Consider the following 72,089-nt stretch of genomic DNA (forward strand, 5'->3'; position numbering starts at 1 on the left):
ACTGGGGGGCATGGAATAAGTTTAGAGGAAACATCTGCAACCCGCCAGAAATTGAAATCGAGGGTGTTTCCCCATAGTGAGATATTACTGTGGTCGACAATCGGGGAAGCAGGCTTTTAATGCTGATTTTGTGTTAGGTGGGGGTGGCGATGCGCACTGTTGCCTTATTATCTTGCCTTATATCCTGATGTGATTACAGCTAATGGTGGATCTTTGATGAATGTAAAAAAAAATTTGCCCTGACTTTAAAATATTTAAAAAAAAAAAAAGCTTTAATAGCTTTTGTTTTGCGCAAGTAAGTGAGGTCCATGAAACGCTTAGGCAAACGTGTTTCAGCCCTTCAAATGGCTTCATCAGTGCCAGTTTCAATGGCTCCTTCTTCCAGGGGGGCCAAACACACAGATTTAAATATCATGGCCACTCTCCATCAGGTGGTCTCTCGCCCCTCATCAGCCCAACGATGTTCAGGTGTCCTGCGCTCAAACCAACCAGGCAGATGCATGCTGGAGCAGGGAGTCCTCAGAGGAAGCCCATTCAGGGACGGGGCTTCTCCTAACAACATGTGAAATCCCAACTGGTTGGCTAAGGATCACAAAGCCGCCACAGGTACCTGGAATGATTTTGCCTTCCTATGTCCCCTTCCTAGGCAAACAGTGTTGCCTCCTCTCCCCCAAAGTATGGGGGGCGACATAGACATCAAAATTCTGTCCCAGGGTGGGAAGAAGGAAGGACACAGCTCCAGGGATTTTAAAGGCTTTTAGAGCTCTTGTTTTGTGAGAGTAAGTGAGGTCCATGAAAAGCTACGGCAGAAGCGTTTTAGCCTTCAAACAGCTTCCTCAGTACCGGTTTCAATGGCTCCTTCTTCCAGGGGGGCCAAACGCACAGATTGAAATATCGTAGTCACTCCACATTAGGTGGTCCCGCAGCCCAATGATGTTCATGTGTCCTGCGCTCAAACCAACCAGGCAGATGCATGCTGGGGCTGGTCGTCCTCAGAGGAAGCAAATTCAGTGACGGGGGTATCTCCTAACAACATGTGAAGTCCCAACTGGTTGGCTAAGGATCTCAACGCCGCCTGATGTACCTGGAATGATTTTGCCTTCTTATGTCTCCTTCTCAGGCAAACAGTGTTGCCTCCTCTCTCTCAAAGCATGGGGGCGACGCGTTGCAGTTTCATGCAGCTATCAGAGTTCACAGGCTCTCAGCGTTGCTCCAGACCGAGAGGGCAGTCGTCAACCAGCGCCTGCTTCCTGGCGAAACATAGACACCAAAACGTTCTCCCAGGTAGGAAAAAAAGGGACAACACAGCTCCGGGAATTAAAAGGCTTTAATAGCTCTTGTTTTGCACAAGTAACTGAGGTCCATGAAACGCTTAGGCAGACGCGTTTCAGCCTTCAAAAGGCTTCATCAGTGCCGGTTTCAAGGGCTCCTTCTTCCGGGGGGCCAAACGCACAGATTTAAATATCGTGGCCACTCCCCATCAGGTGGTCTCTCGCCCCTCCTCAGTCCAACGATGTTCAGGTGTCCTGCGCTGAAACCAACCAGGCAGACGCATGCTGGGGCTAAAAACATAGGGTTTTTTTTACAATATCTTTGGCACCCTTTGATGAATCTTCGCAAAATTTTCAAAACTAATGAGGCGCTCCGTTCAGCTACTGTCTTGAAAGGTTTGGGGTGAATCGTCAAGTGGGGGCCGAGAAAAAAGGAGGGTCCCAAAATTCACTTTCTCCATGTTCATTTCCATAGGAAACTTGAGACAAGGCTACAGCCCGAACTCCTGAACGGAATTGCACTAAATTTAGCAAGTTCGGCTGGACTGTTTCCATGAGGAGCAGGATCAATATTGATTTGTATATGGCTGAGTCTAAGCTGAGGTGGCATGGTGAGCAAAGGAACAATGGAATTAGATTGGTTCAACCTTCCAGCCATCATTTGTTTGCATAGCACTTTTCTCCATAAGTAGGATGGGTATGCCCAGGCATGGGTCCCTTGCACACTGTGCCACTGGATTGAAGCTAGCCTGGCTGGCGAGGGGTGATCCATCTAAGCCAATACTAGTATGCTTGTTTCTGCTACAAGGATGGCCTGGCTTGGCCATTCGACTGGACTGTTCCCATGAAAAGCAGGGTCAAGACTGTTTGCATATCGCTGTGTCTAAACTGGGATGGAATGGGGAGCAAAATAACAATGAATTTAACCCAGATCTCTTGAGTGGGGGGTCAATGTTTGATTCATTCAGCATTCCGTCCATCGTTTCTTTGTGTGGTGCTGGATCTAGGAGCAGACATGAAGAGCAAGTCGTCGCAGGAGATTCAAGTTGGCAGGCATTGCAGATGGTTGTCGTGTGACATGAGAAGTCCATTCAAAGTCGCAGAGTGGGCAAAAACTTCAGAATCTTCACCTGGGACTCAGGACTTGTGTTTTCAGATAAGAAGGGAACACTCAGATGCTAGCCAAGGGTCCATGACTTGGATGGGAACCTATTAGGGATCAGAGTTCACTCCAGCGGAGGCCGTCAGTAGGGCTCAGGCAGGCCCAATTGGTGCTGGTCAGCTTTGCAGTTGCAGGGAGGCCCCTGGAAGGTTGCATTCTCCCTGTAGCTCAAATAGGAGGTCAGTCAACTAACTCTTGGATGCATTTCCATGGAGCCTGAGTTCAAGTCAAGCAGGTCTAATCTTCCATCTTCAAACAGCAGGGCAGTTCTTCTTCTTAATCTTCCACAGGTCAAGGAGTGTTCTGATGAGAGGTTTTGAAGGTACCACTTATATTTTCAGTGCCAGTCTGCAGGTGAGGGATGTCCCCTTTGTCTAAACTTCACTCTTTCCTATATTTGGCTCAAAACTGTTTAGAGTAACAAACGGGAGACAGTGAGTCATGCCTTTAAGATATTCTCATTGTCAGGGCATGTAAAACTGAAGTAAACCTTTGCTATTTTTTAAATACACTGTTCTCTGCCCTATGCGCCATTAGGGCTTGCCTTAGGGGTGACTTATAAGTATTAAACAGGAATGCTTAGGCCTAGCAAAAGGCTTATTGTGCCTGGTTGGAATGGCAGTTTAGTTAAACATTGTACTACAGATTTAGTGGCAGACGTAAGATATGTTTTGCAGTGCTACCTTAGTGGGGGAGAGGGGGGCACAATGAGTTCTACAGCCCACTAGTAGCATTTAATTTACAGGCAGTGGGTACATATAGTACCATGTACTAGGGTTTTACACGTAAATTAAATGTACCAGTCAGGTGTAGGCCAATTTTACCCTGTGTTAAAGGGAAAGCAAACTCAGTATACCAGTGATTATCAGCAGCAATGTGCACAGAGTCCTAAAAGCCAACATAGCTGTGTTCAGCGAAGGAAGGCAAACATCTGGGGTGACCTGGCTTAGAGGGCCAGGTCGAACACCAACTCATTCTGTTGCTGCTTTTAACATTTAGAACTCATATTACCAGCCCACTAAATAGTAATATTTCTGCAGGTTGTAAGGCTGACCAAGAGATATTGAAACCATCACCACTGACATTGATTAGTTGCAAATATACCTCAGGGGTATCTCACCTTTTTAGGTCGAGCTTCAGGCATTGCTTTAGCAATGCTTGTTGGTGAGATATTTAGTAAGGGGCACCGGAAAATGCTCCCAAAGACCTTTGGAAAGTGGTTTATGGCCAGTGTATGTGAGGCATTTAAGCGCGAAGCTGGCATCTGGCATCGGACTTGAAAGCAGCAGACTGTTTTCGCCAGCGCGCGCTCGGCCTCCCTTCCTGCTCCCCCTCTTACACATCCATTTTGCGGGGAAGCCGTGTTTTGTTCGGCATTCTCTGCACCTTTCTCGTTTTTTTTCTGGACGAAAGTAAAAGCCTAGAGTGCTTGTTTACAGTAGCCCTGCTCCTCAAATGCTTGAAAACATTCGACTTGCTAGCTGCAATGCTACATCCGCTATGCTTTGCCTCTAGACACGTTGATCCCACGCAGACTGTGCGGACTCTGCCCCTCCTGAATCTGAAACTGACCAACGCAGTCACTATGCAGTCTCTTCTCTCTGTCTTATGATGTCTGAACTGCCACCATTTACTTCGGACCCTCAACCTCACACCTCCTCACCCTCACTCCCTCACACCCTCTCACCCTCACACACCGTCACTCACCCTCACCCACCCTCACACACCCGCACTCACCCTCACAACCCTCTCACCCCCTCACACCCCCACTCCCTCACCCTCACACCCCCCCACCCTCACACCCTCTCAACCTCACCCCCTCACCCTCACACACCTCCTCACCCTCACCCCCACACCCCACACCCTCACACACCCTCACACCTTTTCAACCTCACACACCCTCACACACCTTTCCTCACTCTCACCCACCCTCACATACCCTCCCTCACCCTCACTCATCCTCACACCCTCACCTTCACACCCTCACCCCCCTCACCTTCACAACCCTCTCACCCTCACTCAGCCCCTCACACCCCCACACCACCTCACCCTCACATTCCCTCACCCTCACACCCTCTCACCCTCACCCCCTCACCCTCACATCCCTCCTCACCCTCACACCCCCTCACTCTCACACCCCTCACCCTCACACCCCCTCATCCTCACCATCACACACGCTCACACACCCTCACCCTCACACACCCTCTCACCCTCACACTCACACCCCCTCACCATCACATGCCCCCACCCTCACATCCCCTCACCCTCCCTCACACTCACACCCCCTCACCCTCACACCCCCTCACCATCACCCTTACACCCCCTCACACCCCCTCACCCTCACACACCCTCTCACCTTCACACCCTCACCCCCCTCACCTTCAGAACCCCTTGCAAGCTCACTCACCCCCTCACACCCCCACACCACCTCACCCTCACATTCCCTCACCCTCACACCGTCTCACCCTCACCCCCTCACTCTCACATACCTCCTCACCCTCACACCCCCTCACTCTCACACCCCTCACCCTCACACCCCTCACCCTCACACCCCCTCATCCTCACCATCACACACACTCACACACCCTCGCCTTCACACACCCTCTCACCCTCACACTCACACCCCCTCACCATCACATGCCCTCACCCTCACATCCCCTCACCCTCCCTCACACCCTCACCCTCACACCCTCACCCTCACACCCCCTCACCATCACCCTTATACCCCCTCACACCCCCTCAACCTCACTCACCCTCTCACCCTCACATACCCTCTCACCCTCACACACCCTCTCACCCTCACACCCTCACACACCCTCACTCACACTCTCACACACCCTCTCACCCTCACACACCCTCTCACCCTCATACCCCCTCACCCTCACACCCCCTCACACACACACACCACACCCTCTCACACTCACACACCATCACTCACCCTCACCCACCCTCACAAACCCTCACTCACCCTCACACCCTCAAGCCCCTCATCCTCACAACCCTGTCACCCTCACTCACACCCTCACCCTTGCACCCCCTCACACTCACCCACACACCCTCACACACCCTCTCACCCTCACACACCCTAACACACCCTCACTCACCCTCACACTCTCATCCTCACACCCTCATCCTCGCACCCTCACCCCCTCACACCCTCACCCCTTAACCTCACCCCCTCATACCCCCACACCCTCACTCTCACACACCTCCTCACCCTCACCACCTCACACCCTCTCACCCTCACACACCGTCACTCACCCTCACCCACCCTCACTCACCCTCACACCCCAATCCCTCTCACCCTCACAACACTCACCCTCACTCACCCTCACTCCCTCACACCCCCACACACCCTCCCCCTCACAACCCGTCACCATCACCCTCACACACCTCCTCACCCTCACACCCCCTCACTCTCACACCCCCTTACACCCCCTCATCCTCACCCTCAATCTCACATACCCTCACCCTCACACACCCTCACCCTCAGTCACCCTCTCACCCTGCACCCTCACACAACCTCTCACCCTTACACACCCTCTCACCCTCACATCCCCTCACTCACACCCTGACCCTCACACCCCCTCACCCTCAAACCCCCTCACCTTCACCCTCACACACCCTCAACCTCACTCACCCTCACAAACCCTCCCACCCTCACACACCCTCTCACCCTCACACCATCACACACCCTCACCTCCTTACCCTCACACCCCCTCACACCCTCACCATCACACACCCCCTCACACCACACCCTCTCACCCTCACACACCCTGACACACCATCACTCACCCTCACCCACCCTCGCAAACCCTGACACACCCTCACTCACCCTCACACCCTCACACCCCTCACCCTCACAACCATCTCACCCTCACTCACCCTCTCACCCCCTCACCCTTGCACCCCCTCACACCCACTCACACTCACCCCCTCACCCTCACATACCCTCTCACCCTCACACACCCTAACACACCGTCACTCACCCTCACACCCTTATCCATCCTCAGACCCTCATCCTCGCACCCTCACACCCTCACCCCTCACCCTCACAACCCTCTCACCCTCACTCACACTCAGACCCTCACACCCCCACACACCCTCACCCTAACCCCCTCACACCCCCACACCCTCACAACCTCTCACCCTCACACACCGTCACTCACCCTCACACACCCTCACTCACCCTCACTTACCCTCACACCCTCACCCACACACCCTCACCCTCACACCCCATCACCCTCACCCTCACACACCTACTCACCCTCACACCCCCTCACTCTCACACCCCCTCACCCTCACACACCCTCACTCTCACATACCCTCACCCTCACACACCCTCACCCTAAGTCACCCTTTCACCCTGCACACTCACACACCCTCTCACCCTTACACACCCTCTCACCCTCACATCCCCTCATCCTCACATCCCCTCACCCTCCTCACATCCTCACACCACCTCACCCTCACACCCCCTCACACATCCTCACCCTCACTCACCCTCACATACCCCCGGCCCTCACCTTCACACACCCTCTCACCCTTTCACCCTCACACACCCTCTCACACTCATACCCCCTCACCCTCACATCCCCTCACCCACACACAGCCTCACTCACCCTCTCACCCTCACACACCTTCTCACCCTCGCACACCCTCTCACCCTCACACACTCTCACCCTCACACACCCTCACCCTCACAACCTCACCCTCACACCCCCTCACACCCCCTCACCCTCACTCACCCACCCTCTCACCTTCACACACCCTCTCACCCTCACACACCCTCTCACCCCCTGACCCTCACACCCCCTCACCTGCACACTCACACCCCACACCCTCACCCTCGCACACCCTCACTCACCCTCTCACCCTCACACACCTTCTCACCCTCACAAACCCTCACCCTCACACCCCCTCACAACCTCACCCTCACACCCCCTCACCCTTACACCCCCTCACACCTTCACACACCCCCTCACACACCTTTCACCCTCACATACCCTTACCCTCCCTCACCCTCACACCCCCTCACCCCCACACCCCCTCACCCTCACAAACCCTCACCCTCAAACACCTTCACTTCACCCCATCAACCTCACCCTCCCTCACCCTCACACCTCCTCACCCTCACAACTCCACACCCTCACAACCCCACACACTCCCCCTCACATCCCTCACCCTAACACCCATTCACCCTCATACCCTCACACCATCCCACCCCTCACCCTCACACACCCCCTCACCCTCACACACCCTCACCCTAACTCCCCCTTACCCTCACACCCCCTCACCCTCACACTTCCACACACCCCCACACCCCCTCACACCCCCTGACCCTCACACCCCCTGACCCTCAACCTCACACACCCTCAACCTCACACCATCACACACCCTCACACCCCTCACCCTCACAACCCCTCACCCTCACACACCCCCTCACCCTCACACACCCTCACCCTAACTCCCCCTTACCCTCACACCCCCTCACCCTCACACTTCCACACAACCCCACACCCCCTCACACCCCCTGACCCTCACACCCCCTGACCCTCACCCTCACACACCCTCAACCTCACACCATCACACACCCTCACACCCCTCACCCTCACAACCCCTCACCCTCACACACCCTCATACACCCGCACACACCCTCACACCCCCTGACCCTCTCACCCTCACGCCCCCTCACCCTCACACAGCCTCACCCCTTCACCCTCACACACCATCATACCCCCGCACCCCCTCTCACCCTCACACACCCTCACACCCCCTCACCCTCACACCCCCTCACCCGCAAACCCTCACCCTCACAACAATCTCACGCTCACTCACCCTCATCCCCTCATGCCCCCACACACCCTCACCCTCACACCCCGTCACCCACCTCCTCACCCTCACACCCCCTCACTCGCACACCCCCTCACACCCCCTCATCCTCAACCTCACACACAACCTCACACACCCTCACTCTCACATACCCTCACCCTCACACACCCTCACCCTGTCACCCTCTCGACCTGCACCCTCACACACCCTCTCACCCTCACACACCCTCTCACCCTCACATCCCCTCACATCCCCTCACCGTCACATCCCATCACCCTCCTCACACCCTCACCCTCACATCCCCTCACCCTCACACCCCCTCACACCCCCTCACTCACCCTCACACCCCCTCAACCTCACACAGCCTCACCCCCTCACCCTCACACACCCTCATCCACACCCTTACTCTCACATACCCTCACCCTCACAAACCTCACCCTGTCACCCTGTCAACCTGCACCCTCACACCCCCTCACCCGCACCCTCACACCCAACACCCTCACCCTCACACACCCTCACTCACCCTCACACACCTTCTCATCCTCACACACCCTCTCACCCTCACACACCCTCACCCTCACACCTCTTCACCCTCACAACTTCACCCTCACTCTCCCTCACCCACCCTCACACACACACACACTCACACACCTTTCACCCTCACACACCCTCACACACCCTCACCCCCACACCCCCTCACACCCTCTCACCCTCACAAACCCTCACCCTCAAACACCCTCACACTCACCCCATCACTCTCACCCTCACACCCTCACCCTCACACCTCCTCACCCTCAAATCCCCACACCCTCATGCTCACACCCCACCCCCTCCCCCTCACACCCCCTCACCCTCACACTCTCTCACACCCCCTCACACCCCACTCCATTGCACCCCTCACCCTCACACACCCCCTCACCCTCACCCTAAACCCCCTTCACCCTCACTGTCACACTTCCACACACCCTCACCCCCCCTCACCTTCACACCCCCACACACCCTCACACCCCCTGGCCCTCACACCCCCTCACCCTCACACACCCTCAACCTCACACCATCACACACCCTCACTCACCCTCACACACCTTCTCATCCTCACACACCCTCTCACCCTCACACACCCTCACCCTCACACCTCTTCACCCTCACAACTTCACCCTCACTCCCCCTCACCCACCCTCACACACACACAAGCTCACACACCTTTCACCCTCACACACCCTCACACACCCTCACACACCCTCACCCCCACACCCCCTCACACCCTCTCACCCTCACAAACCCTCACCCTCAAACACCCTCACACTCACCCCATCACCCTCACCCTCACACCCTCACCCTCACACCTCCTCACCCTCAAATCCCCACACCCTCATGCTCACACCCCACCCCCTCCCCCTCACACCCCCTCACCCTCACACTCTCTCACACCCCCTCACACCCCACACCATTGCACCCCTCACCCTCACACACCCCCTCACCCTAAATCCCCTTCACCCTCACTGTCACATTTCCACACACCCTCACCCCCCCTCACCTTCACACCCCCACACACCCTCACACCCCCTGGCCCTCACACCCCCTCACCCTTACACACCCTCACCCTCACACACCCTCACATCCCCTCACCCTCATACCCCCTCACTCACCCTCACACCCCCTCACCCTCACACAGCCTCCCCCTCCTCCCCCTCACACATCCTCTCACCCCCTCTCACCCTCACACACCCTCACTCACCCTCACACCCCCTCACCCTCACTCACACACCCTCACACCCTCTCACCCTCACACAACCTCACCCTCACACCCCCTCACCCTCACTTACCCTCACACACACTCACATACCCTCACCCGCATAGCATAACAAAACATAGCATAGCATAACAAAACCCAGCAAAGCATAATAAAAAAGCATATTATAGCAAAACATAGCATAGCATAACAAAACAAAGCATAGGATAAAATAACAAAACACAAGAAAACATAGCATAACAAAACAAAGCATAGCATAACATAACAAAGCATAGCAAAACAAAACATAGCATAGTATAAGAAAACATAGCATAGCATAACAAAACACAACTAAAGATAGCAGAACAAAACATAGTATAACATAACAAGACATAGCATAACATAACATAAAACACAGCATAGCATAACAAAACATAGCAAAACACAACAAAAGATATCATAGCATAACAAAACACAACAAAACATAACATACATAACAAAATATAACATTGCAAAGCATAGCAAAACATAGCGTAGCATAACAAAACACACCAAAACATAGCATATCATAACAAAATAAAGCTCAGCATAGCATAACGAAACATAGCAAAACAAAGCATAGCATTACAAAACATAGCATAACAAAACATAGCATAGCAAAACAAAGCATAGCATAATAAAACACAACAAAACATAGTACAGCACAACAAAACATAGCATAGCATAACAAAGCACAACAAAGCATAGCATAGAAGTGTGAGAAAAGTGTGGCTCAGGGGTTAGAGGCGGCAGACCCGGAAGCTGAGATCGGCCCTGGACCAGGGTTCAATTCCCCGCCTCGGCGTGTCTTGGGCTAAAAATTCCACGGTCTCGATAATTCTCGCTCCGGTGCCTTCTCGACTCACGGGTTCACGCTCTGCGACTCTGGGCAATAGCTTGCTTAATCTCCACAACGGCCCCTCGCGGCGGGATGCCTGGCTTTCACCTTGTGGATACCCTGCCGGGGCCTCTCACAGGGGAATACCAGGACGGGTTCCCTAAGCAAGCACCAGGATGCCCTTTGGGTGACAGGTTGCGCTATATAAGTATACCTACATTTACATAGTATAACAAAGCATGGGATAGCAAAACTAAACATAGCATAACAGAGCACAACAAAACATAGCATAGCTTAACACAACAGAACATAGCCGAACAAAACATAGCATAGCAAACAAAACATACCATAACAAAACGTAGCATAACACAGCATAACAAATCAAAGCATAGGATAGCAAAACATAGCATAGCATAGCAAAACAAAACATAGGATAGCAAAACAAAACATAGCATAGCATATAGCATCACTCAGGGGCACCACAACATCACTATGCACTACCACAGCATCACTGAACGCCACAGAAGGAAGAGCAGAGTTTAATAACAACAATACCAGACCAACAGTGCAACAACAAACACAACTTATAGCTATGCAAAAACTAGAGATGCCTGTAAAATTTTGAGGACAATAAATCAACAATAGTATTTTTCACTTCAGAACATCAACTCTGAACAACAAAGGAAACGTTTGACAATGAAAGAATTCCATAAATTAAGTATGTCGTAATATGTACAGACCTCAGCCCCTAACAATTAAAACACTTCACGCTCAATTACCACCTTTATAGATGTTTTGAAAATACACAAGCAAACACAACCAATCACAAAAAAATTAAACATGCAAGCATAAATAATATAATTTTTTTTAAATGAGAAATCATCTAAACTAGTGCTTAGTGATCAAAATTCTATGGGTACTTAGTTTAAAGCTAAAAAAGAAGAGGATCGGAGACACATCTATGATTGTCGTAGGAATTATTATAGATAACAATCAAACTACATACTCAAGAGGTGCGTGTTTGAGTGTAAGTGTTTTTGTACCTAGATAAATCATACTGTTTACTGAGAAAAAGATGCAAAACAAAACATAGCATAGGACAGAAAAACAAAACATAGCATAGCATAACAAAACATAGCACAACATAACAAAACATAGCATAACAAAAAACAACAAAACAGAGCAAAACACAACAAAACATAGCATAGCTTAACAAAACACAACAGAACATAGCATAGCCAAACAAAACATATAATAGCATAGCAAAACATAGCATACAAAACACAACAAAACATCGCATAGCATAGTATAACAAAACATAGCATAGCAAAACAAAGCATAGCATAATAAAACACAACAAAACATACCATAGCATAACAAACATAGCACAGCATAACAAAGCATAGCATAGCAAAACATAGCATAGCATAACAAAACGTAGCATAGCATAACAAAACATAGCATAGCATAACAAATCAAAGCATAGGATAGCAAAACATAGCATAGGATAACAAAACAAAACATAGGATAGCAAAACAGAGCATAGCATAGCATACAGCATCACTCCGTACCTCCACAGCATCACTGAGTGGCACCACAACATCACTATGCGCTACCACAGCATCACTGAATGCCACAGCATCACTCGTTCGCCATCACAACATCACTCAGAGCCAACACAGCATCAATCTGTGAAACCATTCAACAACACCTGGTTCAAATATGTTCTCTCAATGTTTCAAGCTTGATTACAAATGTAACAAAAAGTTGTTAATATTTCACTTCTGTTCTTGGATTTTCGTCACAATAAAATACACTGAACATAATCTTCACAAACGTTATTTACAAAACTTTAAGCTATTGCCATTATAAATTACAAGAACTTTCATTTAAGTATTAATTATTGAAAAAAATTAAAAGCCATTGTTATTTGTAATATCAATACATGTAAGTCACGTAAATACAACGCATATTGCATTACAAATGGTATATGTGTCACATTTGCGAAAGTTATAACTATTGGCATTGTAAATGACAAAGCTCTTAATTTCGCTATTTTAAAAATCAAAACATAAATAAAAAATGTGTCATTCACAATCCCAATAGCTCAAACTTTCCTAATGCGAGACCTATTGCAAATGCTCGTTCTATTTGATAGGTCGACAAGTCCAGCCCTAATGTCAGCATATATTACATATCTCTAGATGGTAAATAGTGTTTGAACAGAACACAAGTAATCCTTCTTCTTTTCCCCAAAGCCTGTACATTTTTCTCCTATACCTTACCAATACCCAGGTTCATAACACAGGTGTACAGCCTGACAGCCCTCTAACACAAGACTCACATGAATAGACAGAAGGAAGAGCAGAGTTTAATAACAACAGTACCAACCCAACAGTGCAACAACAAACACAACTTACCAGAAAATAAAATAGCTAAGCAAAAACTAGAGATGCCTGTAAAACTTTGAGGACAATAAATCAACAAAAGTATTTTTCACTTCAGAACATCAACTCTGAACCACGAAGGAAACATTTGACAATCAAAGAATTCCATAAATTAGGTATGTCGTAATATGTACAGACCCCAGCCCCTAACAATTAAAACACTTCACGCTCAATTACCACTTTATAGATGTTTTGAAAATACACAAGCAAACACAACCAATCACAAAAAAATTAAACATGCAAACATAAATAATATACATTTTTTTAAATGAGAAATCATTTAAACTGGTGCTTAGTGAACAAAATTCTATGGGTACTTAGTTTAAAGCTAAAAAAGAAGAGGATCGGAGACACATCTATGATTGTCGTAGGAATTATTATAGATAACAATCAAACTACATACTCAAGAGGTGCGTGTTTGAGTGTATGTGTTTGTGTACCTAGATAAATCATATTGTTTACAGAGAAAAAGGTGCCGGGAATGTCATGTGTGTTCCATTGAAATAAATTGAGTGCAATGTTACTATGAAAAGTAAACCTGCATATTTTTCATACAGATTAATATAATTCCTAGAAATACTCATTAGCATATCTCATATGTAAAACATGTTTCTCTATATTATTAAAGAAATGTAATAGCAGGGTTTCTTTATCCTAAAGCCACAATTGTAAGCCTCTTCACCATGACCTTAAAAATATTCCTGAAATACTTAAGTCATACCCTTAAACCCTATACCTTATACTCAATGTGATAATCTCTATTCCCTTAATCCATTAACCCTACACCCAATAGTGTCAATCCTAATATCGTATGTCTCACAATATTAAACCCTAGCACCTATAACCATCATAACCCTAACTCCTAACCTTTTCACTCCTTAACATTATACGCCAAACCCTTAACACTTAAATCTGTACCTCAAAATCTTAACTATTATACCATAAACCTCTAACCTAAAACCACATTACCTCACATCTATTCCCCTAATTCGTAAACACTAGTCCATGAACTTTAACATAAAGTTTCATCATTTGTCCCCAGTATGTGTGTGTGTTTATGTAAGTGCGCATGGATTCTGAAAATACACAGGCCTTTGGAGGTGGCACAATGTCTATATTTTATTTAAGTTTAATATTAACATAATGTTTTAGATTCAAAACATCACAGATATCCCATCCATCAAATTCCAAGTGTATTATAATCTAAAGCACTTGTAACATAGGGGAAGAAGTATCTGTCACATTTTGACTGAGTATCCCATCCACAAACCTCTAAATAGGACCCTCAGTCAAGCATTCTAACACATAAATGACCTTACCAGTTGTAGTAGTATTCAAGCTCACTAATAAATGTCAGTGTTTAAAGAAATTGCAGTTCTCACAAGCTAACACAGCTCCAACCGCCTCCTTCCAAGTCTCCAAGGAAAGTGACCACTGCGCCAGAGATCTAGAACTCTCAGCCTCAGTTTCCTAGGCAGCACTAATGGAGCCCTTATGACACTATCAGCAACCATCTGCTTGTTATGTTTCTATTTCTGCTCCTTGGCAATGTCTGATGATATCACACACACAGAATCTGAAGAGGTTGGAAGATGAGTTGAGAATTCTGGTGTGTGGAAAATTCCAACAAACAAAAGAAGCAGGATTATCCTTAAGTAAAATGCAGAAAAGGTCACTGTTCCTCAATATGGGAATGCCCACAAGCTTTCAAATTCAGGTAACGCTTTGTTCCAGTGGCACAGTGTCACTGAAACCATGTCTGGACATACACTGTGTTACAGGAACAAAGCTATAACTATTTGATGAGCCCTAACCAGGGCAAAACCAGTCCTGGGTTGCTTGCTTCTGGTTCAGGGAGACCTTAGCTTGTTCTCTTTGGAGCAGAGTCAAGAGTGATTTGCATATGGTTGGATCCATACTTAAGTGGCATGGTATGGAAAATAATGATGGATTGGGATGCGGCCCGAGTAATTACCAATGAATGAGATTATTCAAACATTCCATGCATCACTTTTCTGTACACTTTAATGAAAAAACATACATTGTTTCTTAACCATGTACATCATGGTAAGGGTTTCCTAGTTTCCAGTTATATTTGTTGTCAATTCGTGTGGAGTATTGCTATGTTTTTTCAATGTTTTAAACCATTTGAAAATGGTTGTAATAACAAAGTTTGCAGTGTGCAATTTGCACACTTTTTGCATGTTGTAATACTTTTTGGCCACTATTTTCTGGTGCTTACAGGGAATGTTGCTTTTATTATGAAATATGTTGATACCAACATTGTTTGATATATCTTTGCTTTATTTCCTGCCTAATGCCTCTGCACTAAACCTGGGCGGAGTTGTACTATGCGGCACTATGCGAACTGCAAACAAATCTTCGCTGCACTACGCAGAGCTATACGAGTGGCGGAGTATGATAGAAAAATGCTGTTTGCAGTAAATGGACAGTGCCGGATGCTTGTCCGCACTGTGCAATCATTGCGAACGGCACTATGCACAGTGCAAGTGGTCCCTGCTTTCCTTTTGTGCCGCTCAATTAGATTTTTACTTGAGTGGCAGCTTTCTCAAGGGGAATGGGGAGTTTCTCAACGCGAGCTGTCACAAGTATTCGCGACCACTTGCAAGAGAAACCTGTTGCCCCCCTGCATTGAGAAATCTCGCTGGGATGTTGATTTTCCAAGCTCGCGCTCGCCAACTTGATGTTGACGATCACGAATGAGGTAAAAAACTCTGCTACGCAACACAAAGTGGAATTTTTTGGAACTCAATGATCTCCGCTTAACGCGGAGTGCAAGAAAAGGGAGGGTAAAGAAACGCTTAGGAAGATGCATTTTAGCCTTCAAATGGCTTCATCAATGCTGGTTTCCATGGCTCCTTCTTCCAGGGGGGCCAAATACACAGATTTAAATATTGTGGCCACTCCCCATCAGGTGGTCTCGTGCTCCTCCTCAGCCCAACGATGTTCAGGGGTCCTGCGCTCAAACCAACCAGGCAAATGCATGCTGGGGCTGGGAGTCCTCAGAGGAAGCCCATTCAGTGACGGGGCATCTCCTAACATCATGTGAAGTCCCAACTGGTTGGTTAGGGATCCCAAAGCCGCCAGAGGTACCTGGAATGGTTTTGCCTTCCTATGTCCCCTTCTCAGACAAACCATGTTGCCTCCTCTCTCCCAAATATGGGGGGCAACGCGTTGTAGTTTCATTCAGTTACCAGAGTTCACAGGCTCTCAGCGTTGCTCCAGACTGAGAGGGCAGTCGTCAGCCAGCGCCTGCTTGCTGGCAAAACATAGACACCAAAAGTTTCTCCCAGGGAGGGAAGAAGGAAGGACACAGCTGCAGGGATTTTAAAGGCTTTTAGAGCTCTTGTTTTGTGAGAGTAAGTGAGGTCCATGAAAAGCTTAGGCAGATGCGTTTTGGCCTTCAAACGGCTTCATCAGTACCGGTTTCAATGGCTCCTTCTTCCAGGGGGGCCAAACGCACAGATTTAAATATCGTAGTCACTCCCCATTAGGTGGTCCCTCAGACCAATGATGTTCATGTGTCCTGCGCTCAAACCAACCAGGCAGATGTATGCTGGGGCTGGTAGTCCTCAGAGGAAGCCCATTCAGTGACGGGGCTTCTCCTAACAACATGTGAAGTCCCAACTGGTTGGCAAAGGATCCCAACGCCGTGACAGGTACCTGGAATGGTTTTGCCTTCCTATCTCACCTTTTCAGACAAACAGTGTTGCCTCCTCTCTCACAGAGTATGGGGGGCAACGCGTTGCAGTTTCATGCAGCTACCAGAGTTCACAGGCGCTCACTGTTGCTCCAGACCGAGAGGGCATCGTAAGCCAGCGCCTGCTTGCTGCTGAAACACAGACACCAAAACTTTCTCCACAATGAGGAAAAAAAAGTGACGACACGGCTCTGGTGATTAAAAAGGCTTTAAAAGCTCTCGTTTTATGCAAGTAAGTGAGGTCCATGAAACACATACGCAGACGTGTTTCAACCTTCAAATGGCTTCATTAGTGCCGGGTTCAATGGCTCCTACTATCAGGGGGGCCGAATTCACAGATTTAAATATTGTGGCCACTCCCCATTAGGTGGTCCCTCACCCCAACGATGTCCATGGGTCCTGTGCTCAAACCAACCAGGCAGATGCATGCTGGGGTTGGGAGTCCTCAGATGAAGCTCTTTCAGTGACGGGACATCTCCTAACAACATGTGAGGTCCCAATTGGTTGGTTAAGAACCCTAACGTCGCCACAGGTACCTGGAATAATTTTGCCTTCCTATGTCCCCTTCTCAGGCAAACAGTGTTGCCTCCTCTCTCCCAAAGTATGGGGACGATGCGTTACAGTTTCATTCTGCTACCAGTGTTCACAGCCTCTCACCTTTGCTCCAGACCGAGAGGGCGGTAGTCAGCTAGCGCCTGCTTGCTGGTAAAATATAGACACCAAAACTTTCTCCCGGGGAGAGAAGAAGGGACGACACAGCTCCGGGGATTATAAAGGCTTTTAGAGCTCTTGTTTTGTGCACGTAAGTGAGATCCATGAAAAGCTTAGGCAGATGCGTTTCAGCCTTCAAATGGCTTCATCAGTACTGGTTTCAATGGCTCGTTCTTCCAGGGGGGCCAAACGCTCAGATTTAAATACCGGGGCTACTCCCCATTAGGTGGTCCCTCAGCCCAATGATGTTCATGTGTCCTGCACTCAAACCAACCAGGCAGATGCATGCTGGGGCTGGGAGTCCTCAGAGGAATCCCATTCAGTGACTGGAGCATCTCCTCACAACTTGTGAAGTCCCAACTGGTTGGCTAAGGATCTCAACGCCGCCAGATGTACCTGGAATGATTTTGCCTTCCTATGTCCCCTTCTCAGGCAATGGGGGCCCGATTCACAGAACTAACTTAAGACAAAATCCAAACTTACTACCATTTTGGTATTCACAGAAGGCACTTACTAATTTCGGTATTCACAGAAGTTAGGAGTCCTAACTTTAGGACTCCTAAATGCCTTCTGTGAATACCGAAAGTCTTAAAGTTAGGATTTTTCTCAGTTTAGTAGTAGTAAAGTTAGGACTCCTAACTTTAGGGCTCCAAAACTGAGAAAAATCCTAACTTTAAGACTTTTGGAATTCACAGAAGGCATTTAGGAGTCCTAAAGTTAGGAGTCCTAATTTTACTACTCCTAAACTCAGAAAAGTCCTAACTTTAAGACTTTCGGTATTCACAGAAGGCATTTAGGAATCCTAAAGTTAGGACTCCACAGTGTTGCCTCCTCTCTCCCAAAGTATAGGGGAGATGCGTTGCAGTTTCATGCAGCTACCAAAGTTCACAAGCTCTCAGCATTGCTCCAGACCAAGAGGGCGGTCTTCAGCCAGCGCCTGCTTGCTGGCGAAACATTGACACCATAACTTTCTCCCAGATAGGGAAAAAGGGACGACACAGCTCCGGGAATAAAGAGGCTTTAATAGCTCTAGTTTTGCGCGAGCAAGTGAGGTCCATGAAACGCTTCAGCAGACACGTTTTAGCCTTCAAATGGCTTCATCAGTGCCGGTTTCAATCGCTCCTTCTTCCTGGGGGACGAAACGGAAGGCGGACGAAATGCTTGGGCTGGGAGTACTCAGAGGAAGCTTATTCAGTGACAGGGGCATCTCTTAACAACATGCGAAGTCCCAACTGGTTGGCTAAGGATCTCAACGCCGCCAGATGTACCTGGAATGATTTGCCATCTTATGTTCCCTTCTCATGCAAACAGTGTTGCCTCCTCTCTCCCAAAGTATGGGAGGACTTGTTGCATTTTCATGCAGCTACCAGAGTTCACAGGCTCTAAGCGTTGCTCCAGACCGAGAGGGCGGTCGTCAGCCAGTGCCTGCTTGCTGGCGAAACAGACACCAAAAAGATTTAAATATCACGGCCACTCCCCATGAGGTGGTCTCTCGCCCCTCCTCAGCTCAACGATGTTCAGGTGTCTTGTGCTGAAACCAACCAGGCAGATGCATGCTGGGGCTTAAAACAGGTTTTTTTTTTACAATATCTTTGGCGCCCTTTGATGAATCTTCGAAAAAATTTCAAAACTAATGAGGCGCTCCGTTCAGCTACTGTCTTGAAAGGTTTGGGGTGAATCGTCAAGTGGGGGCTGAGAAAAAAGGAGGGTCCCAGCATCCATTTTCTCCATGTTCATTTCCATAGGAAACTTGAGACAAGGCTACAGCCCGAACTCCTGAACGGAATTGCACTAAATTTAGCAAGTTCGGCTGGACTGTTTCCATGAGGAGCAGGATCAATATTGATTTGTATATGGCTGGGTCTAAGCTGAGGTGGCATGGTGAGCAAAGGAACAATGGATTTAGATTAGTTCAGCCTTCCAGCCATCATTTGTTTGCATATCACTTTTCTCCATAAGTAGGATGGGTATGCCCAGGCATGGGCCCCTTGCACACTGTGCCACTGGATTGAAGCTAGCCTGGCTGACGAGGGGTGATAGATCTTAGCCAATACTAGTATGCTTGTTTCTGCTACAAGGATGGCCTGGCTTGGCTATTCGACTGAACTGTTCCCATAAAAAGCAGGGTCAAGACTGTTTTGCATATCACTGTGTCTAAACTGGAATGGCATGGGGAGCAAAATAACTATGAATTTAACCCAGATCTCTTGAGTGGGGGGTCAATGTTTGATTCATTCAGCATTCCGTCCATCGTTTCTTTGTGTAGTGCTGAATCTAGGAGCAGACATGAAGAGCAAGTCGTCGCAGGAGATTCAAGTTGGCAGGCATTGCAGATGGTTGTCGTGTGACATGAGAAGTCCATTCAAAGTCGCAGAGTGGGCAAAAACTTCAGAAATTTCACCTGGGACTCAGGACTTGTGTTTTCAGATAAGAAGGGAACACTCAGATGCTAGCCAAGGGTCCATGACTTGGATTGGAACCAATTAGGGATCAGAGTTCAATCCAGCAGAGGCCAGCAGTAGGGCTCAGGCAGGCCCAGTTGGTGCTGGTCAGCTTTGCAGTTGCAGGGAGGCCCCTGGAAGGTTGCATTGTCCCTGTAGCTCAAACAGGAGGTCAGTCAACTAACTCTTGGATGCATTTCCATGGAGCCTGAGTTCAAGTCAAGCAGGTCCAATCTTCCATCTTCAAATAGCAGGGCAATTCTTCTTCTTAATCTTCCACAGGTCAAGGAGTGTTCTGATGAGCGGTTTTGAAGGTACCACTTATATTTTCAGTGCCAGTCTGCAGATGAGGGATGTTCCCTTTGTCTAAACTTCACTCTTTCCTATATTTGGCTCAAAACTGTTTAGGGTAACAAAGGGGAGACAGTGAGTCATGCTTTAAGATATTCTCATTGTCAGGGCATGTAAAACTGAAGTAAACCTTTGCTATTTTTTAAATACACTGTTCTCTGCAGTATGAGCCATTAGGGCTTGCCTTAGGGGTGACTTATAAGTATTAAACAGGAATGCTTAGGCCTAGCAAAAGGCTTATTGTGCCTGGTTGGAATGGCAGTTTAGTTAAAAATTGTACTACAGATTTAATGGCAGACGTAAGATATGTTTTGCAGTGCTACCTTAGTGGGGGAGAGTAGGCACAATGAGTGCTACAGCCCACTAGTAGCATTTAATTTACAGGCAGTGGGTACATTTAGTACCATGTACTAGGGTTTTACACGTAAATTAAATGTACCAGTCAGGTGTAGGCCAATTTTACCCTGTTTTAAAGGGATTCAGTTTACCAGTGATTAGCAGGAGGAATGTGCACAGAGTCCTAAAAGCCAACATAGCTTTGTTCAGCGAAGGAAGGCAAACATCTGGGGTGCCCTGGCTTAGAGGGCCCGGTCGAACACCAACTCATTCTGTTGCTGCTTTTAACATTTAGAACTCATATTTCCAGCCCACTAAATAGTTATATTTCTGCAGGTTGTAAGGCTGACCAATATTGCAACCATCACCACTGACATTGATTAGATGCAAATATACCTCATGGGTATCTCACCTTTTTAGGTCGAGCTTTGCTTTAGCAATGCTTGTTGGTGAGATATTTAGTAAGGGGCACCAGAAAATTCTCCCAAAGACCTTTGGAAAGTGGTTTATGGCCAGTGCATGTGAGGCATTCAAGCGCGTAGCTGGCATCTGGCATCGGACTTGAAAGCAGCAGGCTGCTTTCGCCAGCACACGCTCGGCCTCCCTTCCTGCTCCCCCTCTTACAACAGTTAACTTTTGTTATCGCTCACACCCCATATGCTCGTTCCCTCCCACCCTTCCTTTGATGTCCGCTTTTCTTGGGGTTGTTTGCATCTATTTCGCGGGGAAGCCGTGTTTTGTTCGGCGTTCTCTGCACCTTTCTCGTTTTTTTTCTGGACGAAAGTGAAAGCCTACAGTGCTTGTTTACAGTAGCCCTGCTCCGCAAATGCTTGAAAACATTCGACTTGCTATCTGCAATGCTACATTCGCTATGCTTTGCCCCTAGACACGTTGATCCCACACAGACTGTGCTGACTCTGCCCCTCCTGATTCTGAAACTGGCCAACGCAGTCACTACGCAGTCTCTTCTCCCTGTCTTATGATGTCTGCCCTGCCACCATTTACTTCGGACCCTCACCCTCACACCTCCTCACCCTCACTCCCTCACTCCCTCTCACCCTCACACACCCTCACACACCGTCACTCTCCCTCACCCACCATCACAAACCCTCTCTCAACCTCACCCCCCTTCACCCTCACAACCCTCTCACCCTCACCTCCTCACCCTCACCTCCTCACCCTCACACACCTCTTCACCCTCACCCCTGCACACCCCCACACCCTCATACACCCTCACACCCTCTCAACCTCACACACCCTCACACACCTTTCCTCACTCTCACCCACCCTCACATACCCTCCCTCACCCTTACTCATCCTCACACCCTCACCCTAACACCCTCACCCCCCTCACCCTCACAACCCTCTCACCCTCACTCACCCCCTCACACCCCCACACCACCTCACCCTCACACTCCCTCACCCTCACACCCTTTCACCCTCACCCCCTCACCCTCACACACCTCCTCACCCTCACACCCCCTCACTCACACATCCCTCACCCTCACACCCCCTCATCCTCACACACACTCACACACCCTCACCCTCACACACCCTCTCACCCTCACACTCACACCCCCTCACCATCACATGCCCTCACCCTCACATCCCCTCACCCTCACACTCCCTCACCCTCACCCTTACACCCCCCTCACACCCCCTCACACCCCCTCACCCTCACACACCCTCACACACCCTCAACCTCTCTCACCCTCTCACCCTCACATACCCTCTCACCCTCACACACCCTCTCACCCACACACCCTCACTCACCCTCTCACCCCCTCTCACCCTCACACCCCCTCTCACCCTTACACCCCCTCACTCTCACTCTCACACCCTCACCCTCACACCCCCTCACCCTCACACCCCCTCACACCCTCACCCTCACACACCCCTTCACTCCACACCCTCTCACCCTCACACACCATCACTCACCCTCACCCACCCTCACAAACCCTCACTCACCCTCACTTTCCCTCACACCCTCACGCCCCTCACCCTCACAACCCTCTCACCCTCACTCACCCCCTCACACCCCCACACACCCTCACCCTTGCACCCCCTCACACTCACCCCCACACCCTCTCACACCCTCACACCCTCTGACCCTCACACACCCTAACACACCGTCACTCACCCTCACATGCCCGCACTCACCCTCACACCCTCATCCTCACACCCTCACACCCTCACACCCTCAACCCTCACCCTCACAACCCTCGCACCCTCATTCACCCTCACACCCTCACACCCCCACACACCCTCACACACCTCCTCACCCTAACCCTTTCACACCCCCACACCCTCACACCCTCTCACCCTCTCACACCGTCACTCACCTCACACACCCTCACTCAACCCCCACCTCACTGTAGGAGGGTGGACACCTGACTATGGTTACCCCAGAATTTTCTGCCTTGTGATTAGCTGGTTTTTGACTTAGTTGGCCTGGTTCCCTGCTAATCAGGGCCCCAGGCTATCTGATCTTTCTTAAAATGGACTCCATGTACTATAGGTACATAACCAATTTGGTACTGGACACCTTATCAGCCCCTGTACAGTGCACTATAGGTTCCCAGGGCATAGGTGCACCCAAGGCCTACCAGGGGCTGCAGCATATCTTTTGCCACCCCTGGCTGGTCCTTAAATTGACACAACTGGCTAATCACTCAGCTGGGGCAAGGTGGTGTAATCACCCCTTGCTTAGATATAGTATACCTATATCTAAACCTATATCTGGACACATATATACCTATAAGTCACTCCTATGGCAGGCCTTAACAATCCTGGAGGCAGAGTGCTTGGTTTTATGTGAGACGGTGCTCTAGCATGAGCTGAGCCTGTCTGCAGCTGTCGGGACCAACTCCCTTAGCTGTTCCGGTTATTGCCATACCATATACTCTTAAGTGCATTATAATCCATCGCGGTTATGTGCTAACTTTGGTTTGGCTTTATCAAAACATGTCGTGTAAGGTGTCATACGATTTGGAATACTACCCCCTCGCCAGTCCTGGTGACGGGGGTAGCATTCCACCCTTCTAGAGGGAGAAGACATGTTACTTTACTAAAACGCGGTTAATCCTAACCAGAGCCTCAGCATCACAAAATGGATGCTTCTGCCACCGACACAAGTCTGACCTCCTGCTGCTGACCGAAACTTGGCAGAGGAGGCCTGGACAAAGGGTTTCCTGTCGCAGGGAGGTGCTACACCGCCCCAGACAGGATATAGTGTATTGGGGCAGGGAGGGCTGAAAGAAACTAGACACTGCCTGTGGAGCAGAAGGCTTCCCCTGGCATAATCCGGTCAAACCGGTTCTGGGGCACTCCAGCCCCAATCCCAGCGCGACCCTGGACAAAGGGAAAGGGGTGTAACCACCCCCTTCCTGGGTCCCACCCAAAGGAGGGACCTAGCAGGTAATCCAGCCCACTAGTTTGCAATAAATGTGGGAGCAGTGCCAGCGTACATCAGATTATCCAGAATGAAACTTATGAAATGAAACTCTGGGCCTTCAACATCCTACTCGACGTAGAAGATTGAAGAATCTCCCTTGTGGTCAAGGAGTGACCACCCTGTGCAAACAGGCACCATCCAGCGCCTCACCATTTGCTTTGTTGCAGTTCCCGCTGGAACTCGAGCAACAGAGATCGACAAGACCCAGCGTTCCTGCCTTACAACAGCCCGATCCACAGTTCCAGTGAATCTGAGACCCGTGGATGCGACCTGAAGCGTGGGGCCGGCCATCTCGGAAAAACCATGAAGTGCTGACCGTGCAGCTCCCTCGGCTCCCTCAATGCTGTGCACTGGGGTTTGAGAAGCCCCAGTCGTGAGCAGCTTTTGCACCAAAGCTACCCCCTCCACACTCTCCGAGTGTTGCGTGGGGCCCTTCTGCATTTTGCTGCTCAATGCGTTGGTCCGGTCGCTTGCCCGTTGGCTAGCGGCCCCAGTACCGACGAACCTTTGAATTTGCTCTGCCAGTCCACTTGCTCTGGACTGGCCCTCGCTCCCCTGAAAAGGAGCACCCGCTCTGACCTTCCTGGTCCGAGTAAGAAGCGATCTTCGAATCCTGCGTGGGATGCGCTTGCCACGGTTTGTTTGCTCCGATCCGGAAGCTGACACCGCCGACAGCGAGAACCTTTGTGGAACAGCTCGTGGTCACTCCTGGACATCCTCGGTGCCCCAGAGTCCACTTGGCAGCGGAGACGAGCTTCTCGACAACTACCTGATTGCGCCCGACATTGCCTGGTTCCTTCCTGGTTCCACCCTGGTCACTGCTGAGTGACCCAGACTCTGTCCCCTCAGCTTTCAGGTACCCTTCAGCTTCGATCCACCCTTGGATCGCACGGACACTTCTCTTCTGGCCGCCTGCAGCATCATCATCTACAGGCTCCATAGATCTACACGACGAAAGCTGACACGACTTTGCACCTGTGCACCCGCTTCCTGTGGGTGAGGTTACTCTTGAACGCTGGTGCTCCTGCATTGGTATACACCTCTAGTGTGTAAGTCTAAAGTTTTGTCCTTCTAGGCCAGTCGGAAGACTCTTAAAACAGTAACTCGATAACTTTTACGCACCATTGACTTTGCATTGGTGCATGTGTGTGCTTTCAGCGCTGCACCGAATTCCCGCTGGCTTTTCCCCACTTCAGCATTGCTAGTACCGATTGGTCCCAGCGATTCCCCAGGCCCTAGGCCTGACCACTGTTCGATTAGTGATACTTATACCACTATTTTAGTATATGGTTTGAGTGGCCCCTGGGCCTCATCCATAATTGTGCAACTTTCATATGTTTTACTGTGCTTTTGTTTAAACGCTTTTGCTTCTAGACTCATAAAGAGTATAGAGGATTATTGTAGTAATAAATACATATATTGTTATAATATATAACTTGTGTGGTGTCCTTTCATTTGATATTACAGGATTGTGATTGGTAAAACAGCTGGCTTTACATGCTCTCTTGAGATAAGCCTTTAAGGCTGCTTAGTCCATGCTACCACTAGGATAGCTTGTCTATAAGGTTGACTTACAACCAACACCATAAGGGATTGTTTGGACTGATACAAGGTGCCCCCAGAATTGGAGACATCATATATCAGGCCAACTTCTCACATTGGTGCCCAGGGGTGCGGATTTGAGCTTGCTGTTGTTTTACCATTGCAATCTTTTTATCAAATTGAAAGATCACATCAAGTACCTTAGGTACATATAAACAAAGCTTAGCATATTTAAGTTCTCCTGAACTTAGTAGTTGTAGATTAAAGGGCTTAGCACACCCTGCCTACAACTCACTAGCAAGGTAGAGTAGGAAAACACTTAGTGTAGGTAAGTGCACCACTTACACCTCACTAGCAGTCATGTCTGGCATAGGTGAGCATTCCAATGCTCAGCCTGTGTTGGTTGACCTTACCAAGGCAACTTCCAGCTATGACAAATTCAGCCATAAAGACTTGAGTGCCTTGTGCACTGCAAGGGGGCTGAGAAAGAGTCACAACCCTACCATTCCCATCCTGATAGCCATCCTGGAGAAGGATGATCTTGAGAAAGCTAGTGTAGCTCCCTTAGGGTCAGGAGATGGAGTGAATCCCCCAGAGATTGAGAACACCCCCCCCCCCCGGATGTAGAAGATGTGGAGGTGGACCCTGAATCAGAAGAAGAAGAGTCAGATCAGGATCAAGGGGATACCCAGGTACCAGTTGGAGTGCGAAATGGAGAGGGCCAGCACCTCCCCAGAGTACATACCAGAATTGTTACAGGCAATAGAAGATTGAGATCTCCCCCAAGGGATTCTCACATTTCTAGTGCCTCAAGAGAATATCAAAGGGGAATGACTTCCCCCCAGAGAAGTGAGCAGAAGGCCAGAATAAGGGCTGTCCAACTCCAGATAGAGAGGGAAGAGGTAGCCTTGGCCCAAGCTAAACTTGCTTTAGCAAGGGAACAAATATTGAGTGGATTAGATTCCACTGGTGGCAGCAACATAATTCCTAGTGAGAAAGACAGGTCCTATGAAACTAGGCACTTGACAAAGATTGTGCCCCCCTACAGGGATGGGGTGAGGATGTATGACGTTACAACGCATACTTTTACCACGCATACCATTACAACGCGGTATTTACAACGAATACCGTTACAACGCATAGCGCTTAGAGGTGCTGGATAGTGGTAAGTATAATTTTATATTCCATCTCCAGTCCCCGTGGACACCAGGGAAGGTGTTGGATATAAAATTATACTTATTCCCTATCCTAGAGCGCCCCCCCCAGCGCAATGCGGTGTAATAGTATGCGTGGTAATGCCTGCGTTATAATGGTAGTGCGTGGTAAAAACTTCGTTGTAACAGTTGTATACTATGGGGTGACATCCACAAATGGATGACTGCTCTGGAGAGAGCCTGCATGGTACAGCAGGTTCCTGAAGAACAGTGGGCAGCAATCTTATGGTACTCCTTTTCTGAGAAAGGGAGGGATACGCTCCTCAACGTTAGACCTGAGGATGCTAACAATTACACTGTCCTGAAGAGTGCTCTGATAGATGGGTTTGGCTTAACCACTGAACAGTACAGGTTAATGTTCAGAGATACCCAGAAGACACAGACTCAGGACTGGACTGATTTTGTAGAGTGTGCTACTAAGGCTCTGGAAGGTTGGCTACATGGCAGTAAAGTACATGACTATACAGGATTGTATAATTTGATTATGAGGGAGCAGATCCTAAGTAATTGTTAAAACCAGCTTTTACACCAGCACCTGGTGGACTCAGATTTGACCTCTCCCCAATAATTGGGAAAGAGGGCAGATAAATGGGTCAGAACCAGGATTAGGCCTAGAAATCAGGGTAATGACCAGAAGAAGGAGTCTACCAAACCTCAAGAAAAAGGTGGGGATAAATCTAAAGAGAAGACTTCCCCAGGGCCCCAAAACTCCAAGGATGGGGGTGGGTCCCAAGACACTTCCTCTGCACAGAAAAAGCCTTACTGACATGCCTGTAAACAGGTTGGCCATTGGAAAACAGACAGCTGTTGTCCAAAGAATAGTAATAAGGAAAATATACCTCCAGGTAAAGCTCCAATACCTCCTGTCACTGTTAGCAGTGGTCCCCCAGGTGGTGGAAGCACCCCCAAGAATTTGGCTGGGTTTACCTTTGGAACACAGGTGGACTCTGACCTAAGCAGGTCCCTTAACTTAGCTACTCTTGTCTGTGATAATGGCATGGGGTTTTTTCAATTTCACTGCTTGCCCAAACACTTTGAGCAAGTACAGACAGGAGCCTCTCATCAATGGTCTGAAAGTTGAGGCCTTTAGAGACACAGGGGCTAGCATCACCATGGTGGCTGAATGTCTAGTCCCCTCAAGGCAACTTATACCTGGTGCCACATACCAGGTGACCAATATTGATGGAATAGAAACCAATCATCCCATGGCAGTAGTAAACCTCAGCTGGGGAGGTGTCATTGGCCCAAAGAGAGTGGCAGTGTCACCAAACGTGCCTGTGGATTGTCTACTTGGAAATGATTTGGAAATCTCAGCCTGGGCTGAGGTTGAACAGGAAAGGTTAGTGGGGCTGTGTTGGCCACAGCCCCAATCCAAGATGTCCTTCCTGAAAAGGTTGGTAGGGCTGTGCAAGTCTCAGCCCCATCTTTAGCAGAAGCCCTTCCTGAACAAATTAGTAGAGCTGTTATGATAACAGCCCATACCCAAACTGAGACTCCTCCTGAAAAGGTTGGAGGGGCTGTGATGGCCACAGCCCAAACTCAAACTGATTCATGTGTTGTGAAGCCTGAAATGATGGATCACTCCACACAAACAGAGAGCATTGAGGAGGAAGAGAAATCTCCCTCCCACCAGACATTAGGACAGGATCAGCCTCCTCATGGAGCTGATCTTACCCCTGATAAAGGAACTGCCCCAGAGGTGGTTAGGCCTAGCCTGACAGAGCCTCTGATGTCAGTGGACCCTTCTCAGGTGGGACCCAGTCTGGAGCAGGTATCCTGCCCCTCTCTACCTTGGCTTTAGTCAGCCCAGGGCTGCAGAGGACAAGAAGGACAGTGACCCCCAGAGGGCGCCCTGTCAAATAAAGCACCCCCATCAGCAGATTAGGGGCACCGAAGCTAGCAGCCCTAGCCAGGTGAAAACTTTAAAAACTCCTGAGGGATCCCCCTTAAAATTAGTTAGAGACCTCCCACAGATGGATACTGTTGGGCACAGCCAAACCTGGGACCCAAAGGGCCCAAACCTGAACTGTCCCTCCAGTAAGCCAACAAAAGGGACCCAGCCTCCAGCTTTAGGTAGCCAGAGGTTGACCCTGAGAGCACAGTGCAACTCAGTCAATGAAAGAAAGGCACACATGGTGGAAGATAATTGGAGGAAGCTGAGCCCTACATTAGTGGAGCCTCACTTCAGTACTCCATATCAACACCAGCCTTTTACTTTGCAAAATCACCTCTTGGCACACTTGCACATGACTGTGTGCCCATTCGGGGCACTTGGATGAAGTTTGACTCCAGGGGTGTGGAGAGCCTGGGACTCACGTCTGAGTATACCCAGCACACTCAGGGTGAAAATTGCAAAAAACACAGTTGATGGACAGAATGTAGAACAATGTCATACATTCACCCCAGTACAAGGATCTGGGCCTAAATCCATCGTTTTTTTGCGCCCAAGGCTCTCCACACCACTGGAGTCAAGCTATCCAGGCTGAATGAAGGCTGATAGCCAGAAACCGGTCCTTGGATACTTGATTCTGGTCTGGGAAAGACATGGCTTGGTAGTTCGGACTGGACTGTTCCCATGAGGCACAGGGTCAGAGCTGATTTGCATATAGCCAGTGTCTAACCCAGGGTGGTGTGGAGTGCAAAAAAACGATGGATTTAGGCCCAGATCCTTGTACTGGGGTGAATGTATGATATTGTTCTACATTCTGTCCATCAACTGTGTTTTTTGCAAGTATAAGATAAAGGGGCATATGTATGAAAAAACGATTTTGTGATTCTCAAAATGTGTTTTTTTGTAAATCGCATTTTGAGAATCGCAAAATACGATGTAAATAAAAAATCACTAAAATGCACCGATTCCCAAAAATTTACAGTATATGTTTGCGAACTCGCATTTTGCGATTCCTTAATAGCAAAATTGCAAATAAGGAATCACAATTTTAGAGAATCTGCAATTCAGGTGCAGCTTGATGACATCCCACCCCGGAAGTATGACTGTCCATGATGTTCCTGATTGCCTGAGGCTGTGTGAGGGGCTGGGAGGAGAAGCAAACCCCTTAGACTGCAACCCCAATAACTTCCAATGGATCCCCAAGAGAAAGAGAAGGATAAGGAGGAGGAGGAGGCTGGGAGGAAAAGAAAGCAAACGTTTAGTGAGAGGGAGCAGTTGGTGCTCATAGTAGAAATGGCAGTAAGCAATGAATTGCTCTTTGGCAAAAAATCACTCCATGTGCCAGAGTCATAAAAAAGAAAATTATGGCTAGACATCCAGGCTAAGGTCAATGCCATCAGAGTGACCCAGCGCTCTGTTGCTGACCTGCGCCAGCACTGGTACGATATGCGCTCCAGGTCCAAGGACAAGGTGGCAACCCGGCTGGCAGGGGCAAAGAAGACTGGCAGGGGAACCTCCACTGCAACTGAATCTATGCTCTTGAGGAGTTAGTGGAGTCCACCCGACAGCCAGAGAGTGTCAGTGGTGTGGCTGACATTGACATCGCCAACCCTCCCAAAACCAGACAAGGTAAGATGCATGGCAAATCATCCCTGTCACATTACCATCTCAATCACACACGCAGGAATGCACCAACTATAAAGTCAAAATGCAACTCCATTACACTTTTTCAAGCACACCCAGCAATGCATCATGAGAGATGTAGTCATACGCATCTTACAGTGGAGCAATGACACACAGCAATGTAGAATCAGTAGAAGTAAATCCGTAAAGGCAGAAAATGCTAGACAGCACTTAGCTAACCCAAAATCAGAAAACTTTATTAAGTGAACAATGTGAAGTAGAACACACAATTAAAATGTGCCTTTTCATTTACAGCTCTACCTGAAACACATTATGACAGTTCAGGAGCTGAGGAGGCTGCACATACAGAGGACGAGGCAGGGCAAGAGGACACTGAACAAGACACACTGACAACACCTGTCCCACGGAGACAGCGTCATATTGTGCCTCCACTTCCGCTGTTAGAGGGAAAACCGGAATCCATAGTGGATGAGGCCCATCCAGATCAGGCACAGTGTGCAGAACAGGTCCAAGAACAGCCCGCTGTGCACCGTAGGGAGGGATCATGCAGGAGACGCAGGCCAAGGGAAACCACCAGTGCAGCTGCTGTTGAGGATCACACAGTCTTTGCCGGACTGGAAGGCACCATGGTAAAGGTCCAGTGCCTATAAACAAAATCAATGCGGTCAATAGACAGGCAGTTGGTGTCTGTTAACAATAACCTTTGTGACATGAAGGAGGGCATGAGAGAAATGACAGGCGCAATTAAAAAACTGTGTGCTACCATGAAGAGAGACCAGGAAGGCAGATGCGGGGGTAGAAAACGTCTCTACAGCTGTCTCGACACATATAGCAAGGCGGTCAACCATCTGTGTAATGCAACATCCCCGCTATCAAGCCGCTCAGTAAGCATGCAGGTTGAAATGACACATTTCATCCAGGATGCGGCCAAAGGGTTGGTCCAGTTGACTAATGCTGTAGAACACCTGCAGACTGCTACCATAGGTGGCACAGGACTCCTTGCCTTAGGGGATAGTGAGGAGCCCTCGAGCAGAAGCAGCATCACCCCACCAATTGCTGGACACAGACAGCGCAGTGTAAGGCAGAGAACAACACCGGAAGCCTCAAGGGAGAGCAGTCAACACCATGAGCGTGCAACAGCAGGACATGCCAGAAAAATATAAACTGTCCCAAAATCATAATGCCAATGGGTGAAGTAACCCAGGTCATGTTGACTTTTGTTTACCCTCATACATGCACTGTAGCCATAACATGTGCAATAGATTGTGCCAGTCATAAAGTTATCATTTTAGGCTGTGTGACTAAGATTTACCTGCAGCTAAAGGATAAATAAAACACAGTCAAGCACAAATTATCTTTTGCTTTGTGTCATCATTACTCACCTAAAAATAGTTTTATGTAATCTCATCACATTTGTGTCGGTCCGCAGCTGCCCTTACATCACCTGCTGGTCTGCAAAGTGGACCTGGGTCCTCATCCTCAGATGAATCAGTATTAGTCAGTTTGACTGGAGTGCCTTTTTAAGTTGCCATGTTGTGGAGCATGGCACAATTAGCCACAATCGTGCAGCAGGTCTCTTGGCTGTATTGGAGTGTTCCTCCACTTTTGTGGAGGCAGCGGAACCGCTTCATTAGTATCCCAAATGTCCGCTCTATTACACAGCACGTAGATTTATGTGCACAATTATATCCCCGCTCCTTTGGATTGGCTAGATTAAGGTAAGGTGTTAAGATGAAGTCTCACACAGGAGATGCACTGAATCCTACAGGATGAAAGACATAAGGTTAATCACTGTCCTCTCACTTCAAACCTTAAATGTATGTTATAGTGTTAGGCTTGCATTTACCTAGTAGGTACCCTTGCCAAATTCGCCACCAGTGAGACGTCTGTATATCTCAGTATGTTTAAATATAAAGGAGTTGTCTGTACTGCCAGGGTATTTTGCAGCAATGTTGTTGATTATATATTTAGCATTGCAGATGACTTGTATGTTGAGTGAATGATAAGAGTTGTGGTTCCTGAATACATACATGTTTGATGGGGGTGAGAGGGCTACATGGGTTCCATCTATACGGACAATGATATGTGGGAATTGTGAAGTCCAGTTTTGTCTGCTGTAATGCCGGTTGTGTGTGGGGAATTGGACCTGATGTGGTAGCCTCTGTACCATTGCATCCGAAAATGCATGGAAGAAGCGCAACATGCAACTCTGGGAGACCCCTCCTGCTACTGCTATCACCCCCTGGAAACTCCCTAATGCCAGTAAGTGCAGTGAACACTGGACCTACACATAGCCTGGAATGGTTTGGGTCCTGCGGGTTGGGTGTTGAAGCATGGCTTTGAGCTCAGCAATCAAATCCATAACGGTGGCTGAGTCCAGCCTATACTTCTCATGGATCTCCTACTCAGTCTGCTGGACCGAAGTGATGCGCACTCTGAATATCCGTTCCAGTTGCCTCCTTCTCCGTGCTGGAGCTTGAATTCACATCCTCCTGGCTATCACATACAGTAGTTCTATTTTGAAAACTCATGTTGCATTCTGGGCCTGTTTAAATACTTTGCACCTGTTTACCACCTGCTTTGAGTTGGTAGTAAACTGCATGTGTAAAATTGCAAATACTGATGTTTTCATAATTTGCGATTTTTTTCTTACATATATTTTGCGAATTTGCAATTTGCGATACCACAATTTGCGAAAATCGCAAATTGTGTGTTGGTAGTAGGGAATTCACAAATCTATTTGCAGATCACTATAGGTGCAAAATAGGTATTCGCTAATTTAGCGAATACCTATTTTGCACTGCAAATTTCTTTTATACATAGGAAATAGCTATTCTGCAATCGCAAACACTTTTTTTTTGCAAATTGCAGTGTTTACAACCTCAAAATGTGACACATATGCCCCAAGGTGTATAGTGCTTGAGACTCGCTACCATGGGCCAATTTGTAAAAATTCACATGCTCCCTAGATGTAACACAATCATGGAGCTTATAAATCTGTGGGTCCAGAGAAATGTTAAGCAATTAGGAAGTAAGTAACAGGGAGTGAGGGATAGTAGTCACATTACTTTCCGTAAGCTAACGGACAATTGAACATCTTCTTAATCTGTCAATAAAGGAAGGTTTTGTTCCATCGGAATGGAAAGCTGCACTGATAATGCCGACTCGTAAGAACACTAAGGCCCCTCTGACTGATCTGACCAATCTTCGTCCCATTTCGCTCTTACAATTTCTGAGTAAATTAATAGAGAGATATGTCAACAAACATCTCTCAAACTATGTCGAACATTCAAACTGCCTAGATTCCTCTCAGTCAGGGTCCAGGCCTAAATATAGCACCAAATCAGCCCTACTAGTAGTCACAGATAAAATCAGAATGACTCTAGACAAAGGCCCTTCTATGATTCTGGTGCTATTGGACCTATCTGCCGTGTTTGACACGGTCTCCCATCGAATATTGCTCAGAAGGCTGAGGGAAATGGGACTAAGAGACTCTGCTTTTCAGTGGATGTCAAGTTTCCTATCTGGTCGATCTCAGGCGGTTAATCTAGGCTCATATCGTTCAGCATCCATAGAACTCTTGTCTGAGCCCTACTTTATTTAATATCTACATGGATCCCTTGGCCAATATTCTAATAAAATATGGGCGTATTCCAATAACATATGCCGACGATATGGAGCTACTGTTTCCTTTCGATTAACTCACTCCCACTGTTCAGCAGACCTTCTCTTTGGGTATGAATGCCATCTCAGAATGGATGAGGAATAAGTTCCTCCAATGTAATTTTGGGAAAACTGAGCTTTTACTTTTTGGAGAGGCTCCCATACTATGGTCACCGAATTGATGTCCCATTAATCTTGGGAAGCCTCACATCCCTAAAACCTCAGTTAAGAACTTAGGAGTTCATTTAGACCATGCCTCATTTTTAAGGAACATATTGGCCAGAGAGTTGGCACATGTTTCCATACTCTGGGCCTACTTCGACGAGTCCAGACTCTGTTCCATGGACTCTGACTCAGGCACTCATTTTGAGTCGCCTGGACTATTGTAACGGTCTGTTGCTTTCTGCCAATGAAACCTCGATTAGTAACCTTCAAGTGGTTCAGAATACGGCAGCATGACTAGTCCTGAACATGCCTCCCAGATCAGCTTCCTGCCCTCTTCTTTTAAAACTTCTTTGGTTACCCATACGTCTGCGAATAACATTTTAAATCTGTTGTACTATCCACAAGGCATTGTTTAATCTTGGCCCCAGGTATTTGTCAGAAAAGTTTACCCTCTATCATCCCTCAAGATCCTTACATTCTAGTACTAAACACTCGTTGAAGGTCCCAGGAATCAGGAGAGCACGATCAGGAGGGAAAGCTCTCTCCTATTTCAGCCAGCAATATTGGAATGAACTACCCCTACATTGAAGAGAATGTTCGAACCACCTTCTTTTTAGAAAATTACTTAAAACTGTTTTGTTCTGTTTTTAAGATTTACAGTTTCCGCATATGTAATTGATATACGTCCAAAGCGCAGAGATACTCCGCGGAGTCGATTCTGGCGCTATACCAAACCCATAAATAAATAAATATAGACAGTGTCACAGACCATGTCCGATTGTAAGAGCTGTAGATGTAATAGTGCAGGTTTGCATTGCTTGATCTTGAGCAACCTCAACAGTGGGACAAGTAACTCTTCCTAATCCTTTTATATTGCTCGCAGAAAAAGAAAAAATGCAACTGCGATTGAACTAAGACAGGTTGCGGTCACATCTGCCTGTTGAAGGATAAACTACCAATAAATGTGATAGTCCAAGGCGGAATCTAACTAAATATTAATGATGGAAACTAGGGATGGTAGGTAACTATGGCTCCATTGATCTAGTTGTTACTAACATGCTATATGTTTCGACTGAACGTTTACTGAACTCCACCTTCTCTCTCTTTCTTTTCGTATGATCCATCCATTTGTTTGTGAACAGGGTTTTCATGGCTCTGGCGATATTCATGGAGTGATTAAAAGATCTTGCCTCCCTATCTTTGTTAATTGTGTTTTTACATATTTCAGTCAGTCGATACTCCCTGACTTGTCTAGCTTCAAGCAATTATTGATTACAGCCTTGTTTAATGTTGCTTCAGGGCGACACCAAACTGAGATATACAGCATTAATGGAGCTACCATAATAGGATCTCATATGTGATCGATGCCTAATTCTTCATGACAAATGGATGCGGTACAGATGTAGGTAAGCATAGAAGTTTCCTTACAAAATTATTTTTTGCACCTGTAGTAGGTAGATCTCGTATATTACTCATATCCCTGCTCCATAGGTGACTGATGAAATGCATCTGGCCTTAAATATTTTTAGCAGCACACCCATTGGGAAGGTTCCTAGTTTCTTGGCCAACTTATGAATTGTGCCTACATTTTGTTCAAACAGAGAGTATCTCACCTGGGCCAGGTGTTTCTAATTACATGCCTCATCAAAAGGTAAACTTAAGTACACAAATGTACTCACTGTTTCCAGTCTAGTACCCTGGAGGTAAAATGGTCTCTCTTTTTGGATTAGTAAAGGATATTGATTTGTTAGTTTGTTTGCAGCCATAGGGATCCCATTAATACTACAAATCCCTCCAGCAAACTCTGTTAACCTATAGCTGTTCTTAACATGAGGATACAGTCATCCGCATACATTATTACGAGAATGGCTCTGGTCTCTGCTCTTGATAGATCATGTATATATATATATTTTTAAAAATTATTTGAATTAGGAAAATAAAATTTAGAATTTAGAAATTAATTTTAAAATTTAGGAACGGGATGTTGGGTTCATAGGGGATAAGGGTGGGGAGTGTTTTAAAAATATACATATCTTTTTTTTAATTAGTTGAATTAGGAAAATTAAAATTTAGAATTTAGAAATTAATTTAAAATTTTAGGAGCGGGATGTTGGGTTTATAGGGGATAAGTGTGGGGAGTGTTTTAAAAATATTAATTTTTTTTAAAAATGTATTAGAATTCGGAAATTAAAATGTAGAATTTACAAATTAATTAAAAATTTTAGAAGCGGTATGTTGGGTTTATAGGGGATAAGTGTGGGGAGAGTTTTAAAAATATTTAAAAAATGTTAAAATGTATTTGAAATAGGAAATTAAAATTTAGAATTTAGAAATTAATTTTAAAATTTAGGAGTGGGATGTTGGGTTTAAAGGGGATAAGGGTGGGGAGTGTTTTAAAAATATTTATATTTTTTAATAAATTTAATTGAAATATGAATCTAAAATTCAGGCATTAGAAATTATTTTTAATTTTTAGGAGTGGGAGGTTGGTTTATAGGGGATGAAGGTGGGATTATTTCAAAAATTGTGAGTTATTTATTAGTATAATTTAAAAGAAATATGAAATAAAAAAAGATATTTTTAAAAATATTAGAATATTTTAAAAGTGGGGTGTTGAGTTTATAGTGGGTAAGTGTTTGCATTTTTAGAAAACAATTATGTAAATGTAGTTTATTTTGGAATAGGAAATTAGATTTTAAAAATTTATAAATGTATTATATATTTTAAATTTGAGTGAGAATAGTAAGTTAATGTATATTGGAGTGGGAATAGTAAATTAATTAGGTTTACTATCCAGCGTGTACCTTAATTAAATGTAGACTGGAGTGGGAATAGTAAATTAATTAGGTTCAGTGTCCAGCACCTTTCCAATTAAATTTAGACTGGAGTGGGAATATTAAATTAATTAGGTTCAGTGTCCAGCATCTACCCGAATTAAATGTAGATTGGAGTGGGAATAGTAAATTAATTAGGTTTATTATCCAGCAACTACACCAATTAAATGTAGATTGGAGTGGGAATAGTACATTAATTAGGTTTATTATCCAGCACCTACCACAATTATATGTAGACTGGAGTTGGAATAGTAATTGAATTATATTCAGTGTCCAGCACCTACCCCAATTAAATGTAGACTGGAGTGGGAATAGTAAATTAATTAGGTTTACAATCCAGCACCTACTCCAATTAAATGTAAATTGGAGTGGGAATAGTAAATTAATTAGGTTTATTATCCAGCACCTACCCCAATTAATGTATAGTGAAGTGGGAATAGTAAATTAATTAGGTTTGCTATCCAGCATCTATCCCAATTAAATGTAGACTGGAGTGGGAATAGTATATTAATTAGGTTCAGTGTCCACCAACTGCCTCAATTAAATTTAGACTGGAGTGGGAATAGTAAATTAATTAGGGTTGGTGTCTAGCACTTACTCCAATTTAATGTAGATTGGAGTAGGACTAGTAAAATTATTTTGATCAGTGTCCAGCATCTACTCCAATTAAATGTAGACTGGAGTGGGAATAGTAAATTAATTAGATTCAGTGTCCAGCACCTACCAAAATTAGATGTATATTGGAGTTGGAAGAGTAAATTAATTAGGTTTATTATCCAGCACCTACCACAATTAAATGTAGACTGGAGTTGGAATAGTAAATTAATTATGTTCAGTGTCCAGCACCTACCCCAATTAAACGTAGACTGGAGTGGGAATAGTAAATTAATTAGGTTTACAATCCAGCACCTACTCCAATTAAATGTAAATTGGAGTGGGATTAGTAAATTAATTAGGTTCAGTGTCCAGCACCTACCCCAATTAAATGTATATTGGAGTGGGAATAGTAAATTAATTAGGTTTATTATCCAGCACCTACCCCAATTAAATGTATATTGGAGTGGGAATAGTAAATTAATTAGGTTTGCTATCCAGCATCTATCCCAATTAAATGTAGACTGGAGTGGGAATAGTAAATTAATTAGGTTCAGTGTCCAGCACCTGCCTCAATTAAATTTAGACTGGAGTGGGAATAGTAAATTAATTAGGTTTACAATCCAGCACCTACTTCAATTAAATGTAGACTGGAGTGGGAATAGTACATTAATTAGGTTCAGTGTCCACCACCTACCTCAATTAAATTTAGACTGGAGTGGGAATAGTAAATTAATTAGGTTTACAATCCAGCACCTACTCCAAATAAATGTAAATTGGAGTGGGATTAGTAAATGAATTAGGTTCAGTGTCCAGCACCTACCCCAATTAAATGTATATTGGAGTGGGAATACTAAATTATTAGGTTCAGTGTAGCACCTATCCCATTTAGATGTATATTGGAGTGGGAATAGTAAATTAATTAGGTTTATTATCCAGCACCTACCCAAATTAACTGTAGATTGGAGTGGGAATAGTAAATGTATTAGGTTTCTTATTCAGCACCTACCCCAATTAAATGTAGATTGGAGTAGGAATAGTACATTAATTAGGTTTATAATCCAGCACCTACTTCAATTAAATGTAGACTGGAGTGGGAATAGTAAATTAATTAGGTTCAGTGTCCACCACCTACCTTAATTAAATGTAGACTGAAGTGGGAATAGTAAATTAATTAGGTTTGTTATCCAGCACTTACCCCATTTAAATGTAAATTGGAGTGGGAATAGTAAATTAATTAGGTTTATTATCCAGCACCTACCCCAATTAAATGTATATTGGAGTAGGAATAGTAAATTAATTAGGTTTATTATCCAGCACCTACCCCAATCAAATGTATATTGGAGTGGGAATAGTAAATTAATTAGGTTTGTTATCCAGCACCTACCTCAATTAAATATAGACTGGAGTGGAATAGTAAATTAATTAGGTTTACAATCCAGCACTTACCCCAATTAAATGTAGACTGGAGTTGGAATAGTAAACTAATTAGGTTCAGTGTCCACCACATACCTCAATTAAATGTAGACTGGAGTGGGAATAGTTAATTAATTAGGTTCAGTGTCCAGCACCTACATCAATTAAATGTAGACTGGAGTGGGAATAGTAAATTAATTAGGTTCAGTGTCCACCACCTACCTCAATTAAATTTAGACTGAAGTGGGAATAGTAAATTAATTAGGGTTACTGTCCAGCACTTACTCCAATTTAATGTAGATTGGAGTAGGAATAGTAAAATAATTTTGATCAGTGTCCAGCACCTACTCCAATTAAATAGAGACTGGAGTGGGAATAGTAAATTAATTAGGTTCAGTGTCCAGCACCAACCCCAATTAAATGTACATTGCAGTGGGAATAGTACATTAATTAGGTCTATTATCCAGCACCTACCACAATTAAATGTAGATTGGAGTGGGAATAGTAAATTAATTAGGTTTATTGTCCAGCACCTACCCCAATTAAATGTAGATTGGAGTGGGAATAGTAAATTAATTAGGTTTACAATCCAGCACTTACCTCAATTAAATGTAGGCTGGAGTGGGAATAGTAAATTAATTAGGTTCAGTGTCCACCACCTACCTCAAATAAATGTAGACTGGAGAGGGAATAGTAAATTTATTAGGTTTACAATCCAGCACCTGCCCCAATTAAATGTATATTGGAGTGGGAATAGTAAATTAATTAGGTTTATTATCCTGCACCTACCCCAACTAAATGTAGATTGGAGTGGGAATAGTAAATTAATTAGGTTTACAATCCAGCACCTCCCCCAATTAAATGTAGACTTGAGTGGGAATAGTAAATTAATTAGGTTCAGTGTCCACCACCTACCTCAATTAAATGTAGACTGAAGTGGGAATAGTAAAATAATTAGGTTTACAATCCAGCACCTACCCCAATTAAATATAGACTGGAGTGGGGAGAGTAAATTAATTAGGTTCAGTGTCCAGCACCTACCCCAATTAAATGTATATTGGAGTGGGAATAGTAAATTAATTAGGTTTATTATCCAGCACCTACCCCAATTAAATGTAGACTGGAGTGGGAATAGTAAATTAATTTGGTTTATTATCAAGCACCTAACACAATTAAATGTAGACTGGAGTTGGAATAGTAAATTAATTATGTTCAGTGTCCAGCACCTACCCCAATTAAACGTAGCCTGGAGTACATACATTTTAAAATTCTAAAAAGATACACATTTTTGTACAATGCTAGTGTTAGTTATTTTTTAATATTAAAATAAATTACACATTTTTTACAAAAATGTTTTATTAGATTATTCAAAGAGTACATAAATTAAAGCAATTATTTATTATAAGTAATAGTATGTATTTTTAACAAATATATAAGTATTTGTATTTTTTAATTTAATACAAATTATTTTTCATTTGTATAGTTTTTGAGACAAGTACATCATAGGAATATAGAAACAGTATAGTCAATGTAAATACATTATACATTTGAATATATTTTGTACACATAGTTGGATGAATTTTTAATTTCTATTACAAAATTTGTATTACTATATATTTTTTATACATTTTGCACATTATTTTTCTCAAACAATTATGATATATATGTCAATATAAATGTAAAGTAATTGGATTAAATCATATATTGTACATTTTTTACTATACAGTTTTTATCTAATAACATTTCAGCATTTTTTGTATGAATTACATTTTTACATTGTATTAATATTAATACATTTTTATTAATATTAATAATTTTTAAATATTAGGAAAATTATTATTCAAATAAATTTAATGTACATGGTATTTTTGACATTTTTTTCAACATACATATTTTTTTAATTATAATATTAAATATTATAATGTGATAATATTTAATTTTATAATTTTACAATATATGAAAAAAATAAAACATTTTGAAATACATTATATACAATTTTAGAAAATTGGAACAATGTTTCTCTAATTTTTCTATTATTTTATTTTGTTAAATAAATTATTTAGTCATTTATTTAACTATTATTGCATTGATATTATTATTTGGGTGTTTTATTTTGTAACCGCTCTTTGTCTTTTTGGGTTATTTGGGAAGATTCAAGCTTGCGGTTGGAAGCTGCTTCGCGTTTGAGAAGGTAAGAGATATTTTCTATATTTTTTAACTATTTTAAGTGTGTTTGGAAGGAAGTAGTTTCATATTTAGGGTGTGTGGAGTTATGTTTTAGAAGTTAAATTTCAGTGGCGTTTTGGGGATTTACGGCGTACTTAGGTACTTAGTATTATTGTGTTTGCATGTATTTAGTTAGTTTTTGTGTCTATGATGCATGTTATGGTGTTTTAAAATGTGTCATTTTACGTTTTATGTGGGTGGGAATGTTTGTTTTTCTATTCTAGGTTTTTGGATAAAGCGTTTTCGTTTCTGGAAGTTTTGCGTTTTTTTGTAAAAGGAAGTGTATTGCAGTGGTTTCAACTAATGTTTTTTAACACTTTCTTTATTATTCGGGTTTCCTGGAGCGGTTTTTCTTCCGTTTTTTACGTTTTCGGGTTTTTCATGGATTGTGGATTATCGTTTTTTTATGGATATTCGATGGATTTGGCACAGTTGTATTTTTCCATTTTGTTGGGGTTTATTTTTATTTTCCATGGATTTATGACTATCTGGAAATATTTTGGGGAAGTTGGATTGTCGATTTACATCTCTGGTAAAGGTAAGTTATTTTAAACATGTTTTATTGTGGGTGGGAAAAAGTGTTATTTTTGATTGTTGGTGTTGTGTTATATAATTCTTTTGTCTATATAATTATTAATTTTTTTTAAATGAAAAGGGTTTATTTATATTTTAGAGATATTTTTGTTTGTTTTTAGCTCATTTAGATTTAAATTTTAGATTAGGCTTTCTTAAATATTCTAGTCCTTTTGTTGTTGGATAAAGTTGGACTTGTTGTTGTAAATATTGGTACATTTGAGCAGTTTGTCGTGATAGTTTGGGTTTTAATTGTAAGACAGATTGCTCCATTCTTAGTTCTTGAAAGCTTTGTTCTTTTTGGATTGCTATTAGGAGTTTGTGTAGGGTAGGAGTAGTTCGGCCTGTTGAAGATAGGAAGGCATTATGCCAACCCTCAACTGGGTTGTTTGTTTTTGCTTTTTGGTTTAGGGTTGATAGATATACCTGCCACCAAGGGATTTGGAACTTTGGTTGTCGTCTATGGCCTGATCTGTGTAGTCTCCCCACCCAGGTGTCCTCGAAATAGTCTAAAAGGGGAGCTAGTTTTTGTTCATTTTTGGTGTAGAATGGACTTTCTGTTAGCATGTTGTAGTGCTCAGCTACGACTGTGACTGGCACGTATGCTAGGGCTATTAGGTGTTTTATTTGGTATGCGAATGTCATGTTGGTTGCATAATCAACACTTAGGGCTCGATTCCGATTCGGGATAAAAAACCGTCGAACGATTCGTATTCGTAGCCCTCTCCGTACGAATGAAAAAAGTCTGTCCGAATAGCGTAGTACGATCCGATTCCCGAAAATAGGTCCGAATATCAGCGATCCGTACGAACCACAATCGAAGACCCGTACGAATGTCGTCGGAACTCTAACCATAATATTTGTAAACATGCCGTACGAACTACCAAGTACGATCCAGACCAGGGATCAAGTACGCGATTTGTACGGGCAAATGTAGTCGCACATGAAGCATGATTAGTACGGAAAACATCGCGTATGAGCAAGCCGCACCAACAAATACGAACCGCACACCCCTCAATCAAGCGTACACGAACCCCGGTCCCGAAAACTGACCGTTACAGCAAGCCGCACCAACAAATATGAACGGCACACCCCTCAATCAAGCGTACACGAACCCCTGTCCCAAAAATGGACCGTAACAGCCAGCTGCAACAGCAAATACGAACCGCACACCCCTCAATCAAGTGTACACGAACCCCGGTCCCGAAAACTGACCGTTACAGCAAGCCGCACCAACAAATATGAACCGCACACCCTCAATCAAGCATACGCGAACACCCCAAAAACGTCCAGTATGAGCCAGCAACAACAACAACGAACTGCACACCCCCCACTAATAAAGTGCACACAAACCCCTAATCCAGCACAAGGAGGGTGCAAACGAGTCACACAACACCACAAAACAAGTCTACTGTGTACACACCATAGGAAAACAATGTCATGGCCACATCCAAACAGGCAAACCGAGGGCCCTAGTCACACCCACCCCTTATAACACACACACCAAAAAGTCAAAATAAGCCACACCCAAAAATGGACCAATAAAAGGGCCCACACATACAACCCATCATCCTTTGCAACATACCTATTTGCGCAAAGGCACTGATAGCACACCAACAACTGCAGCCATACACCTTCACACATACACCCTATCTCATTCACACACACACCACCCCCTTCACAATCAGACCCACACACCCTCATCCATACACACTATCACCCCCCCCAATCACATACACCTCACACCATGACCACACCAAAGAATCCAAAGTTCACTAACCGGCAGATGGAGATCCTTACAGAAGAAGTCATCAGATTTGAGCTACAGCTGTTTGGTGCATTGGTCAGACATACCAGCATAGCTGAAAAGACACGCCTGTAGGAGAGGATCGTCGAGAAGGTCAATGCTGTTGCAGCCATTAGGCGCACCAGGAGGGATTGCCAGAACAGGTGGTATGATCTGCGGAGGATGTTCAAGCGCAAGATGGATGAGGACTACGCCAACGCTCATCACACTGGAGGTGGCGGTCGCCACAGACCTGCACAATACCATCCCTGGGAGGAGAAAGTCATGGCCCTGCTACCACCGGTGGGAGTTCACGGAATCGAAGGAGCCATGAAGCCTGGTGAGTATACAAACAACTCATGTAACATGGAGGCACTAACAACAGTGTCTAACAGTATGGGGGGTGTGGGGGGTGTGGCTATGACTCCCGGCAGTGCCTAACAGTGTGGGGGTATGTGGCTATGACACCCAGCAGTGCCCAACAGTATGGGGTGGGTGGCCATGACTCCCAGCAGTGCCTAACAGTATGGGGTTGGTATGGGGGTGTGGCTATGACTCCCAGCAGTGCCCTATAGTATGGGGTGGGTGGCCATGACTCCCAGCAGTGCCTAACAGAATGGGGTTAGTGTGGGGGTGTATGGCTATGACTCCTAGCAGTGCCTAACAGTATGGGGTTGGTGCAAGGGGAGTGCCAGAAGGCTGCAAGGGGGAGGGCGAGAGGGTGCAAGGTGTAGGGTAGGAGGCTGCACTCAACCTATATGGCCCAGGTACACACCCATGCACCATGCTCAATGCACAGGGAGTGTGAAAGTACTGACAAGATAGCTGACACTGGGCCCTGGTGTAGGCAGCAGAGGGACCTCCTGTGACCAGTGCAAACACTAACACCAGGACAAGGTCAGATATCCTGCACAGGAACTCACAACCACTATCATGGCAGCATGCTTCATGGGGGGACAGACACACCACGAGGGAAGCCCACTTGCAAATCACACTCAAAGTACTAGCATGGCCTGTCACACACACCCCTCACAGAAACTGAGCCCCTGGGGACAGACAATAGAGTGCACCACTGTCAGAATCGTCATGTAACACAACCTTAAAAATACTGATCTGATGACGCATCCAAGCAAATAAAGCACAGTGCTGAATCACAAGTCCATTGTGCCTCTCACACAATGCTGTTCCCACAGCTTTGTGATGCTGTGGATGCACCCAAGTAGCACCATTGACCTGGGTATTGACAAGGTAATGCATCTTGGAGAAGTGTCACGTCCTAAAGCCCTGTGCCTGAAGTGGGTGTACTGTTCCTCGGGGGTTGGCAACACCTCTCAAAAGTTGCTGAATGAAATCAGCAAAATTCCACTCAGTCTCTATCATAAACATGCTGCATTAAAACCCTGTGCATGCTTGAACCAGGCATAATTATTGACACTGCATTGTGCAGATTGGGCCACACAGAGCACAGCTGGATCTGTGTGGTGCTGGCGACACAAGCAACAGCAACGGCTGTGCCAGTCATCGTAAACAGTACCCAACATGTCAAGCACCCCTGAGCACATGTCAATCTCATTTTTTTTTTTTTAAATATATTTTTATTGCAGGAATTAGCCAAAATTACATGTCGGATCAGCAATACATTTACAGGAACAAAAGAGTAGATACATCCGATCCCCCGTGAGAAAACGTCGTGGGTACACAGCCATTCAGCCCACAGCCCAAGGGTCGGGCGGCGTCTTCTTATAGAGAACACAGGTGGGGATCTGGTAGAATGTCGAAGCTGATCCGGATAATCCCACGGGCTTCTTCTGCTTTTCTAGATCAACCTAACAGAAAAAAACTCCCCCCAACAGCCCAATGATTCAGTTCCCTCCCCCCACCCAACCCCGCCATCAGTGTGTAGTAGTATGCGTAGGAAGAGCCTATGGGAAAAACCCCAGATGACTATATTTATATCCATATCGTGGACGTTTATCGGGACTCAAGTTGTGCTGCATCTTCACCCTCGGAATCGCTGGAAGCGCAATAATCTCTAAGGGCCTGCACTAACGTCTCCCATTCCAGTGCTGATTCTAGCACTTTCTCGTTGTGCTGCTGCCTCGCCAGTTGGTATTGCAAAGTGCTCTCCCCCGCAGCCCACTTCAGGAGTTCGCTGTGCCATTTAGCTCCTGTCGGACCAACTCTTGCCTTCCAATTCCTGGTTACCTCCAGTTTAGCGAGGACAAGCCCCAAATCAATAAATTTACTCAAAATTTTATTTTAAGGGATATGCGGGAACCAGTGTAAGAGCCCCACCGCCGCGTCGACCGACAAAGTTCTCCCCGTTACCCTATTTAGAGTATCCTCTATCAAAAGCCAATATGAGGACAGCGCCGGGCAGGACAACAACATATGAAGGAGGTCCGCCTCAGGCGCTCGGCATCTGGGGCAATCTGCTGAATCCGTGGCGAAGTACTGCTGAATCTTCGCCGGGGTCAAATAGGCTCTGTGGAGTATATAAAAATGGACTAGTTGGAACCGGGCATGGCGTACTCCCTTCCAGGCTCGGCGCATGAGCTGTGACCAGGTCGTCTCTGGTATCTCTTTCCCTATGTCGGCCTCCCAACGATTCCGCAGAGTGGTGAGGGGGGGCAAGCCCTCGTTAATCAATCTGTTATACAGGCACGTGACTGCCTTGACCGTCCCCGCGGCCATCATAACGTACTGGCACACCGGAGATGTAGGCGCTTCCTCTAGCCCACTTTTCCAGTGCGTCTGAATCGCTCGGACCAGAGCCGTGTGCAAGAGGAAGTCGCCTCGGGGAACATCGAAACGGTCTAGAATCTCTTGGAAGGGCAGTAACACCCCGTCCTCATAAAGGTGAGGTAATAGAAATTTCCAGGTAACCAATGTGTCCCCCACTCGCACCCTATCCATGTACCCATGTTCCTTGTATGTCGTGTAACTTCTTTTCTGTTCATGCTAGAGAGACGCAAATACATTTGCGTCCAACGTTAACATGTCAGCTATCCAGCCATGCATAAATATCCTGTTAATTAGGCTTCTAGGCCTATGGTGCCAACGTCTTTACATGGTGCACTTTCACGTTTTCGTCCACGTTTTCTGGCCCAGTCGAGTTAGGCCCTTAAACGAGGCTCCGAGTTCATTCTCCCTCTGAATGCTGCCGTTAGGTATGCATCCCTGACCTCTGCCTTACTTCCTGCCTCATACGAGCGGTGCCCGGCTCGGCCTGGTTCGCTTGCCAAGATGATGTTTTACCTACAAGTTATCTGCTCAGCCTCCTCGAAAACACATTCCAGTCTAGTGAAATAGGTAAACATATTCCCAGCTGCAGAGCAAAGGGCCCTGCCTCCCTGCTTTCCTGTCTCCATGCAAGTAATTTACTGCTCCTGTTACCATGGTAGGCCCATGGCCCCCGCACTCTACATGAAGATCCGTATGCACGCACTAGCATTCAGTGATGAACGGCCCCTGCCCGAGAGACCTTTTACTCCAGACACTACATCCTCAAAACATACGATATCAGATATGCTATAGGTACAGGTCGTTTTGACACCCCAGACATTAGTCTCCTCTACTCGTGCAAAAGTCAAAGCCCCAGCTTTCCCCGGTTACACGTCATGCCCAGCTGCACGCGCATCTAGGTCATAAGTTTCTGCTGATTCTGCAACTTTCTCTATGCATCCACCCACTTGTGACGTTTCATGTGACGATTCTCTGACATGTCCAGTGCACGCCCATGTGTACGCCTTCTTACACGCCTCCTGTTACGCACATGTGTTCTTATCACCTCTCTTTTCACCTGTTACGCCTACTGTATTCACTTCCATGTATACTGTTTTACTATATATATTGTGTGATGCTAATAAAATGTTGAATGTCCCTTCCTGAACCTGAGTGGTGATGGAACCTGATGTCCCATGCTTCGAAGCATTATATTAAAGCCCGTATGACTCAGATACCACGGACTCTGCCTCTCATTTGAGCAATCCTTATGACTTGTAATTATATGGCAAAAACAGATACGGTAATATAAAATTTACCACAAAGGTCCCCCACCAATTGCAACCCCGCATCTTCCCATTGTCCTAGGCGTGACCAGTCTCCCCCGTGAGGCAGGGCCGTCAGCATCCCCAGCTGTATTTCTGGTGCATACGGAAGCCTTAGCTGTCCCCGGGCGTGGGCGCGATTCCAGCATAATCTAATGGTCTTTTCTTCGAGCGTCAGGTCCTGCAGGGCCAAACGTTGGTGCAGTGCGATGAAGGAGATAACATGCCTAGGCATCCCCGTACCCCTCCCAATCTCCGGGCCACGAAACTCCCTCGCGACCTCCTGGGTGAAGGTCTGCAATTGCGCCGCCAGGTAATATTTCTCAAAATCCGGCACCGCAAGGCCTCCCTCTGACTTTGGTCTCATCAGGGTCTTGAGCGCCACTCTCCGGCGGCCCGATCCCCAGAGAAACCCCACCACCATGGATCGCAACAGCCGAAAGGTGGCCGGCGGGATCCAAATCGGAAGCGCTCGAAAGTAGTAGAGCAACCGGGGAAGTGCTACCATTTTCAATAGAGCAACCCGCCCTGCCACCGAAAGCGGCAGGGTAGCCCAAAATTCCATATTACCACGCAACGCGCAAGTACAGCGGGCTATGTTGCCATCCAGGAGGTCGGTGGGGTTGTGGTATATGTATACCCCCAGGTACTTGAGGCAGCTGGGTTCCCACCTGATTTATCTGCTGATGTCAGGTCTGGGCGTTCCCCTGCAAACCGGGAACAGACAAGTCTTGGCCCAATTCACCCGAAGGCCCGAGACCTCCCCGAAGGACGTCAGTGCCGCAGCAGCCCCATTCAAAGCGGCATTCGAGTCCTCGAGGAAGAGCAGCAGGTCATCAGCATACAGCGAGATACAATGCAGGCCAGATAAGGTCCGCAACCCGTCGAAAGAGATCCCGGACCGGATCAACAGCGCCAATGGCTCCACCGCTAGCGCGAAGAGTAATGGGGACAGGGAGCAACCCTGTCTCGTGCCTCGTTCTACCGGATATTTTTGGGAAATCAGCAGGCCCGCTCTCACCCTGGCCGACGCCGAGGTATAAAGCACCGTGGTCCACCTGACAAAGCCCTCCCCTAGACCAAAGCGCAGCAACACTCTGCGCAGGTAACCCCACTCCAAACTATCAAAGGCCTTTTCCAGATCAACCGAAAGGACCACCGGGCACGGGGCCTCCGTGTGCGGTTCCCCCAACAACGAAACAACCTGCAAATATTCATGGTCTTGTTACGTTTGGGAATGAATCCTGCCTGGTCCTCGTGCACTAAAGAGCGCATGTGACCTAGCAGCCTCGATGCCAATATGCAGCTTAGGATTTTATAATCGACCGTCAACATTGATAACGGTCGGTAAGACGCCGGGTCAGTTGACTCTACCAGGTTTGAGGAGGGGAACTACTAAGGCCTCACACATCGAGCCGGGGAGGCGACCCAAACGCTTCGCCTCTCTGTAGACTATCAACAGTCGAGGCGCCAATAGGTCAACGTAGGTGGAGTAGAATTCGACCGGAAGTCCATCCAGGCCCGGGGTTTTATTTCTCGCCATCCCTTTAATGGCACTACGGATTTCGCCTAGTTCGATGTCGGAGCCCAGGGCCTTCGCCACCTCGGGCTCCAGCACTGGCATCTCTAAGGGTTGCAAATACTCATCAATCAGGGCGGGGTCTCTGGTCGGGTTACTGCGATATAGCCGTTCATAGTAGCGCTGGTAGCAGCCCAATATCTCCGGCTGGGTGTGCACCTCAAACCCTTCCGCCGTGCGCATGGACGTCGTCAGAGAGGTCCGGCGCGTGGGATTGGCCAACCATGCTAGCAGCGCGCCCGACTTATCCCCCTCCGTGAGCGACCTAGTGGTGTAGGCCTTATAATTGAAGCAGCGCAGTCTTTCGACTTCCGCCGCCACCGCCTCCCTCGCCGCCGCCGTACGTTCCTGGAGTTCAGGATGACCGGGGCGGCGAAGTTCCATCTCACGGAGCTTCCGATCAGCCGTGGTCAGGTCATCAAGGATGACACGTCTCATGCCCACCTTCTTAGAAATACAATAGCCCCTGACCACTACCTTAAACGCGTCCCATTCTGACGCTCTCGATCCAGCGGTGCCCCCATTGGTCGCAAAATAATCAGAGATTTTGTCCTCCAGGTCCACCCTAAAGACTATGTCCTCTAAGGTCTCCGGGCGCAATTTCCAGGTGGGCACACTAGGGACCCCGGGAAACCAACGGAAGTCCGCTAGGAGGGGGTTGTGGTCCGAGATGGTCCTAGTCAAATATTCAGAGCGGACCGCAGCGGACACCAACTCCGCCGATCCCAGAAACCCATCTAGTCGCACGTGCAATTCATGTAGACCAGAAAAATAGGAATAGTCTCTAGAGTCTGGGTGCTGTGCTCTCCAGATGTCCGTGAGCCCCCAGTGCGTCTGCCATTCCTTCCTCCCTTTAGCCACTCAGCGGACTGGAGAGTCCGGGAGGTGGGGGTGTGAGCGGTCGGCCTCGACGTCTACTACTGAATGAAAATCACCACCTAACAAGAGGGTTCCCGTGAGAAAGTGGGCCAATGAGCCCGATAACCCGGAGAGGAAGGCAAGCTGGTCAACATTAGGTGCATAAACACAACAAATATTCAGGTCCCGACCCCCCAGTATGCCTGAGATAGCTACATAGCGACCCTCCGGATCCACCACCGATTTTGTAACCTGAAAGGGAACCCCAGCCCTGATCCATATTAGCGCCCCCCTCGCGTAAGCTGAGTAGGAAGTGTAGAAGACCTGCCCTCTCCATCTACGCTGCAGCGCCGCCCCTTCCTCCTTGGTGAGATGAGTCTTCTACAGCAGCGCTATCTGCACCCCTCTACGCACTAGATAAGCGTGAACCTTGTGACGTCTAGTCATAGTACGAAGCCCTCGTGCATTCCAAGTGATGCATTTCACATTAGCGATATCAGCCATTGTCCCACAATGTCTGTCCCGGGCTTTCCCACCAAAGCTCAAACAAAAAACAAGCGACAGTCAAGTCTACACTGATGGCGGCCATCTTCCCCAACAAAGACCCAACACCCGTCTGAAACAAACCCCCTCCCACCCACCCCAGAACAGGACCCAAATAGCTCCATCTAGTTCCCATCCAAACCGTGTCCCCAACAACCCCCCGGTCCCCGACTAATCCTGCGGTCGCCACCGCAGGGAAGCCTTAAGGGCTAGGTGCGGGCCGGGCACCAGTAATGGGCCTTCGAGTCTCGGACTACCGAGACTAATTCGAGCCCAAGTCAAAAAAGCATCAGCCCGATCGGGGCCCCCCAACCCCACCAGCGGATCATGGCATCAATCGCCTCCCCCGCAACCAACCCCCACCCAAATGGAAGTAGCTCACCCAGTCATCCCTGCCCGTCCAGCATGCCCTCAGCCGAGTCTGGAGTAACCACTGGCAAGTGAACACTATCGGTCTCTGACTCCTCTGTGTCCGTTTGCGCCCCCTCACCACCGGGTTCTGATTCTTCAACAATGGGGCCGCTTTGTGAACCAGACAGATTAGATACCATCTCCAGTACTCCTCGCCGCTCCGCCATTGTCTCCACAGTTGAAGGCTCGCCTGGTTTGCCGCGGCGGCTTCGGAGTCTCTTGGAACGACGTTGTTGTCCAGGTTCCAAAGCCAACTGGGATGACGAGCCGAAACCATCTTTACCAGCCCTATATAGTTCGAGCCAATTACAGACTTCCTCTGGGGTATCAAAGAACTGAGTCTTATCGTCAATGATAATACGGAGCCTTGCAGGGAAGAGGAGCGAGTACTGGATACCCTCGCTCCGGAGCTCGCGCTTGACCGCCAGGAAAGAGGTCCGTTTACGTTGGGTCTCATACGTATAGTCCGGGAAAATGTTCACCTGGCTATTCTCCACCTGATAAGGGCCATTATGCCTGGCGGCGTTGAGGAGCAGGTCCCTGTCCCGAAAATGCAATAAACGCACCACCACCGGACGTGGGGCGCGACCCTGTTGCGGCGGCCTCGCCGGCACCCTATGTGCCCGTTCCAGGGTGTAGAAGGAGGACAGACCCTCTGGAGCTACCGTGTCCCGGAGCCAAGCTTCCAAGTAGGCCACCATGTCGCCATCTTTGATCTTTTCCGGCAGGCCCACCACCCGAATATTCTTCCGTCTGATACGCCCTTCAGCGTCCTCCGCCCGTTTTTCCAAGGCATCGATCCGGGACAGGGCATCCTTCATTGTCACGGCCAGTGTCTTCTGTGCTGGCTCCAGAACCTTCACTGAGCTCTCCACCTCTTTAACTCTGTCCGAGAGCTTGCCATGGTCTGCCCTGAGGAGGCCCAAGCTCGTCGCAACCTGGGCGATGTTTTGCTGTAGAGCTGATCGCGTGTTTGCGATTGCCTCCAGGACCTGAACGAATTGTTGTTGTAGGTGGGGACCACCAGAGCTCTCCGGGTCAACTCGATCGTCCTTGTCCGGCGCCTCCGTGTCCGAGGCGGCCGGGGTGGTCCCTTTGGGCCCCCTCGGTTTCCCCATGACGGCTGAATCTCGTGGAGGAAATTTCGGCAGAGTCACTACCAAGTGTGGGCGTCGACTACGGCACTCTTGGTATGTGGCCGTTGTGAAGAGGGCCGTCGATCGTCTTCGCCAAGGTCTACCACTCCTCCGACTCTTCGGGCCGTGCCCCCGCCGTGTCACCGGAGGCCAACGAGGGGAAGGCGGGGGCGATCGGCGCCAGTCCGGGTAGGCCCGTCAGGTTGAGGAAGACCTCGAATGAGAATCACCAGTGCTGCCGGAAACTCTATGGCGCCAGGTCGCCGTGCTGCCCATGAAGTGCTCGGGGCTCCGGCGAGTTCAGGCACGCAGTGGGGGGCAGCAGGGCGTTTCTCGTGGCATCGTCGTTCCGCTCAGGGCCTCCGGTCATCCATGAGCTGCTCTCGCCGAAAAATTCGACCAACAGTCCGTCTAGGGATGGCCACAGTGTCCAGATCCTTCCAAACCATCAACCGGACAATCGTTTCTCGGGGGGATAGGATGCGGAGAAGACGCATGTAGCTCTGCTGGGCGCCCACAGGTCTGGGGTCTCGGCGAAGCCATCGAGAAGGTCTGGGCGCCATCTTGGGCTCCGCTCCGCGTTCCTCGCAACTTCGCTTTTTCATCGGAACAACCGGTTTTCGAGTGTCTCCGGGTGTCCCAGCAGGTCCCCTCTGACCCGATCTTCGGTTTGTGGGGGTCGGGGTGCCTCGCGGTCCCCGATCTGTAGGATCAATGCGGGCTCAGTCCCGGAGCCGAGCTCTCAGGCGACCATCGCCATCGGCGTCCAAGCCACGCCCCCCCGCACATGTCAATCTCATCCCACAACATACCCATACACAAGGGAACAATTTCAACAGTCCAAAGCAGGTGGAACAGTGCTAACGACAATGGATATAACATTTGGATGTTACATGATAGTGCATTAACAGTGTTTGTCTCTCACACCCACAGGGGAACGTGTGGAAACTACCCCCAACCAGGGGGAGATGGATCCCAGTCCTAGGCTCAGCACCGCCCTGACCCCACCGACAGCGAGGCCTCTCAACACACTGTGGATGACCCCAACTATCCAGGCCCCTCTGGATCCCAAACCCGGGCAGCAGCTGGAACAGATACATCTGTGCCAACCACCACACCCATTCCTGCCACATCCCAGCAGACAGCTCGAAGCCCTGCCCATAATCCACAACAGAGCTAGTCTGACAATGAGGGACATGGTTCGCCGGGCACCCATGAGGTGGCAGATGACAACTCCACTGCCAGCACTCATGGGTCCCGTCGACATGATATGCCCACAAACGTAGGCCCGGCTCGTGTGGGCAGGGGTGGTGGGAGTGGCGCAAGGTAGAGGCGAGAACCTGACCAGCCAGCTGCAGGTCCCGGTATGGCAGAACTCAGAGACATCATGGACGTATACCGGCGGGACACCAGGGAGTTCAGCCTGGTAAGAAGGCCCTCAACAAAATGACAAATCAGCAGGCCCAGCTACATACCAGTCAAGAACAACACCAGGGACGGATGGAGGCAAGTCTGGATGAGCTCATGGTGGTGCATAGGGAAATTAACCAATCACTCCATCTGATCGCTGTCAAAATGCAGCACCCTCCCTGTTTCACAAGGCCAGAAACATCTAGGCAAAGACCAAAAACAGGAACAGGGAGGAAGGAGGAGGAGGAGTTGTCAGACGGGGCATCCCATGCATCGTCAAGGCCTGCACATGAGGGTCCCCCAAGGAAGGTGGGTCGTCCACGGTCCAGAAGTTGAGAGGCATAGGGCCATGCACAACTCCCAGGTCACCTGGTCTGGCATCTTGCCTTCGTGGGCAACAGCATCCCCCTATTGACTTTATGACTCTCCCACATGGACTTGCTGGTCGCAGTGTTTCCAATGATGCCAAGCACTGTGGCCTGGACTCTGTTGACTCATACTGTAAGGCATCACATCTCCCGCTGTGAACTTTGGATTCACCCCTTGCTGTACAGCACCTACTCACGTTACACGCACAAGAGTCAAAAATAAATCTAAATAGCACAATATGCATTGATGTATTTGTATGTACCCAGATTCAAATACATTTGTGAGGTGATATGTCTTCAAATGCCACAGTCTCCTGCAAACTCTAGCCACCCACACACTGGTATCTGAGTCCGGCTGTGGGCACACATAGGTCACAAGATAGCCAAACTACATACATGGATGGCAATACTCACCCGTGATAGTTACTAACTGCAGAAGATGGGGTTTGCTTGAAATACTGCAATGACAGACATTCATAGAAGCGTGTGTGAGGTGTCAAGAGCATGGCTAATATGTAGGTGTCCACGGAGGGAGCACCAGGATCTGTTTAATGAGGTATGAGAACTAGCAGCCACATGCTGTTGTACTGTGGATGTGAAGATTGTTGACCTGGCCAAGGGTGGCAAGACGGACTGTGGGCAATGGGGTGTTGGATGGTAGACGTCCATATCATTTATTTTGCCTGGGTCTGTGGAGTGCCGACTGAGTGTGGCTGAGAAGTATGAAGGTGAACCTGCATTTGACTGTGGGACCATTGTAGGTATCTCAGGCGGATGGTCATGTGGCAGTAGCAGGGGATGTTGAGGATGAGGTGTGTGCATGCACCCTGGATTTCCACAAGTACTCCGGGAGTCAGGTTCTTGTTCCTGTGTAGCGGTTGTTGCTGTAGTTGGGCTGGCTGGTGTTGTGGACAGCAACCAGGTTGAACACCACCTTGCCAACAGACATCACCATAGTCATACCAGAAGGCAATGACAACTCCTGCAAACACCGCACCTACAGAGTGGTAGGAGGAATTGCCATCATCCACATTAACACTCCCAGAGTCACTACCAACACCAACAACACCCTCCCCACCGCCTAGCACATGCATTTACAGATCCACACCGACACCAACACCACACTCAGAGGAACACTATCTACAGACCACCTGGAGTCCTACCACTATTCATCAACTCCATCGCTCACCGCATCAGCACGCACACGCCCTCACCTACACGGATTACATCCTCCTTGGGGAAATTTACTTCCACCATCATAACAACAATGAAGCAAACTCCACCACCCTGATGGACACCCTTGCCAACCTTGGATTATAACAACCCACACCGCTAGACACACACAGGACCCCATCTTCTCAGAAACTCCACATGTCTCATCCAACACCACCACCTAACACCACTGGACAGACTACAGAAGCGTCCACTTCACCTTCAGGAAACCCACCACACCCCCGGCACACAGACCATGCCACGCCGCTGCTGGTGCAAGCTCACCGAGGACTAACTGACAGCCACCCTTGCCCTGGGACCACAGGCCTACCCCACCTACCTCCACACCACTGCCATCTGCCTCAAACAGTGGATCAACGACTGCACAGACACCTTCGCCCCACTCAAGACCTCCGCCACCTAACACAACAACAACATTGCCGCATGGTTCACCAAAGACCCCAGGACCTCCAAGTGCACCTGTCGGAAGCTGTAGAGGAGCAGGCACTGCAAACAATCACCAGAAAGCTACAACGCACAAAGGGTGCCACCCGCAGACACCACCAACTCATCGGGAACGACAACAGGACAGTCATCAAGGACCGCCTAGACAGCAACGCACACAACAGCAAATAGAACATCAACATCGCTATTCAACTCTCAAAACACAAATACAGTATCAACGACATTCCACTATCACAAGACCTGTGTGACTCACTGGCCAACTTCTTTCACTGTAAGATCATCGACATCCACAACAGCTTCTACTCCACTAGCCCCACATCCACAACCGAGACCACCCCCCCTACGACCAACACCCACAAAATTCACCTGATTGTCTGCTGCAACGTCCGCAATGAAGACACCATCATGACCATGTTCTACATTCACTCTGGATCCCCATCTGACCTATGGCATATCCACATTTCCAACCAAGCCAGATAAGCCATCTCACCCCTTCTCCGTAAAAATATCCTACATCTCCTTCGAGACAACAACCTTCACTGGGAGCTGGGAGAATGTCGTGATCAACGCCTTACTGAATAAACTAAAGGTGGACCACAAATACCTCTCGAACTTCCAGCCCATCTCCCTGCTCCCCTTCCCAGAACAAGTCACAAACAAGATTATCAACAGACAGCTGACCCGCTACCACAAAGACAACAACATCATAGAACCAACTCAGTCTGGATCCTGCCTCAACCACAGCACGGACACACCCCTCATTGCCGCCACCAAGAACATTAGCATCCTCATGGACAAAGGAGAAACAGACGCCCACATCCTTCTGGACCTATCAGCAGACTTCCACACGGTCTCCTACGGCACCCTAACAGTATGCATCCATGACGCAGGAATCAAAGAGATTGCCCTGGTCTGGGCAACATCCTTTGCCCCCGGCAGAATCCAGAGTGTCTGCCTCCCACAGTTCAGTTCCAAGACCACTGACACCATCCGCAGCCTCCCATAGGGATCATCCCTCAGCCCAATGTTGTTAAATATCAACACGGCACAACTCACCCATGTGGTACAACAACATAGCCTCAACATCATCTCCTACGCTGATTACACCCAGCTGATCATATCCCTCACCAAAGAACCACACACTGCCAAAATCAACCTCCACAGAGGAATGAAGGCCGTTGCAAAATGGAGTAAAGACAGCAGGATGATGCAGAATCCTGACAAATCGGAGGTACACATCCTCGGCCCCATCAGCTCAGCCTGTGACGAATCCTGGTGGCCAACATCGCTCAGAACAGCCCCAGAACCCACCAACCACGCACACAACCTGGGGGGCATACTCGACTCCTCACTCCCCATGACCAAGCAGGACAACGCCATCTCTGCTTTCTGCTTCAACACCCTCTGAATGCCCCACAGGATCTTATAATGGATCACCTCAAATACACAAAAAAAGTCACCCTGGCACTCTCCACCAGCTGACTTGCGTAAGGGAATGCCATCTACGCAGCTACAACAACCAAACTCGTGAGACGGCTGCAACGCATCCAGAACACCTCGGCACGTCTGATCCTCGATTGCAACAAAATGGCCACATCACACGACACCAGAGACGCCTGCACTGGCTCCCTGTCAACAACAGGATCACCTTCAAACTCCACATGCACGCACACAAAGCTCTACACCACGCAGGACCAGCATACCACAACAACAGACTCCGCTTCCTCCCACCCACCCGCAGTCTCTGCTCTACCAACCTTGCTCTCGCCACTGACCCTCACATCCTGAAAAACACCACCAGTGACAGATCCTTCTCCTACCTCGACTCAAAGACCTGGAACACCCTCCCTACAAGTCAACAATAGACCCAGGACCTGCTACCCTTCACAAGACTTCTCAAGCCCAGGCTGTTTTGATCAGTAGCAGCCCCCCACCCCCCAGCGCATTGAGACTGTCACGGGTAGGTAGTGCATTTAACAAATGAATCGATTGATTGATAGATGGCTTAGCCAAATTGTGTGTGTAGGATAGTAGAGCTGTAGATGATAGTTACAATGAGGCTGGTCAGAATGCTGGTGTGAAACTGGAAGTGCAGATGTTTGACAATGCAGAGTGTGCCCATGGTGTTGGATGTGACTCTGAGGGTGTACCCCGTTAAGTTTGATGAATCATAATCCTGGATTGGGTGTGTGGTCCCTGTGGGATTTTGACAATCCGTCTGTGATGGCTAGGCAGAAGTGGTCTGCTGAGGTTAGGTTGCGTACCACCAGGTTACAGCATTGTAGACGATGTGTGGTGGTGTTGTGTCAACGAGGTAATATACTACAATGTGGTGCTGCTGGAAGTAGTCTGTGTGCAGTACGAGGCACATGACCTGGTTGTACGTACATGCATTGTTACGTGTTCTCAGTATGAGTTGCACACACAGCCTGAGAGACTGTCATGGGTGTGTTTGTGGTAGCGTGTTACCAGGTGGATGATTGTCTGGTGTTCACTGTGTGAAGGTTGGCTGGGGTATGAGTCTGTTGTGTCACATGTGTCATTAAATGGGCTGAGTGTCTTGCAGTGTGCATGTTGCAGGTGCTGATGGACCTGCCTTTGTCATGGTGGTTGTGCAACAGTGGCACAGACAAGCTGCGCATGCTACAATAATGGATGGATGGATGGAGGAGTATCTTATAGGTGTGTGTTGCTGGATTGGGCTACGCGGTGCAGCGTTGTGGCTGGGGATGCAGCAGCGGGATGAGTGAACACATGACGGCAGAAGGGGCGATAGAACATGCTAAACAAACACACAACCAAAGGATTCTTGCTAGACAATAAGTGACATGTGTATGTGAAGGCAGGAGTGGCTTGGCACCCATGGTCACTGCGTGAAAATGTGTTAACATTCACCAAAGATCACGGCCACAGGATGTGTCACCATAATGCCAAGCGGGGCACAGGACACACTGCATCAGCAGCTGTAGCCTGCACGTTGTGTGTAGCAAGCTACACAACACATACACAACCATGTACATCATGCACAATAGGGTCCATTAGCCATTACGAACAGCATGCTTGTTGTCTCTGTACACATAACCACATATGAACCATCATTGAAAACAATTTCATATTGAACGCATGCAGACTGGAAAGATATCGGCGGTGACAGCAAGGAGGCACAATGTACTGTGTGAAACACAGTTCCGACACAATACGATGAAGTTAGTTGCAAGGCCATGCTGCCTCAGCCAATTTACATGCCCAGTGGCATTACTCTGACGACAATAACACTCATGCAATGATGTTACCTCTAATGCTGGTGAAACACTCTCTACACGACTGCCAGGGACTGTCCGTACCTGTGATCATCAGAGTGGTGTGATGCTGGAAGGGTTCCATCTCCCAATATCCCCTTGGTCTGACTACAAATGACAGACACATTTGGGCGATCAGGCGAGGGAAGTGAGGATGGGAACTGCAGGGAGGGAGATCTGAAACAGGAAAACAACCATAATGATACCATACTTTTTGTTACAGATTCACAGATTACCTTGGGACCTAGACTGTACCACTCACACCTGTGTAGTGTAACCACTGCCACTGTGTCCTATTACTGATCACAGATCTTGCAATGAGACAAGATCAGATGCTTCAACAGGGACACATGAGAGTTAGTAGAGGTTGTCACCAAAATGGTGCATGTATGACACTCACTATAATGCTACAATGCAATTAAATCCATGCAGTCATCTACTACGTCACAGTGTATGATTGATGCTCGCTATCTCAATAATTGTGACGCATAGCAGTGCAAATGAGACAAAGCAAACAATCCGTAGTTAGCCCTGTGAATCAGTAAGGGTCATGAAAGGAAAGTAGACATCACCCGCAAGAGCCGTAAGCAGCTCCACAAAGGAGGAAGGAAATCACCTAAACACCAGGAAGCCCCTTAGGGGCCAGTCATTACCTCTTGCAACTGTGCCTTACTATGCTAGACAGGACAAGCATGTGTAACCAAACTCAACAGCGAGAAAATAGGAACAAAGCAACAAAAAAACCCTACCTTGACCAGGATATGCTGCATTGCACAAGACATTTCGGGCAATGACCTCACCCGACTGGTGCCACATAAATGTGAACATTTGCTACAGCCCAACGTTGTGATGTAATCAGCGCAACATACCTGACATCATGAGAATGGAAAGTTAACATCAACTTACTGAGAAGGCTAGCGAAGTAGTGGTCTCCACCGGCACTGAGGTAACGACATGACAGTGACATGACATCCTGCCACAAGGGGAAATGCATCCATGCAAACAGACTCACAGGACAGTTGACATAACATGTGGGACAAACACTGGCCCACACCGGCACAACATGGTTTTCAGGAAATTAAACTGTACTGGCCCACAAGGTTGAGTGGATGATTCAGATACATCATGCTGCACACAGTAAGGCTGCAATTCTCCACGGAGCCTGTGTTTGTGATGTCACACACAATGGTAACGCGTGGTATCCGCAATGTGTCAGGGTCAATGTTAACTGGATATGTAGTGTGGAAGGGAAACTCCCTCCTACAAATGAGCGCGCTATGTTGCAATGAAACTCATGGGTTCCTTCTCCACTTTTTTTGAAATTTCATGCGTAAGTTCATCCATATATAACCAATCAATAATCCATACTGATATTCCGTCTGATTATTGTTTTATTTCACAATTGCTTGCAGGTACATTTGCTCATAATCAATACATCTTTCGTACCCAATGCATTTCGGGTCTTAAGAATCAGACCCTTCATCAGGGGACTATGGATAGAAAGGAAACAGGACCAATTAATTCACTGTCCAATGTGCATCAATATCAATACTGTAGTTTCGACATTAAACATAAAGGTATCTAAATTATATCACACCAGCGTGAAAACAGTCTGTATATCATCAGTTCAAGTTTGTAAATACCATACAATGTCACTTCCTTAATAACAACCTTGTCCGCACATATCCAAAACTTTATATCACCACTTCATAAGTGCACCAGTATAATCTTAATGCGGGATCTTTTATCTCTATAGATATATTCGCGTTACAATTCTACTTACATATGACCGTCCGGTCTTTAGCACTGAAAGTATTGGCGTCCTGGCGTTCTCGATATTACGCGCCAAAAGTTAAGGGCAGACTATTGAGTAAAGTTCTGCTCACGTGATCAAGCCTATGTTGTGTAAAAACAGTAAGAAATTCATTGAACGTTGGTACCACATTTTAAATAAATGTTCATTGGATTTGATTCTGCTTATAGTAGAAGAACTGTCAAAAGCATTAACTGAAATTGAAGAGGAAATTAAGTCTTTAAAAACACAAATCAGTACTATTGCAGATCTGCAAAAAACTCTAGAAGACGTGAACAGCAAATTGGACAAGTACGCAAAAGAAGTGAATGAACAAAAAATTCGTAAATACCGCAGAGATACCTTGGACTATAAACTGGATGAGGTTTATACTTGGGCCGATATTTACAATCAAAAGAAATGGCAATCTCAACAGCAACAAACGAAAAAGACCACCACCTCATCATCCCAAGAAAGTGTCATATCTGATTCAGATATAGCATCCATGAGAAGACCTATCACAAAAACTACAATTCCGACAGATAATACAGGAGAAAAACCTTCAACTAGTAATGTGATCCCTCAAGTGAGTTTTTTAGAGATCAGCCCTGCAGCAAACGCTCCACCAATAACTCCAGACCCACAAGACGTGGACGTGGAAACAGAAGAAAGCATAGCAGAGAGAACAAGGAGTCAGAAAACGAAAACCAACTAATTGTTAATATTTCATCGAAACAACTCACAAAATTTGAAACTAAAATTCTAAACAAAGGGATGACATTTGTACCCACATATTGCTCCAACCCAGCTGAAACAGATATTGCACTGTTTAAATTTTTCAGATCGCTGAAACTAAGATACTTCTTTAAAGATTCTATTGAAGTTCAAGCTGAAAAAACTTGGGAGAAAGAATTTCGACCTAAAAGCTCATTCTGTGCCCCATTCACACATAAAACTATTGAGGTGTTTGAAAGATCGGTACTTACAGATGTTCAAAAAATAACGTACACCAAATCCAAGAAAAGTAACCTTACATCAAGTGAATGGAACACTCTGAAAAATTTGACCAACAACAAACAACTGGCATTCCAAAAGGCAGACAAGGGAGGGGCCCTTGTGGTCATGGATACGGATTTTTACACTAAAAATGTGAACAATCATGTGAACAACCCTGACATATATCTTCCTCTAGAATCGGATCCTACTCAAGAATACCAACTGATTTTACAGAAAATCATTAATCATGCCCACGAGATGAAGTGGATAAATGACAAAACTAAACAGTTTTTTGAGATGAAACACCCCAGACGACCTAAGTTGTATATGACACCGAAAAAACACAAAGATCTACACAACCCGCCATTCAGACCCATCGTCTCTGCGTGTGGGTCAATCTCTGAGCCCATTGGGAAATTCGTCGACACGTTCTTGCAACCACTTGTACAAAACTCTGCTACATACATCAAAGACACGACGGCCTTTTTGAACTTGTTGAAAAACATTGAACTAAAAATGGATGAAACATACCTACTCTGCACCATTGATGTCACCGCCCTCTATATCTCTATCCCCCACAACGAGGGCATAGAGGCATTAGAATGGAGTCTCATAAACAGTGACCTTCAAGAAGAACAGAAACTGCTAATCATACAACTTATGCAATTCGCACTGTTTTGCAGCTATTTTGAATGGGATGGCAAATTTTATAATCAAAGTAGCGGCACATCCATGGGTTTTGGGGGGCGCCCTCATAAGCAAATATCTTTATGAACAAATTTGAAACCGATCACATCTTAGAAAATCCATTATGGACAGACCATTTGATTATGTACAAAAGGTACATTGATGATCTATATATAATATGGAAAGGAGCAAGAGAAGACCTGGAAAACAACATCATTGCACTTAATGCGTGCAACGAAAGGATAAAATTTACCCACACCATAGATGAACAATGCATACCATTTCTTGATGTGAAAGTGACAATTGCTAACAATATCATCAACACTAGTGTACATATCAAAAAAACAGACAAAAAAACTTCATTACTTTTTCAAAGTTTTCATCCAATGTCGTTGAAAAAACATTTACCTACTTCGCAATTCATAAGAATGAAAAGAATCACTTCCAACAAAGAAGAGTTGTCTAAAGTGTTACAAGAACAAGCAATGAAGTACCAAACAAGAGGATATCCCAATGATGTACTGCAAACATCATTAAATAAAGTGGCAAATCAAACCCGAACCAGCATGCTAAAAGAAACAACAAAAAATCAAGAAGCAAAAACTGTATGTGTATTGAAATTCTCTACTGATGCAACTAAAATTAAAAAAATTGTAAATAAACATTGGAGACTCATTCAACAAGAGCCTGATTTAAAAGATCTGTACAATGACAAAATAACTTTTGCGTTTCAGAGGTCGAAAAACATAAAGGAAATGTTGAATACGCCTAAGAAACCCACTATGACCTTCCGAGGAATGCAAAAATTTCAAAACTGTACCCATTGCGGAAATGTGATTATGGGAAATCAATTTACCCACCCGACCAAAGGGCATCAAATTGAATTGAAACACAACAGCACATGCGATACTATGAACTGCGTGTATGCCATTAAATGCCCGTGTGGCAAAACTTATGTAGGTCAGACTGAAAGAAAAGTTAAAACACGCATAACTGAACATAAGAGTAACATAAGATTGATGAACTCCAAGTCTACCATAGCATGCCACTGGCTCGAAGCCCGACATCAAATTTCACAGTTAAGATATACGGTCTTGGAGAGAATATTCCCACGCAGCGACCTGGATCCTTTTAAGCAAAGACTTATATGTGAATATCACTGGATTAAAAAACTGAATTCGGCCCACCCCATCGGGCTTAATGTCAGAATAGAATATTCATGTTTTTTATAACTGTAGCAACTATAGGCTTGGACTATATCCGTGATCCTTGAAGTGTTCCTTGAAATGTCGATCTAGTTAATTTCATGTTTTTCTTGTTTACTTTTCATTCTTTTCCATTACTTATTTACATTTCCACGTGTAAGTATGATGTTGATATACACACTCAATGTCTTTACTATGTATATATCAGGTTTTTAAATGCATCATATACTGGCAGCGCTAAGTGCGTTTTTCACTTCCTTGCAGCTATTATGGACCTAGTCACATGATCAGAGTAATACACTGCCGTGATTGGAAGGCTTTCCGATCACGTGAGCAGAACTTTACTCAATAGTCTGCCCTTAACTTTTGGCGCGTAATATCGAGAACGCCAGGACGCAAATACTTTCAGTGCTAAAGACCGGACGGTCATATGTAAGTAGAATTGTAACGCGAATATATCTATAGAGATAAAAGATCCCGCATTAAGATTATACTGGTGCACTTATGAAGTGGTGATATAAAGTTTTGGATATATGCGGACAAGGTTGTTATTAAGGAAGTGACATTGTATGGTATTTACAAACTTGAACTGATGATATACAGACTGTTTTCACGCTGTTGTGATATAATTTAGATACCTTTATGTTTAATGTCGAAACTACAGTATTGATATTGATGCACATTGGACAGTGAATTAATTGGTCCTGTTTCCTTTCTATCCATAGTCCCCTGATGAAGGGTCTGATTCTTAAGACCCGAAATGCATTGGGTACGAAAGATGTATTGATTATGAGCAAATGTACCTGCAAGCAATTGTGAAATAAAACAATAATCAGACGGAATATCAGTATGGATTATTGATTGGTTATATATGGATGAACTTACGCATTAAATTTCAAAAAAAGTGGAGAAGGAACCCATGAGTTTCATTGCAACATAGCGCGCTCATTTGTAGGAGGGAGTTTCCCTTCCACACTACATATCCAGTTATTTCAAGACAAGGGAAGGACGCCTTGTGTCATCAGTTGCGCTAACTGAGAATTTCAAAACATAATTTGTTCAAAACTTTTCATTAACTTAGAGTGCACAGGATAACAATTGTCCATGGTCAATGTTAACACACATTGATGCATTCACCAAAGTCAAAACTCAACTACAAATGACTGTCAAGAAAGGTGACTATCTTGTCATGGGAGTGGCGCTACATGAAATTTGATACATGGTAATGTGACATGTATGTATGGGCCTACAACATGCGCATGAATGTTTCCACACATTAAAAAACCATACCAACTATAAACTGCCTGTTTGGAATCCTTACCCAAACTGACATTTCCACATGTCCGTGCAGGGAACGCAGATTCATCCGACGTTGCTATCATAAAGAGGACTTGCAGGAGGACCAAGATGACGCAAACAGACAACAGGCAGGGCGACCTGGAAAGGGCAGGCACACAAGGGGTCAAGTACTGAATATAATCATTCAGACATGGTCATGTACAATACACTAGCAATGTAGTAAACATTCAAAGTTCAGTCATTGCGCTCAAGTGTGTGGCATGACATCGGCACTTTTGTGACACTGCACCACAAACATCAAAGTGACATTGTATACAGTCTGCTGGACGCACAGTATGCTACACATGTCACTCTATGGTAGTAGCTTGCATCACGGCAATGAGTGTGTAATGAGTAGCCGCTAGAGATAAATAACATTGAGACATACATGAGAAACAGTGTTTACCCACCAACAAGACATGCCCGATGGTTGCACAGCTGCAGAATCATCTGTGGTACCCTGCTCCACCTCATGATGAATGCATCGTGGCATGATCCTGGAAAACGTACACAAACATGGGAAATCATCATGTTGGCAAGACACACCACCAGGGCATTTATGGAGTGGTAATGTTTCCGGTTGCGGAAGACCTGCTCCTGGGCCTGTGGTGGCACCAGTCCAACATGTGTCCCATCAATGGACCCAATTACATGTGGCATATGTCCCAGGGCATAGAATGCACCCTTGACATTGTTCAACTCTTGTGGAGTAGGGAACTTGATGAAATCATCAACGTGCTGCAACATAGCAGCTAAGACATCACGTAGTACACGGCTGAACATGGTCTGGGACATCCCCCCCACATCACCTATGGTGGATTGGAACATACCTGTGGCAAAGAAATGTCAATGTAAATGTGGGTGTACTTGCAAAGCGCACTGTGACTCCAAGGAGTATCCCGGTGCTGAAGACCGCTGGGGAACCCGTCCTGGTTTTCCCTGTGAAATGGTCCCTTTCTGGGTATCTCCAAGGTGAAACCAGGCATCCCCTGCGTCTGTGGGGGCCGTTGTAGAGATGAGGCAAGCTTAATGCCCAGAGTTGCCGAGTGTGTTCCCTGGTTAGAGTAGGCACCGAGGCGAGAATTATCGAGTCCGTTTGACCCTGGTCCACGTCCCTGCCGCGTCGGGGATTGAACCCTGGTACCGGGCCGTTCTCTGCTTACGGGTCTACGCCTCTAACCAGTGAGCCACATCACTCCACTTGTAGGGCTGCCATCACCTTTACCTTGGGTGTCAGCGCAGTTGGATACCTGTGTCACGGTTGGAGATGTGGTTTCAGCCTGTCCGTCAACTTCTGAATCAACTCTTGTGGGAATCTTTAGCGGCGGATGCAATCACGTTCCCTCATGGCATCCAAGTCAGGCAACGGCCTTGGCAGAGGGGGTGCCATGCACGACATGTTTGGGTAAAAAGGTGTACAACTATCAGCAAACAATTACAATGTGCAAGGAACACACCCACGTCACATGTGCTATATATTTTACATTTCTGTGATATTGTGCATGAGTTGTGCATTCGACAAAACTACACCACAACCATCCTCTGAATTCAAATCTGTATGTTTGTGGACAAATGCTCTATGATGCCATCACACACATGAGCTGTAGAAAGGCCCCTGAGGCATGGTGTGCATACATGTGAGACACTTGCAATCACGACATAGACCCATCATAGATGCACCTAAAGAGGATTACGTTTACCCGATACAAACAGCATGTCCAATATATTACATGGCACACACATTGCATTGTCACACAGGGTCATGCAGAGCGTCAATTTGTAAAGTGAGACAGTACCCCTGTCCCTGGCATCATGTGACAGATGCCCATACTGAAGAGTGTGCCATCCCAGTGTTCATGTGAATAACAACATGTTCATGAGGTTACTCATGTGACAAGTGTCAAGGTAATGTGAACCACATAGTGGCACATCACAAATGTCATGTCTCCACAGCCCAGCACACATCAACTGTGCCACTAGATCACATGCCCTCTGCTATATAACTGTGTGCCACACCTAGGGCCTGCTCATGTAAGTATGCTATGCCAACACATACATGGACAACCTCATAATGACCTCACACCCACATCCCTGCCATGTGTTTTCCTGTTATTACTATAGTAATGGTTCCATGTGTGAACTTGTGGAATGCACTGTACACATGCATTCACTAGAGCGTGTGAGACGCCCAGTACCCCACTGGTGCGTACGTGTGTATGGGTCGTCTCACTGTTGCATTGTAGCCATATGCATGTGGAGCGTACCCCACTGGTGCATGCGTGTGTACGTGTCATCTCACTATTGCATTGTAGCCATACGCGTGTGGAGCGTACCCTACTGGTGCGTGCGTGTGTACCGGTCATCTCACTATTGCATTGTAGCCATACGCATGCGGAGCGTACCCCACTGGTGCATGCGTGTGTACGGGTCGTCTCACTATTGCATTGTAGCCATACGCATGCGGAGCGTAGCCCACTGGTGCGTGCGTGTATATGGGTCATCTCACTATTGCATTGTAGCCATACGCATGCGGAGCGTACCCCACTGGTGCGTGCGTGTGTATGGGTCGTCTCACTATTGCATTGTAGCCATACGCGTGTGGAGCGTACCCCACTGGTGCGTGCGTGTGTACGGGTCGTCTCACTATTGCATTGTAGCATATGCGTGCGGAGCGTACCCCACTGGTGCGTGCATGTGTACGGATCGTCTCACTATTGCATTGTAGCCATACGCGTGCGGAGCATACCCCACAGGTGTGTGCGTCTGTATGGGTCGTCTCACCCTGTCAGGGATGTCAGGTCTGAGGGGGGCCCTCACCGCAAGATCCGGAACATCTCAAGAGGTGGCAGGGCATCCGGTGCTGGAGCCGCCGTATCGCCGGGGTGCAGCTGAAGCTTGAAGCATTTTCACAAGAAATGTGCAGGTTGTTTGGGACTAATATTGATGGGCAGCCACACAATGTGACCTTGGCTTACTTACTATAGCTGCGCAGTTATTGAGACCCAGATTCTGAGTTTTCACTACTTGAGCTGTATCACTCACATTGACGGAGTGATTGGGGTGTTGTGCATGGGAGGTGTGATGGGCCTGCCTGTTTAGCCTTGTCAGTGGTGTGCTGTGTATGTTATTTCTGATGTGAACTTGTCACTATGCACTTAGCCTGTGCTGCTGGACAATGCAGTCATTGTAGGATTTACAGGCGATGTTATTGGCTCACAGAGATGATTGTTCCACATCGTTTTATGCTACATGTATGGGTTGGTGGTGCAATGCAGTTTTGTCTTGGCGTCCACACTACTGTATTCACATTTCCCATGTGGTTGCGGATGTGTCAAGAATGCATCAATGTTTTTCACATTCACAATTGTAGGCACATTAGCTTTGTCTTATTCTGGATTTTGTACATGTGTGCCACTTCACTTGACGGCCAGTGTGTGTTATGTGCTAGCAACTGTATGGTTTGGGGATAGATGCCCCTGTGAGGAGTGTCACTAAAGTGTGTGGTGATGGAGGGAGCCTCTGTACCAATCATATACTCACACCCAGTCAACAGGTCAGGGTTTTATCCATCACCTCTCTGTTGCACACTCTACCCCCAAGTTTAAACATGGTCATGTGCAAATCTGTCTGTCCATGTGCCTCATGGGAACAGTCTCGCCATAATTCCATAATTGTCAAGCCATGCCTTCCCTGGACTGGTAACAAGGTTCCTGGAGCCACTTTCTGGAATTACAGCTGTCTTCAGCCATGCTTGTTTGTATACACATCTGTGTTTCACACAAGCCTGGCTGTAGACAGCTGTTATGCCAGTGAGAGGTGATGGAAAACATGTTTCAGGTCCAGGGATGGCATCACATGGCATTTCGGGCAGGACTGTTCCCATGTGGCACTGGGTCAAACAGATTTGAACATGACCATGTCTGGACTTGGGTGGCAGTGTGGGCAACTGAAGGGTGATTGATCAACACCTATCCTGTTGACAGGCAGTGGCTCATCATTGTGACTGTCATCCAAGTTGTGGCCTGGTCTGTTACTTGTATCTTTGTATACAATGAGCGTTGTGTCTATTACAATTGTGCATTACTAGACTTATATATGTGCAGAGTTATGTGGCATGTGACTCATGATGTATGCCATGATTAGAAATGTCCCCAAAAGATTTGTTGCTGATAAGTCTGATGTGTACAGGTGACTGATATTTTTTTCATTTTCTCTCTGCCAACAGTATCATCACCACAACCTGGAGGAGACACAGGCACAAACCATACAGAGGGACCCAGCAACAGTGCCACCAGCTTTGAGGAGTCGGAGGGAGGCAGTGGCACAGAGGGTGAGGGGAGTCAGGCGGCCGGACCTTATGAGTACGACACCTCATACCATGCGGACGGCTCGGATTCTGACTCCCAGGAGAAGGGGGATTATGCAGCTATGCCATCTACAACAACTATGCCTGTCCCCTCCTCCTCCAGACCCATCTACACCCTGTCAGTTGTTAGGGTCCGTGCTACCCCCATGTCTCCTTTGTCCCTGGCACCGCAGCCCCTGCCCCTGTCTCCCATGCTGCCCTTAGTGCTGAGTCTGTGGACCTGCTCCGGCAGATCCAAGTTGGTCAGACGTCAATGCTGACTGTCCTCTATGGCCAAACACACATCATGTCACAGTTGTTGTCATACATGGAGGGCATGTCAGCAGCCATGTCTGGCCAAAGTCGGAGTTTGGCAGCCATAGAGTCTTCACTAACGGCAACACTGTCCATCCTGCAGCGTCATCCCCCCCTCATTCAGACCCATCCACATCACCCTCTCCCATACATGTCCAACGTACACACAGATGCCACAGGTCAGACACCACAACAGACATACCCAGCACACCCACACGGCAGTCAAAACGCAAATCTCCATGCACCCAATCTCAAGGGGATGTAGCCACACCCACAGGGAGAGGGGACAGACATCACACACGCATCCACAGCCACACGACACCTGACTCACAGCCCTCTACCTCCACCCCCATTGTGTTCCCGGGTTCAGGTAGTAGTTTGTCAGAACTGGCAGCAGTGTGCAGCGCAGAATATTTGTCATCCTTTTGCGCTGCGCCAGCCACTGTGGAGGAATCCACCCCAACTGCACCCACTACACCTGCCCTTCCCTCTCCTGTCCCTGCGGTGCCAGAAAATTACCCCGATGATGTCCCCATGTGTCCAGAGACATCTGAACTCCATGTGCAGGCAAGTTTGGGTGTGACAACATCCACATCGGCACCACTGTTGAGGAATTTTTTTGGACTGGCCATTGGCCTTCTGTGAGTCTGGACTCATTACTTTCGTATTTCTGATTGTTGCACTGAATAAAGCTTTTCATTTTTCATTCAGGAATTTTGCTTTTCAGGAAATTGCTTTAGCTGCCTTGTGCCTACGAGTTAGTGTAATGTTAATTTTTGGGTATTGTAACATATGTCTATTTCCTGATGGTAATGAGGTGGACCATGGTATGTTTGTGCTATCCTAATGTTGCTGCAAAATATCTAGATTGGTGTGTGTGCAGTTTGCATGCAGACATTGTCACACAAAGAATGTCCCTTCCTCAGTGACACGTGTGATCTTCACTACGGACAGTTACACAATTGTTGTGATGATGTTTGTTTTGCTTCCCTATAGAGTTGTAGCTTCCCTTCGGCAATGGCCATACCCTGCTCACAAATCAATTCAGATAATTAGTCAGTGCCATCCATGCTACTCACTGTGCTTGGGGTTGTAGTATGTAGTAATGCCTTCAGGGAGACCATCATACTTTATCACACTATGCATGACAATGTTATCAGCCTTGACGTTATGATTCAGATTGTACATTTTTTACATTTGGACACACATAATACATGTTGGTTCTTTGTATCTAGGGGATTATTACCCTGTTACATCCATGAGGGAGTACATGTTGCACCACCTGGACATTTACATCATGTCCGGGATGTACATGACACTTTATTAGTCCACTTGTGCTTCATTTGTTTGGTGGTCTGTTACATGACTACACACTACTGAGTCATGATGGAGGGGTGTGTGCCAGAAAACTAGATGGGTGGATATACATGTGGGATCTGACAATACACCCACATGTGGTGTCACCCAGTGTGTGACAGGATACCATTCTCCATGGAATAGGTCCCTGCTGTGTGTGATGTGTTGATATGCAACTATCATGAGTGTTCCCAGTTAGGGATGTACACATACAGGCATGTACTTGCTGTATGATGTTGGACATGCACACCCCTATGACTGAGCGCTGCTGGGAGTCCTCTGCATCCACCCCCTATACTCTTGGGTACTGTTGGGCACTGCTGGGCACTGCTGGGAGTCCTCTGCACCCACCCCCACACTCTTGGGCACTGCTGGGAGTCCTCTGCACCCACCCCCTATACTCTTGGGCACTGTTGGGCACTGCTGGGCACTGCTGGGAGTCCTCTGCACCCACCCCTATACACTTGGGCACTGTTGGGAGTCCTCTGCACCCGCCCCCTATACTCTTGGGCACTGTTGGGCACTGCTGGGCACTGCTGGGAGTCCTCTGCACCCACCCCCTATACTCTTGGGCACTGTTGAGCACTGCTGGGAGTCTTCTGCACCCACCCCCTATACTCTTGGGCACAGTTGGGCACTGCTGGGAGTCCTCGGCACCCACCCCTATACTCTTGGGCACTGCTGGGAGTCTTTGCACCCACCCCATATACTCTTAGGCACTGTTGGGCACTGCTCGGTACTGGTGGGAGTCCTCTGCACCCACCCCCTATACTCTTGGGCACTGCTCGGCACTGTTGGGCACTGCTCGGCACTGTTGGGAGTCCTCTGCACCCACCCCCTAT

Source organism: Lissotriton vulgaris, chromosome 11 (genome assembly GCF_964263255.1).
Source record: "Lissotriton vulgaris chromosome 11, aLisVul1.2, whole genome shotgun sequence".
Lineage (NCBI taxonomy): Eukaryota > Metazoa > Chordata > Amphibia > Caudata > Salamandridae > Lissotriton > Lissotriton vulgaris.